Below are 72,089 nucleotides of genomic sequence, written 5' to 3'. Positions count from 1 at the left end.
ACAGTAGGACATGCTCCCCAGGCCCCCGGCAGTCCGTTCTCTCCCCGACCTGGCTTCTGGCACACTTTGGTCTGCTTCTCTCTCCTCAGTTGGGCCTTTCCTGGAATTTCATGACCCCAGAATGGCGTGGTCAGCATCTTCTGGCTCTGCCTCCTGCAGAGCATGACGTGATGGAGCATCCACACTGCTGCATGCACAAAGAGTTCATCTGCTTTTATTGCTGAGTAATATTTCATTGTGCGGACATGCTACCTTTGTTTATTCATCAGTTGATGGACATTTGGGTTCTTTCCAGATTTGGCTATTATGAAAACTGCTATCATGAGCATTCGCATAAAAGTTCCGTGTAGACATATTTCTTCATTTTTCTTGGGTAGATGCCTAGAAGTGGGAGCGGTGGGTCTTTTGGTAAATGTATGTCTGACTTAATAAGAGACTGCCAAACTGTCTCCGTCTCCTGCATCCAGCAGTAGGGTTCATGTATTGTTTCCTCGGGTACCTAACGGTTTGTGAATTATTGATCTTTCAAAGAACCACCCCTGGATGCCCTTGATGTTGATCTATTTGCCTGTTGGCCATTTTATTGCTTTCTGTCCTATCCTAATTTCTCTTCCTCCTTTCTTTGGGTTTGATTTGTTCTTTTCTTAGCTTCTTAAAGTGGGAGGTCATGTTGTTGACTGTAGGCACTGTTCTTTCTAATGTAAAACTTTAGTGATGAATTTCCCTCTAAGTACTGCCTTGGCTGCGCCTCATAAATTTTGATGAGCTGTGTTTTAATTTCATTTCGTGATTTCTCCTTTGGCCTGTTTGCTATTTATAAGTATTTTGTACAATTTTCACATACTTGGGGATTTGCCAGAATATTTTTATATTTTCATGTAAAATAGGGTGTGGCCAGAGAATATACTTTGTGACTTCAGTCTTTTACAATGATTGAGTCCTGCTTTATGGCCTAGAACACAGTCTGTCCTGGTGACGTTGCATGTCTGTGTGAACACAATGTTCGTGTACTGACCTGTTGTTGGGTAGAGTACTTTCCGGGTGTTGCTGTGTGCTAGTGTTATTCAAGCCTTCTGTATAATTACTGGTTCTGGCTACTTGGCCTATGAGTTATGGAGAGAGAGTAGTGAAATATCAAGTTATGATTTTCAACCCTGTCAGTTCTTGCTTCATGTATGTGGAGCTCTATTGTTAAGTGTGTGTGTATACGCCCAAGTTATTATATATGCGATTAATGCCATATTATTACATAATACCTAAGTTAATACATATGCTAATAATGCCTCAGTTATTATATATGCTAATAATGCCGTATTATTACATAATGCCTCAGTTATCATATATGCGAATTGTGCCATATTATTACATAATGCCTAAGTTATCATATATACAAATAATGTCTAAATTATTATATATGCTAATAATGCCATATAATTACATATGATACAAATGCATTTTATCATTATCAAAAGTGCCTCTTTTTTCAATTAATATTGTTTAGCTTAAAAACTGTTTGATATGGGGCTGGGGTTGTAGCTCAGTGGTAGAGCACTTGCCTGGCAACTGTGAGGCACTGGGTTTGATCCCCAGCACTACATAAAAAAAAAACTAAATAAGCAAAATAAAGGTATTATGTCCATCTAAAATTAAAAATATTTAAAAAACCCATTTGATATTAATATAGCCACTCCAGTTCACATGTACACATGCCCTTCACCTTTACCACCTGTAGACACAGTACAGTGCGACTTTACTTTTAGATGTAATCTGACAATTTCTGCCTTATATTTGGAGTGTCTGGTAAATCTATATTTAATTATCGAGAAGGTTGAATTCATGCCGGCCATTTTGTTCTACAGTCCTGTCTTCTTTTGTGTTAAATATTTTAGTAGAGCACTTTAATATTGATTTCTTAGCTCTATTTCTTAGTGTACTTTCCTTTTGAAACTATTTTGTGGTTGCTTTAAGGCTTACAAAGGAATTTTGACATCATAATCTATTTCAAGTTAACACTGACTTTCTTCTGTTAAAACACAGGGACTTTTACTGGTACAGCTTCATTCTACCACTCCCCTGTGCTGTTGTTCACACACACATATGCATATGCACATACATAATCTCCTCTATATGCATATCAGAATTGAAATATCTATGTAGACACGTACATGTACATATATGCACACTTGCTACATACATTCTATGTTAAAATACAGCAATGCAGTATTATAATTTTTGCTTTAAACACTCCTGTATCTAAACACGTGTTTACCATTTCTGTTGTTTTATTTTTTCCTGTGAATTACCATCTGGCATCTTTTCCTTGTGGAAGTTCCAATAACAACAAATTTTATCAGCTTTTCTGCAGCTAGAAATGTCTTGATCTCACTCATATTTTAGATGGCAGTTAACAGGGTGTAGGGTTCTTGTGGAGGAGTTTTATCATTTTTGCATTTTGACTTGTCATTCTAATGTGTCCTTGTCACCATTGGTTCTGGTGAGAAGCTGGGTCTGTGCTTCTCTGTGTGTGACGTGCCATTTTCCTCTGGCTGCTTCCAAGAGTTTCTCCTTGTCGTTTGCTCTCAGCAGTTTAGCATGTGGACGTGACTTTTTTATGGTCAATCCTAAGTGGGCTGGGTGAGTTTCTAGATCTCTAAGTTAATGTTTTTCACCAAATTGAAAAATTTTTATGCACATTCCTTTAATCCTACCTTCCCTTCGCTCTACTCCTGGGACTCCATGGCCTGTGTGTTGGTAGCACAGCATTGTCCATCAGTTCTGAGCCTCTGCTCACTTTTCTTCACTCTTCTTTTTCTTTCTTTGGATTGAACATGTTCTATGATCTTTGCCACCTCATATCTGCTCTTTAGCCCATCTAGTAAATTTTTTATTTCAGTTATTGTACTTTTCAGTTCTAGCATTTCTGTTTGGTTCTCTTACATAGTTTCCATTTTTTAAAAAATTTATCAATTCACTCAACTTAGCACATTTTCCTTTAGTTTCTGAGCTTATTTTCTTTTGAACTTATTTATATGGCTTCTTTTTTTTTTTTTTTTAAGGCTGCAAAATTCAGCCGTGTTTTCGCCTACAGTCACTTTATATTGATTGTGAACTGGGCTTGAAGCTGGGTGTGTGTTTGGAAGCCAGGGTGAGGACATGCAGAGAGAGTTGACAGCAGTTGCAGACCTGGACTTGGGCACCAGCTCTGAGGGCCCCGTCGTTCCTCACCTTGTCCAGCAGATTCCTCACTTCCCCCATGGGCTGATCTGGTGATGTCTCTAGGTAGGACACAGCCATGATGACTCTAGCCATCTGACGAGGAATATTCACCTTAGCCAATGCCCAGCTTCCTTGGTAGCTGTGGAGGACAGACTGCCCTGCCGTGAACGGGGAGGTGGCTCTGCCTTGAGCCATATTTGTTGCTTTGTGCTCAGAGCAGGAGGCGTGGCCAGTCTGTGGGCATCGTTGCAGAAGCTCTTCTCTTGCTAACTCATGCCTGAGGGGCAGCCCGGGACAGTACTGTGGTGCAGCACACGGTGGATGGTGGATGGTGGACGCTGAGCCGAAGCGAGGAGCCTGTGATAGTGCTCAAGAGCTCACACGCCCTGAACCATCTTTGGTGCTGTGGTGCCTGTACCGGAATCCACCTAGGAGCTGCCACCGCAGGCCCAGCATTTTATTTCCAGCTTCATTTTTAAAACTCAGAACTTCCAGGAGAGGAGAAAGAATGGCCCCCAGACATGCAGAGGGGACTGCTTACTTCACACCCTTTCGTCCATGGCAGCACCGCCCCTCGGTCACTCAACACAGAGGGCACTTGAGGGGACCAGAGGGCAGGGAGGCCCTCTCCCCAGGTGTCAGCTGCAGAGGCCCTTCAGTGGTGCCTCCCGCAGCCTCCCTGCAGCAGCCCCGCCTATGCTCTGCCCGCGTGCCGTCCAGCTCAGGCTTGCTGCAGCAGAGTGGACCCTTCAAGCTGAGTTAACCTGGGGAGGGAAGTCATTTAAGGAACCCGAGCGAGCGCTCACGGGAGCCAGACAGGAAGAGAAGGGTGCTGGGTGTCTGAGCTGGGGAGGGGCCAGGCCACCCGGAGCTGAGCAACAGCCGTGCTGCTGGCCCTCTGCGGAGCCCTCTTGAGGAGCTGTACAGACTAGAGGAGCCACCACAAGCCCACAGCAGGAGGGTGGCCTGTCAGAGCAGGCACGTTGGTGGGCGCAGAGACACCTGGGGTGTCAGGGAGGGTGTGAGTGTGGGGCGTGGAGGGAGCACTCTCAGTACCCTCAGGTGCCTCCAATCCAAGCAGAAGTCCTATGTCAAAACGTCATGTTCCTGTCACCTTGACAGAGGTTTTGCAGGGCAGGATCCCTGGGTGGGACTCAGCGTAGCCAGCACCCAGCACGGGCACATGACTAACCAGTCTCTGTCCAGCTGGGATCCAGGTGGCCAACTCTCACCCAGCAGCACTGCAGCCCTGTGGAGTGCGGTGGCCTGTCTGGGGCCTCCAACGGGAATGGTGACAGCATTCTCAGGCTGCTTTGGGCGAGGTGCGCGCTGGCCAGCCCCGGTCCTCACGTTGCAGTTCAACTCTGTCCTTTGTCGTCGGTGTTCCCTCCTGGATGCTGCTGCCTCCAGCCCCCACAGAGACAGAGTTGATGGCTGGACTCCCTGGGGCCTGTCTCCAGGGCAGGGCCTCACCTGTGTCACCTCTCCTGGATGCTGCCCATGCTGTGTGTCCTGGGGGTCGAGAGCTCCCAGGGTCAGCAGTGGCCCCTGTGCAGCCTCCCACTTCTGCAGGCTGACACCTGGGGCCTTTGGGGCTGAGAGGGCACAATGGGAGGGGGGTCATTCCTGCAGTTTTTTGCTCACCAGGTCCCATGCGGGCTTCGGGGAGCCAAGGCCAGGATCAAGTTCCGAGTAGCCTGGAGGGCCTGGGTGTGAGTCGCAGAGTCCAGGCGAACAAAGGAGAGGTGTGTGTGAAGGTACTGATACCCCTGAGAGGCGAGGAGAAGCTGCAGACACAGGCGTTGGTCCAGGGAGAGCTTCCCGCACGAGGGGCCTGCCGGTTCCCTGGCTTCCCCTCAAAGGCTGTGGAACGTGTGTAAGAAACACCCAGGGAAGAAGCAAGGGGCAGCCGAGTCCACGGGCCCGGGAGGAGCTGCTGCCTGCGCTGGCCGGGAGGACCCCGCACGTCTCCGCGGAGCACCCAGTGGCCTGGACTCTGAGAGAGACACGTGGGTCGGGCTCCCTCACCAGGATTGTTGGGGTTCAGGAGCCTGCCAGTGGGTCACGTGACAGTGGAGGGAAGAGTGTTCCTCTCACCTGACCGTGTGGAAAAGGGTCTCTTTCCCCGGCCTGGTGAGCCGAAAGTGGATTCAGGCTGAGTGGACGTAAGGTGAGGAAGGGCAGGAGGGGCCCTTGGGTGGCTCCTGCGACGAGTTTGCTCATGTGGATGTGCAAACGTCCCCCCTGGCTGTCCTGAAAGCCAGGCCTCCTGGAGATGCTCCGTCAGGGGTGCAGCACCCTCCCTGGGGAGCTTGGCAAGCCCTCCCTGGAGCCCAGCCCAGCCTCCCGGCAGCCCAGTGGGGAGAGGCTGGGCAGGACAGAGCCACAGCTGGAGCAGGCAGCGTCGACTTCGGAGCAGGGGGCAGCGTGCGGCAAACTGAGCCCAGGAAAGAGGCAGAGGAAAGCCAAGGGTGTTTGCATAGTGCTGACTGCCCTGGGGGCCCCAGAAGCTCACCTTGGCTGCCCACTGCCCAGCACAGAGTTGGACTTCAGTGGTGCGTTTTGAGTGAATGACCTGGAAGGTGCCAAGGAGGGAGGAAGGAAGCAGGGCCTGGGCAGGCACCTCGCTCAGCAGGCGTCTCCTACGGCAGAGCACCCAGGGCAGTCACGCAGTCACCCAGCAAGGTGGCCACCAGCATCGTCCCTTTGCTCTGCAGAACTCCAGAGAAGTCGAGGCCCTGGAGAAAGCAAAGCTGAGTGAGGACAAGTGTGACCAGGCCAGTCTTCTCAGCAGGAATGAACCAGATGGGACCCAGGACTGAAGGAGGGATCTCAGATGCCCCAGAGTGAGGCTAGCAGCAAGCAGATTTTTTGGTGAAAGTCAGTTCTGAAGTGATTGGAGGCACTTACACTATGTTGTTCCAGGATCCAGTCCAGCCGGGTGCTGGGCCTTTACTTGTGTATCTCTTGGCTGAATCTTGCCACCCTCGCTGGAACATGGTTCTCGTGAACTGGGGTGCGGTCTGGACCCCTGCATGGAACATGCAGTCTCACGAGCACAGAGGTGGTTTCCAAGGCTGCAGACCCAACCCTGACTCTGTTGCGCAGTGCAGGGGAGGACCCTGGGTGCCGTGCAGGGGAAAGGAGGTCTTTGGGCCGAGGTCTCCACTTCTGGCTGGTCCTTTCAGTCACAGGCAGTCGCCCCACCTGGGTGGACGTCGAGGGTCTGAAGTGCTGGGCTTTGTGGAGAGTTCCGGGGGCAGTGCGGCTGGTGGTCTGAACCCTGACTGGCCAGCACTGAGAGGAGACCCACTCAGCGTCACTCAGGCCTCACTCTACAGATGGGCGGCTGAGGTGTGAGGGGCAGGTGCAGGACCCCCACAGCTCTCCGCCCTCCTGTCTTCCTTCTCAGAGGCCGGTGGAAGGTGGGGACGGGGTGGACACAGCCGGAGCCCCGCTTTCCCTAGGATTTGGAGCTGGCATTTGTAAATGTACTGGAAGAAAAAAAAAGATTGTGTGGAAAAGGTACAAGGCAGTGAGCGAGGTTGGACGCCAGGCCACACCTGTACCTGTGGCTGCGCCCAGGCCTGGGCCTCGTGATGCACAGAGTGTCAGCGCGCCCAGGAAGGACAGTGGCAAACGGAATCAGCTACTTCCTGAGTTAATCCAATTTGAAGAAATAAATCAGGCCCTGGCCTTCCCATGTCCCCCAATCCTGACAGAATGAGAACTGCAGGGGTTTGTAGAGCCCCGTGGTCCAGCCCTCTGGCCCCGAGGCTGTCCTGTCCTCTTTGCTCAGCATGGGGACCCCACACCGCTTCCTAGTGCCGCAGTGCTGGGAGGTGGTGATGCAGAGACCTCGCCTCTGAAGGAGCAGCGTCAGGCACCTGCACCTGCCTCGCGCCAGCTCCCGTCCTGAGTTCCTGCAGGAAGAGCTTCCTCTCTGCAGGAGGCACAGTGCCCTGAAGAGCTCGCCCGGAAGCCCATGTAGAGTTTTCATTCAGTGAGCTTTGTTTTCCTATTTTGAATCTACGGAGAGAGAAGGAAGGAGGGACTTGGCATGTCGGTGAGACCGAAGACCTGGCCACGTGTCATTTGGTTGAAGGGAAAAACAGACTGAGAATGAAGGCTGTAACGTGTCCACCATGCGGTTTTACTTGTTTTAAGAAAAAAATTATACTTCATCCATCATGACGCTTTGGCATATTCATTTTATTGACAAAATGAAACAAAGCTCTCAAAGGCACCATGTCTTCAGACTTTGTGATCACAGCAGTGTAGGAAGGTGGCCACCCCGGCTTTGAGCTGGACACGCAGATCTAGCCAGAAGATCCCATTTTATTTAACCCAACAGATTCAGTTCTCAGGCGGGACCACACCTCCGGGGCAGACAGAGATGAACGGTGTTGGCTGGAGCCTCAGGAGGCTTATAAAAGGGGGTCAGTGGGGAACATAAAACAGGAAGGGCAGAGATTCAGAGCTCGCCTGCTAGTCCCACAAGATGGAGAACAGAGTTCACAGGTAAATACAGGCTCAGGTTTTGGACAGCGTCCGGGAGGCACCAGCTGAAGCCCAGGCCCACCGTCCACAGCGCTGCCCTGCGTCCTCACTGACTGGAGACTCGGAAATGGGATTCTGTTGGAGAGTTCCTGCTGCTTTGGCTGGAGGAACAGTTCCCCAGAGGCCACACAGGGCAGTTCCCCTTGCTGGCCGCATGGTCAGTCCCTGTCACTGTTAGATGTCAGAGGATGGAAATCGGGCTGGCCTTGATTCTCCTTGCTGATCTACAGGTTGAGAGCAGGATGACATTGGGAAGCTGGGCAGATCTGACAGAGGCGGATGTCCTTCCACAGTCCCAAGGTGTCTCCAGGAAGGTGAGCTCAGGGCCCTGCCGACTGCCTGTCCACCTCCCCCACTCCTTCCGGTGGCTTGGGGTTTCCTTCTGAAATCAAAACTTTGGTGGGACTTTCCTTTGGAATGGCTCCTTGGCACCAGGCAGCTGGACCCTGTGTCTACGTGCTCCCGTTTCCTATCTGGGGACACTCCCTTGCAGCCCGGGCATCTTGGTGGGGATGCCTGTGCACTGGGTGACAGCAGGTTGGTGATGCGGCTGGTCCTGCCGGGAGCTTCCTTCGGTATCTGCAGAGACAGTGGGAGGTAGGGTCAGGGAGAGGCACTGGAGCACCTGCCTGGTCAGTCTCCCTGCCCCTCCGCGTGCCGTGGGCCTTCCCGTGACACCAGCTGCCCTGGGAACCCCTGCAGCACTCCCTGGCTTGGTTACGGGGTGCTGGGGCTCAGTGGAGAATGGGAGACAGGCCTGTGTGGGTCGCTGCAGCCATGTCTCAGGCAAACTGCAGTTTCCAGAGGAAGAGCCGAGAGACAAGTGGTTAGGAGACGCAGGAAAGACTCCGCACAGGTGAGACACGGCGGCAAGGAGGGCGCATCCCCGCGTCTGCACGTGACTCGGAGTGCGCACGTCTGCGGGTGCACCGTGTGCCCAAGCGTGTGTATCCGTGTCTGGGTGTGTGTGCTCCTGCGTGTCCCCCTCAGCAGTCTGCAGCGTGCTCAGGGCACCCCGGCAACTGCCCGTCCTGGGCAGGGCCCGCCGCAGACACGCAGCAATCCGCACCTGCGCCCGCCTGCTCCGAGGGCGTCTCTGGGAGGCGAGTCCCTTACCTCTGCGCCCGAGTCTCCCTCCCTTAATTGCAGGTGATGAATCAGAAGCGCCTTCACCTGTTTTCGCCGGCTTTCATCTTCGCAGACAAAGCAGGTGGGGCTGGGCCTTGATCTGGTGCTTAGGCCTCCCACTGAAGGGCTGGATCTCCCGCAGGCTTTTAAGGGTTTGGGGGTTACACTGATGAGCCTGCGTAATAAATTGAAGCTTTGTTGTTTGGCAGATTTTTTTGTGTGTTTGTTTTTCTTTTATCACTCTAGAGAGGGGAGGGGGCACGTCAGCGTCCCTCTCTCAGGCTCTGCTCTGCCTTGGGATTTGTCGTTGACTGGATTGGGCTTTGATAGTGCAAATGCTGTTGTTAGGTTTCTGTTTCTAAAGTGAAAGCCCTAAATCCAAGTACCCAAATGTCCAGATCTCTGGCAGGGCTTGTGCTGGGCTGGGAAGTGTCACCTCGCGGCCCACCGGTGGCGCTCTCCATACCTCCCTGCAGCAGCGCTCAGTGACTTCTCCTGGGGACGCTGGTGTCCCTTTTCCCGTGCCAGTACTCTCTGGAGGTGTTCTTTGTTCAGAGCAGAACTGGAGGGTTTACTGAGTAGACGCACTGTCCCTAGGAGCCCCTGACCATGGGCACGCACCAGCCCTGGACGGTGTGGTCGACCAGCAGCCCGCAGACACGTGTCTGGAGGTGTGAAGAGCAGGCTGAGGCTGGACGGTCCTGCTTTCCATGTGGGAGAAAGGCCACTCTGCAGACCTCTGTCGCTCCTGGGACAGGTCAGGTGTGAAGGCAGGTCTGAGGTGGCGTGCACTAGGTGGGAGGAAGGGAATGTGTTCAGACAGTTCCTCTTTTTTTATTTTTATTTTATTTTTTATTTATTTTATTTTTTTTTATTGGTTGTTCACTCTTTTAATTCTAATAGTCAGTTTTTAGCGTGAGGAAGATTCGGGAAGCTTTGAGCTTTGTTCTCCGTCCTCGCCCTCTCCTTGGTGGAGGCCATCAGACTCTGCCCATACTTGCCAACATGCTCCCCTCTGCTTAGCTCTTTGTAAATACAGCCATGCTGCCCTCCCCCCACGGGCTCATTCCCACAGTTTCATTCACTGTTATGCTGCGTCTAATCACATCTCTGGGAAATAAGATGAGAAAGTTATGCTCTTTTGCTCCATCAGATTTAATAAGTTTGGATGTGTTCCAAGTACCAGGCATTAATCACACTTAAACCCAGGCCTTGATAGTTCATCCACCTGGAGTATTGGTGTCAGGGACATAAAACAGTCTCTCCAGCGCCACTTGCCTGTGTTCATAAAACTTGCTTGGTGTGGAGGACTGGAGGGGGACGGGGCGGGATTTAGATCATGTCAGACATCCCATTGGTGAATCTCCCTTTCTTTCCTCTACTTTCTAAACCCAGTTTCCAAGCTCTGCAGAATGACATGAAGCAATTAGCAGTGAGGTGAGCTTGGAGCTAGGAAGAGGCGGCCGCACCTTGGCAGCCGGAGAGCCGGGTTAGATCCGAGTGGAGAGGGGCGGTCCTTCCCGTTGGCTGGCTCTCTCCATCTCCAGGTGTGCACTGGGGGCTGATGATGAGGCTTGCCCATTTTCCAGAGAGGACTGGTGGTCGCCCCCGGGTAGGAGGGGGCTGGATGGACAGACGGGAGGCACTCTTCACCCCACACCTCTCCCTCTGCTCCCTAGGGTGTTATGCTGCTTTCTTCTGTGGACAGCTCACTGCCGCCCATCCCCACCCAGGAAAGGAAGGCTTTCTAGAATATTTCTCGTTTTCTTTTGGCAAGAACATTTTGTTGTCCTAGAGTTCTTTTGTTATTCAATCAGATGGACACAGGTTTGCACTTGTTGGTGTGAAGCTGAAGAGTCCTCTGTATCACGGACAGACATGCCCCCGTGGGCAGTGCTGGTGGGACAGGTGCTTGTGTCTCGTCTGCAGCAGGTGCATTTGCTGCTGCCCGGCAGGATGTCAGCTGGATTGTGCACGGGCACTTGGTCCTCCTGGGATGTGTGTGTCTCTGGCACAGAGGGTTTACTCTCCCGGCACAAAGACAAGGCGTGCTGAGCAACAAGCCACCAAGCGGGTGGCGGGGGGCTGGGCTACGTGTGCAGATGGAACCTGAGGAGTCTGACTCAGGCCCTGCCTTGGGCCTCGCTTGCCATTCCTGGGCTGTCCAGGGCCTCACCTGGACTCAGTGGCTGAGGCATGCCCACCACTGAGGGGTTTTCTAGAATGGTGCCCGTGCATGTTTTATTTTGCTGGATGAGAATTACGAGTGTAATATGTTCCAGCCTCACCTGGGAGTGCGGTGAGCTGCCTGGACTGAGCCCCTCACCCCAGTGCCGGCAGATGAGACCTGCACACAGCGCGTTTCCAGCCCCAGTTTCCATGTGAGGCGTGGCTCAGACACCTGGGAGGCATTTGCTTCCACTGTGTGAATGTCTGAGGTTAGGGCCTGCCTGGGTGCTGGTGTTCAGGGGGTAGGATGTGTTCGGCCGGGGTGCCTCCGTCTGTGGTTGGCCCAGCCATGTGTGTGTGTGCATGTGACCCGGGCCCGCAGGGACACAGTGAATCAGCAGGCCTGCGGGGCTTGATGGCAGGAGCGTAGCACTGGTACTGGTGCCAGAGAGGGCCGTGCTTCCTGGGAAGTTCACCACTTGGTGTGGTAGACCAGCTTTCCTGGAAAACATCTCAATTCACATGACATCAGACTGTGCAGGCGGCTGTCCTGCATGATTCATTCCCTGAACGTTAGTTTAAGGAGTATTTATTGCCTGCTGTGACGAACTGGCAGCCTTCCAGGGCTGGCTGGAGGATGGGCACAGCCCCGGCTCCCCACTCACCGAGCGCATATCACTGTGCAGAGGGAAGGCAGGACATAGCGATTCAAAGAGAATCAAGAGGGTTAGAATTGCCAGGTGCTGGGAAGAAACAAGTGTGGAGACGGGGGAGGTGGGGAGCAGCAGGTGGACGTCACGTGGTCCGAGCAGGCCCTGTGCAGACAGGGCATCGAGCAGTGAGCTAAATGCAGCCAACTAGTGAGCCTTGAGGCATCCGAAGGAGAGAACATTCTGGAAGGAACAGGAAGTGGAGTAGGAGTGCCCCGTGTGCTCAGTGATCATCTATTCTTTTCCTTCTGCATGCATTGTCTGTATAAATAGATTTTTACTGTAACCCCAAATTTCAAGTATACCAGATTAATAGCTGAGGATTGGAACTGTGTCTGAAATGTGTCTTACACCTTCATAATGTTCAGCCCATAACAAGTGCCCGACAAATACGAGTTAAATCTGATGGAACCAATGATTTAAAATATTAAATTAATACTAACCATCACGTGAGGGGTGTGGCAGGGGACATTTTCCAAGGAAGAGATCGAGCTATCACAACCTTTCCTTTGAAGAAGTTGCCTTTCCACTAAGATTAAACAGTCTCATCAGGCTCCAGTTAATCATCGAGCACTGTCCCAGGAAACAGTCTGGTGCCGGATATTTAATGGAATTTTTCTAGGTGTAGAATGGAGCATCTGCAGTTAACCCAGCAGCTCGGCCGAGTGGAAGGGGCCATCCCAGCTTCCCCGGGAGCACCCAAGGCTCTGCAGGCTGATTCCCAGGTGACTGCATGTCATCAATGGTGTCACAGTGCACCTCAAAGCCCCACATGGCAAATGGGTACAGCTTTTATTTGTCTGGAATGCTTCTAGGGCTGGGGAGAAATGAGGGTGTGTCTTACTTATCTGGGAGGCGAGCTCGGAGAGGGGTGCGTGGGTGACTGGGATGGGTGAGAGCACTCCCTGTGCGCCTGGGGAGTCCAGGAGATCGAGGCAGGATTTTGCAGCAGGTGGTCAGTATAAAGGCCCTGAGCTGGGCTGGTCCTTGGAACAGCTGAGAAACATCAGAGGCCATTCTACCGAGTTCTGAAGCGTGTGCTATCTGTATAACCCAATCTGTCCAGGCTGGGCTTTGGAGGATAGGGTGAGGACCAGACTGAGAGCTGAACACTGTTTGGACGCACAGTGACATTCCTGAGCTTGAAGGGGACAGGGAGGCCCACAGGAAAGGAGGCTCTTCTCACCACTGTGACCGGAGCCAAGTTGTTGCAGGACACTGCTTCAGTTTCTTCTGGGGAAGATGGAAACTCAGTGAGGAGGTCCGAGCCAGCTGGGCTGGATGCACTGAGATGCCGTCTCTGCCACATACCCCCAGCCTCTACAGCAGAAGGGGCCATGGTTGTTTATTTTGCAACAGGGAAGGGGGCAGCCCTCAAGCCACCCTCAGGAGCCACATGCAGCTTTGGGAGAGCCACCCTGCTACCTTGACACATGTCAGGCGTCCCTTGCCAAGGCCACCAGAACGCCAGGATCCAGATTGCAGGGGCCGTGTGGGTGTGTCTGCCTTAAGACATGCCCAGGTCTCTCTCCTCCTGATCTTGCTCCTTCCAGATTCCCCAGGTGTATGTGCAAAACTCTGGCTGCCTTAACTCAGGAAAAAAAATCTGTCAAGAATCTTTCAAGACATTTCATAGAATTTACGCATCTCCTGTCAACCTTTGACTCCAGAGAGAAATTGTTAATTGGGCAATTTGAATGATCTTGATATTGATTTCAGCCTTTAAATGCTTTTTTAGATGTTTCATCCTAATGCCATCATGAGAATCAGGAGGGCAAAAATGATCTTCTCATTCATCAAATGACTACACCTGCCTACGCAGACCAGCGCTGGGACCCAGCACCTCTGATTTCTAATCAGGCTTTAACATCCATATGCATTTCAGGCAGATTGGGTGCGTTCCCTGATGGCTGGCAGCCAGGGCCCTGAACGCACACTCTGCAGACTGTGCCTGCAGCTCGAGGAGCCCCTGCTCAGCAAACGGCTCCCAAGAAAGCCGCCCGGATTTCACCTGTCGGCTTGAGCGTCCCACCTGGAGACTTTCCTTGGACATTGAGACGGATGGCATCAAGCTCTGGAACCGAGTAAACGTGCTCTCCAGTGGTCCTTCGGTGTTTAACCACGGCACAACGGAGGAAGCCACCCCGGGTCTGCGGGAGGAGCTGGGGAAGGGGTGGTCTTCTTCACGACACAGACAACCGCCTCACGCTTCACTGTGCTGCTTCTCGCCTCCTGAGCAGGGACCTGCCTGCGGGAGGCTCCTGTGGCTCCTCAAGTGCGTGGCTGGACACGTCCCTTGGAGCAGCCTTCCTGGGGCTGGAGGGCAGGGCGCGGCCCAGAGGACAGAGCAGCTCCAGGGAGATGCTGAGCTGCTCCCCTCCACATCAGCATCTCCGTCTCTAACATGGATAAGGCTCTGTGACCTCACCCAGAGTCTGACCCCCAGAAGTTCCCAGGTATAACCGAGCTTTCAAATCATGCCCACAGGGCACTAAAGGAAACTCCACCTGTTCCCTAAACTTGCATTTTCAATAAGCATCCACTGACAGCTTGTTTAGAATCACATTGCCCAGTGTCCCCATATGACTCAGGACCAGAGGAAACCTGTCCTCTGGTTGTGAGCTGTGTATTTCCTTCAAATAGGAGTAGTGTAACTTATCTCTGGCCTTACTGAGAGTAAGTTTATTCAGAGAGAAGCTTCAGGTTTAATTCCTGAAATTGATATCTATCTATGGTCTGTCTATCCATCCATCCACCCACCCATCTACCCATCCATTCACCCACCCACCCATCCACCCACACATCCACCCTACCCATCTATCTACCTACCCATCCACCCACTCACCCATCCACCCACCCACACATCCACCCACCCACACATCCACCCCACTCATCCACCCACACATCCACCTCACACATCCACCCCACTCATCCATCCACACATCCACCTCACACATCCACCCCACTCATCCACCCACACATCCACCCCACTCATCCACCCACCCACAATCCACCCACCCACACATCCACCCTACTCATCCACCCACACATCCACCTCACACATCCACCCCACTCATCCATCCACACATCCACCCCACTCATCCACCCCACTCATCCACCCACCCACACATCCACCACACTCATCCACCCACCCACACATCCACCCCACTCATCCACCCACACATCCACCTCACACATCCACCCCACTCATCCACCCACACATCCACCTCACACATCCACCCCACTCATCCACCCACACATCCACCTCACACATCCACCCCACTCATCCACCCACACATCCACCTCACACATCCACCCCACTCATCCACCCACACATCCACCTCACACATCCACCCCACTCATCCATCCACACATCCACCCCACTCATCCACCCACACATCCACCCCACTCATCCACCCACACATCCACCTCACACATCCACCCCACTCATCCATCCACACATCCACCTCACACATCCATCCCACACATCCACCCCACACATCCACCCCACTCATCCATCCACACATCCACCTCACACATCCACCCCACTCATCCATCCACACATCCACCCACACATCCACCTCACACATCCACCCACACATCCACCTCACACATCCACCTCACACATCCACCTCACACATCCACCCCACTCATCCATCCACACATCCACCCACACATCCACCTCACACATCCACCCACACATCCACCCACACATCCACCTCACACATCCACCCCACACATCCACCCCACACATCCACCCACACATCCACCTCACACATCCACCCACACATCCACCTCACACATCCACCCCACTCATCCATCCACACATCCACCTCACACATCCACCCCACTCATCCATCCACACATCCACCCCACTCATCCACCCACACATCCACCTCACACATCCACCCCACTCATCCACCCACACATCCACCTCACACATCCACCCCACACATCCACCTCACACATCCACCTCACACATCCCCCCACTCATCCATCCACACATCCACCCACACATCCACCCCACACATCCCCCCACTCATCCATCCACACATCCACCCACACATCCACCCCACACATCCACCCCACACATCCACCCACACATCCACCTCACACATCCACCCACACATCCACCTCACACATCCACCCCACTCATCCATCCACACATCCACCTCACACATCCACCCCACTCATCCATCCACACATCCACCCCACTCATCCACCCACACATCCACCTCACACATCCACCCCACTCATCCACCCACACATCCACCTCACACATCCACCCCACTCATCCATCCACACATCCACCTCACACATCCACCCCACTCATCCATCCACACATCCACCTCACACATCCACCCCACTCATCCATCCACATATCCACCCACACATCCACCTCACACATCCACCCACACATCCACCCACACATCCACCTCACACATCCACCCCACACATCCACCCCACACATCCACCCACACATCCACCTCACACATCCACCCACACATCCACCTCACACATCCACCCCACTCATCCATCCACACATCCACCCCACTCATCCACCCACACATCCACCTCACACATCCACCCCACTCATCCACCCACACATCCACCTCACACATCCACCCCACACATCCACCTCACACATCCACCTCACACATCCACCTCACACATCCACCCCACTCATCCATCCACACATCCACCCCACTCATCCATCCACCCACACATCCACGTCACACATCCACCCCACTCATCCATCCACCCACACATCCACCTCACACATCCACCCCACTCATCCATCCACCCACACATCCACCCACTCATCCATCCACCCACTCATCCATCCACCCACACATCCACCTCACACATCCACCCCACTCATCCATCCACCCACACATCCACCTCACACATCCACCCCACACATCCACCCACACATCCACCCCAATCATCCATCCACCCACACATCCACCCCACTCATCCACCCACACATCCACCTCACACATCCACCCCACTCATCCACCCACACATCCACCTCACACATCCACCCCACACATCCACCCACACATCCACCTCACACATCCACCTCACACATCCACCTCACACATCCACCCCACTCATCCACCCATACATCCACCTCACACATCCACCCCACACATCCACCTCACACATCCACCCCACTCATCCATCCACCCACACATCCACCCCACACATCCACCCCACTCATCCACCCATACATCCACCTCACACATCCACCCCACACATCCACCTCACACATCCACCCCACTCATCCATCCACCCACACATCCACCCCACACATCCACCTCACACATCCACCCCACTCATCCACCCACCTACATATCCACCCACCCACCCATCCACCCACCCACCCATCCATCCAATCATCCACCCCACCCACCCCTACATCTACCCACCCACTCACCCACCCAGCCGTCCACTCCACCCATCCACCTATCCACTCATCCACACATCCACCCCACCTACCCACACATTCACACACACATCCACCCACCCACATATCCATCCATCCACCCCTCCATCTACCCTCCCACCCATCCACACACCTATCCACTCCACCCATCTACCTATCCACCCCCCCACATCCACCCATCCATCCACACATCCACCCCACCCATCCACCCATCTACCTACCCACCCATCCATCTACCCACCCATCCACCCATCCACCCATCCACCCATCCATCCACCCATCCACTCCTCCATCTACCCACTCGCCCACACCTCCTTCAGCATATGGCACCTTCCACAGCACCTCCACTGGTCTCTGAAATTCCACAGGGTAGTTTGCTATGTCTATTGTCTGTTGATATTACATGATAGCATTTTCTCTTCAAATAGAGGATAATTTTCAAAATATTTGGAATAGAACCTTAAAATATTCCATAATCAATTATTTAAAAAATCATTTTTAAAAAAAGGTTGGAAAAATTACTTTATGAAGCCTTAAGAAGCACTGAATATAATTGTAATCCAGGTTTACAATTTAATAATAACAATTAAATAATACAATTTAATAATAGTTCATTTCCAAAATAAAAGTTGTCGTACATGAAACCATGAAATTTCCTAACACTCGATTCCAATACATTTCACTAATTTTCTAAAACAACTCCGAGGAACCAATATTTACAATAGGTGGAATATTCATGAAAAATCTGCCGTCAGGTGTATTTTTGTGTGTCTGTAGTTGTATGTTCAAACCCAGGGGACTACATGGAGGAGGAGAGGAGTCTGTCGGTCTGTCTCAGCAGCAGGACTAGAGTGCAGAGGGGGGCTTTCCAGGGCAGGGGTCTGGAGCAGGAGCAGACGTCGTGTTCCAAGACCCAAAGGGTCCTCAGGACTGAAGTCAACTCTTACCTGCCGTAGAGGAAGGGAGGCTTCCCGGCTTTCATCGTCATCTGCGTCAGAAAGTCCAGCATCCTGGGATGGTCTGCGGGAACACTGCAATGAGAAGGGATGATGGGTTCCTTCAAGGGAAGATGGTGGTTAACTGGCACGACCCGCCCTGGCCCTCGGGGTAGACGTGTGTTTCCAGCCCAATGCCTCACAGCACCAAGGCATCCGTAGCGCTCATCCTAAACCCAGCCTTCTCCGTCTTCATGGAGAACCTTGTCCCCCACTGAGTTCCCTTCTCCTTCCTTTCTTCAAGTCTGTGCTTGGCGTCAGCTGTGCATCAATGTCTCTGATTTCTAAACTGAAAGTGACATCCTTCCCCAGGCCGTGGACTCATCCCCATCCAATGTCCCCTTCCTCACTTTCTCCTGGATTACAGACACAACTTGGTATCTACAAAGACCGCATTTCCCCCTGTTGTGTGTTTTGCACACACCACACCATTCAATTCCCCTTCAATTGTGCAAAAAGACTCCTTGTCATCTGGAGAAAGAACCTCAGCAGTGCTTCTGTGATTCTTGCCTCCATAGAAAGTTCAGTGTGGAAGACGATATCTTCACTGTGACCAGTTTTGCAACAATCGATATTGTATTCTCCTAGTCTCACCAGGGCACTGTGAGGATAGACCTTTGGGGAGTGTGAGGATGGAGTGCTCATCATAGTCTAGACAGAGACATTACTTTGCCCTACGTTGTGCGCCCCAGTTGACATCCTGTGAGTTTTGATTCAGTCCACATATGAGCACTGAATTGGATTTTCTTGTTAAAATGTTCAGCGTAAAAGGCTGAAGTGGGTGGATGATGGTAAACCTGCTCAGCCACGAATGTCGCGCTGTTTTTGAAAACCCAGGGAATGGGTCCTTCTGAAACTAGCTCTGTGTTCCCTCCAGTGTCATTTGGTAATGTCCAGCAACACTGAAAGATCTCACCCAAAATGGGGCTGTGTGCAAGTCCAAGAATTGAAAGTATATTTTGAAAACGAACTAAACAAACAAATTCAAACTGCAAAGAACAAGCTTTACCAGGAGATAGAGATCTTAAAAAAAAACCAAACAGTAATTTTAGAAATGCAAGAAACCACAAACCAGATTAAAAACGCTAACGAAAATATTACAAATAGACTAGATCAAGTAGAAGTCAGAACATCAGATAATGAAGACACAGTTATCAACTTGAAAAGAATATAGTCAACACTGAAAAGATGCTTAAAATTCACGAGCAATCTATCCAAGAGATATGGGATCTGATCAAAAAACCAAATTTGAGGGTCATCGGGATAGAAGAAGGCACAGACGTTCAAACCAAAGGAATGGACAACCTATTAAATGAAATAATCCTAGAAAACTTCCCAGAGATGAAAGATGGAATGGATGGCCAAATCCTGGAAGCCTACAGGACCCCAAACATCCAAAACTGTAATAGACCAACTTCAAGACATATAATTGTGAAGATAGCCAACGTACAGAACAAGGAGAGAATATTAAAAGCTACGAGGGAAAGGAGGCAGATTACATTCAGGGGTAAACCAATTAGGTTAACGACTGATTTTTCATCACAGACTTTGAAAGTGAGAAGATCCTGGAACAATGTATTTCAAACGCTGAAAAATAATGGATTCCAACCAAGAATACTGTATCCAGCAAAATTAAGCTTCAGATTTGACAATGAAATTAAAATCTTTCACGATAAACAAAAGCTAAAAGAATTCGCAGCCATAAAACCAGCACTGCAAAGCATTTTGGGCAAAATTCTACAAGAAGAGGAATGGAACAATAGTGCCCAAAACCAACAGCGGGACGTATCTCAGTAAAGGGGGAGGAAAACAACCAAAAAGTAAAAACTAGCCAAACTAAAATAAATAAATAAATAAACATGACTGGAAGTACAAATCATATTTCAATTGTAACCTTAAATGTTAATGGACTAAACTCACCAATCAAGAGACACAGGCTAGTAACCTGGATCAAAAAAACAAATCCAACAATATGCTGCCTTCAGGAGACTCATATGATAGGAAAAGACATACACAGGCTGAAGGTGAAAGGTTGGGAAAAATCATACCACTCACATGGCCCTCGGAAGCAAGCATGAGTGGCCATACTCATATCGAATAAAATCAACTTCAAACCTAAGTTAATCAAAAGGGATGAAGAAGGGCTCTATATACTGTTAAAAGGAACCATCCACCAATAAGACATAACAATCATCAATTTGTATGCACCAAACAATGGAGCTGCAACGTTCATAAAACAAACTCTCCTCAAGTTCAAGAGTCAAATAGACCACAACACAATAATTATGGGTGACTTCAACACACCGCTCTCACCATTAGACAGATCCTCCAGACAAAAGCTGAATAAAGAAACTATAGAACTCAATGACACAATCAATAACCTAGACTTAACCGACATATATAGAATATATCAACAATCATCAAGTGGATACACGTTCTTCTCAGCAGCACATGGATCTTACTCAAAGATAGACCATATATTATGCCATAAGGCAACGCTTAGTGAATATAAAGGTGTAGAGATAATACCATGCACCATATCTGATCATAATGGAATGAAACTGGAAATCAATGATAAAAGAAGGAAGGAAAAATCCTGCATCACATGGAAAATAAACAATATATTACTGAATGATCATTGGGTTACAGAATACATAAAGGAGGAAATAAAAAAATTCTTAAGAGATAAACGATAATTCAGACACAACATACCGGAATCTATGGGACACAATGAAAGCAGTTTTAAGAGGGAAATTCATTTCCTGGAGTTCATTCCTCAAAAAAAGAAAAAACCAACAAATAAACGAACCCACACTACATCTCAAAACCCTAGAAAAGGAAGAGCAAAACAACAGCAAATGTAGCAGAAGACAAGAAATAATTAAAATCAGAGCGGAAATCAACGAAATTGAAACAAAAAAAACCATTGAAAAAATTGATAAAACTAAAAGTTGGTTCTTTGAAAAAATAAATAAGATCGACAGACCCTTAGCCATGCTAACAAAGAGAAGAAGAGAGAGAACTCAAATTACTAACATACGGGATGAAAAAGGCAATATCACAACAGATGCTACAGAAATACAGAAGATAATTAGAAATTACTTTGAAAACCTATATTCCAATAAAATAGAAGATAGTGAAGACATCGATATATTTCTTAAGTCATATGAGCTGCCCAGATTGAGTCAGGAAGACACACACAATTTAAACAGACCAATAACAAAGGAAGAAATAGAAGAAGCCATCAAAAGACTACCAACCAAGAAAAGCCCTGGACCGGATGGGTATACAGCGGAGTTCTACAAAACCTTCAAAGAAGAATTAATACCAATACTTTTCAAGCTATTTCAGAAAATAGAAAAAGAGGGAGCTCTTCCAAATTCATTCTATGAGGCCAACATCACTCTGATCCCAAAACCAAAGACACTTCAAAGAAAGAAAACTAGAGACCAATATCTCTAATGAACATAGATGCAAAAATTCTCAATAAAATCCTGGTGAATCGAATACAAAAGCATATCAAAAAAAATTGTGCACCATGATCAAGTAGGATTCATCCCTGGGATGCAAGGTTGGTTCAATATACGGAAATCAATAAATGTTATTCACCACATCAATAGACTTAAAGATAAGAACCATATGATCGTCTCAATAGATGCAGAAAAAGCATTCGACAAAGTACAGCATCCTTTTATGTTCAAAACACTAGAAAAACTGGGGATAACAGGAACTTACCTTGACACTGTAAAAGCTATCTATGCTAAGCCTCAGGCTAGCATCATTCTGAATGGACAAAAGTTAAAGGCATTCCCTCTAAAATCTGGAACAAGACAGGGATGCCCTCTCTCACCACTTCTGTTCAACAAAGTTCTCAAAACACTGGCCAGAGCAATTAGACAGACAAAAGAAATTAAAGGCATAAAAATAGGAAAAGAAGAACTTAAAATATCACTATTTGCGGACGATATGATCCTATACCTAGAAAACCCAAAAGGGTCTACAAAGAAACTACTAGAACTAATAAATGAATTCAGCAAAGTGGTAGGATATAAAATCAACACGCATAAATCAAAGGCATTCCTGTATATCAGCAACAAAACTTCTGAAATGGAAATGAGGAAAACCACCCCATTCACAATATCCTCAAAAAAAATAAAATACTTGGGAATCAACCTAACAAAAGAGGTGAAAGATTTATACAATGAAAACTACAGAACCCTAAAGAGAGAGATAGAAGAAGATCTTAGAAGATGGAAAAATGTACCCTGTTCATGGATAGGCAGAACCAACATCATCAAAATGGCGATATTACCCAAAGTTCTCTACAGGTTCAACGCAATGCCAATCAAAATCCCAACGGCATTTCTTGTAGAAATAGATAAAGCAATCATGAAATTCATATGGAAAGACAAAAGACCCAGAATAGCAAAAGCAATTCTAAACAGGAAGAGTGAATCTGGAGGTATAGCGATACCAGAGTTCAAACTGTACTACAGAGCAATAGTAACAAAAACAGCATGGTACTGGTACCAAAACAGGCGGGTGGACCAATGGTATAAAATAGAGGACACAGAGATTAATCCACAAAGTTACAACTATCTTATATTTGATAAAGGGGCTAAAAGCATGCAATGGAGGAAGGATAGCATCTTCAACAAATGGTGCTGGGAAAACTGGAAATCCATATGCAACAAAATGAAACTGAATCCCTTTCTCTCGCCATGCACAAAAGTTAACTCAAAATAGATCAAGGAGCTAGATATCAAATCAGAGACTCTGCGTCTGATAGAAGAAAAAGTTGGCTACGATCTACATATTGTGGGGTCGGGCTCCAAATTCCTTAATAGGACGCCCATAGCCCAAGAGTTAATAACAAGAATCAACAAATGGGACTTACTTAAACTAAAAAGTTTTTTCTCAGCAAAAGAAACAATAAGAGAGATAAACAGGGAGCCTACATCCTGGGAACAAATTTTTACTCCTCACACCTCAGATAGAGCCCTAATATCCAGAGTATACAAAGAACTCAAAAAATTAAACAATAAGATAACAAACAACCCTATCAACAAATGGGCCAAGGACCTGAACAGACACTTCTCAGAGGAGGACATACAATCAATCCATAAGTACATGAAAAAATGCTCACCATTGCTAGCAGTCAGAGAAATGCAAATCAAAACCACCCTAAGATACCATCTCACTCCAGTAAGATTGGAAGCCATTATGAAGTCAAGCAACAACAAATGCTGGAGAGGATGTGGAGAAAAGGGTACACTTGTACATTGCTGGTGGGACTGCAAATTGGTGTGGCCAATATGGAAAGCAGTATGGAGATTCCTGGGAAAGCTGGGAATGGAACCACCATTTGACCCAGCTATCGCCCTTCTTGGTCTATTCCCTGAGGACCTTAAAAGAGCATACTATAGGGATACGGCCACATCAATGATCATAGCAGCACAATTCACAATAGCTAGACTTTGGAATCAACCTAGATGCCCTTCAATAGATGAATGGATTAAAAAACTGTGGCATTTATACACAATGGAGTATTACGCAGCACTAAAAAACGACAAAATCATGGATTTTGCAGGGAAATGGATGGCATTAGAGCAGATTATGCTAAGTGAAGCTAGCCAATCCTTAAAAAACAAATGCCAAATGTCTTCTTTGATATAAAGAGAGAAACTAAGATCAGAACGGGGAAGAAGAGCATGAGGAAAAGATTAACATTAAACAGAGACAAGTGGAGGGAGAGAAAGGGAGAGAGAAGGGAAACTGTATGGAATTGGAAGGAGACCCTCATTGTTACACAAAATCACATATAAGAGTTTGTGAGGGGAAAGGGGAAAAAAAAACAAGGGAGAGAATTAAACAACAGCAGATGGGGTAGAGAGGGAAGATGAGAGGGAAGGGGAGGGGGGATAGTAGGGGATAGGAAGGGTAGCAGAATACAACAGTCATTAATATGGTATTATGTAAAAATGTGGATGTGTAACCGATGTGATTCTGCAACTTGTATTTGGGGTAAAAAATGGGAGTTCATAACCCACTTGAATCAAATGTATGGAAGATGATATGTCATGAGCTTTGTAATGTTTTGAACAACCAATAAAACAACAACAACAACAACAATAAAAAACAAAAAACAAAAAAAACCAAAAAACCAAAATGGGGCTGTGTGGTTTCTCTGCCACTGACTGTTTCCTTCCTGCATGAAAGTCTGAGAGGTACCATTACAACCTGAACCTTCCATCCTGGGATCTTTCTGGTCACTGATAATCACAAACAGGTTCAGATGTGCAAAAAAGTCTGCATAGGTTTCTAAAAGATCTTCTTTCAAGAATAAATGTTGGAAGAACTACTTAGTAAGGTCCATTCTGAGCCTACTGTGACAAGAGGTGCACGATAACACTCTTGTGCTCCTCACTGACCCTGCCTCCCGTCATGGTCTCTATCGACATGTCAATCCCAAAGGTCAGCATCACTTGTCCCATTGGACATGGAAGAATGCAGCGATTCTGTGGCATCTGGGTGCTTTAGGCTATTTCCTGAACTGCTGTGTGTCAAGACTGAGGCAGATCCAGAAGAATCTATTAAGCGCTTTGGGGATGAGCCACTCTGATGGAATTCATCACATCGTGGAACGCGTCTTCACTGAATTTGGAGACAAGGCGACATGACTTGGAGAAGTCAGACTGCTACTAGGTGGTGAATGCCCACTGCCTGTGCCATTTGGTGTTGGAGTCTGATGATGTCCCCAGGTAGCTGACCCAGGTCCCACGGGTAAGGAAGACGCACGCTGCTCTGACTTACTGGTCCTGGAGGTCAGGCAGTCTGGGAAGGCCTTGTGCTGACCCCAGGTCCCCAGGGACTGGGTTGATACGTTGCGTCTACCGGATTCAGCGCACTAATGATTCCCTCTGCGCCCTTCTCCGCGTCACTGTGTTCCTCTCAACCTGCAGCAGCCGGCGCAGTGTTAATAGATCCTACCCGGCTCTGTTGTCTCCTCAGGAGTCTCAATTCTCTTTCTCTGCTCATCATCTCTGCTCATCAGTTTTGAAGCTTGTCGTCAAAAAGCTTTAGTGGTTCTCTCAAGAATCATAGGTAAGCATCTGCCTGTGGGTTTCTTGTCAAAGTCTGGGACACTAGAACAAACCCTGAATCCAAACCCCCAGAGGGCGTGAGAAGGAGGGGGGCGGGGAGCATGACATTGGCGCCTCCTGCCTTTGCCAGGGCAGGCCGCAGCGACCCCGGGGACTCAGGGGTGGGGACCAGCCCCTCTCCCAGACCCTCAGGGTCTACTCGCAAGTGGCCAGCCAGAAAGCCATCCGCTGAGGCCCTTGGTGCCTCCTGGGGCAGCAGCGGGGCTGCTCCTGATCACACCCTCTTCTACTCCCTCGATCCTCGATCCTCGGGGCGCAGGGGGCCCAGCCAGAGGCTCAGCTGGTATCCTGGGGCCTTAAAATTCTTATTATTTGAAAAAGTGAATCCTTGAGTAGCACACTTTATATAGTGTCTAAGAGCAGGCCTAGCCAAAGTGCTCATTTCAAAACATTCCCACTTCTCTTGGTAGAAAACACACATAAGCTAATCAGAGAAGATAGAACTTGCCCACAGCTCCATTGTCAAGAGAGCTGCTCCACATGTAACGTGCGACAGACTCCAGGCCCCCGTCTTTCCTGATCCTTGCTGCAGTAGGTTCCTGTGCATGTGCTCACACACCTGAGCATGTACATTCACACACACACTTAGAATACTGTTTTGTGATTTTTGCTTAATAACATACTATTATATCTCCCTATGTCAAAAACGATTTTTCTGTCACATTTCTTGTAGAGTTTGCTTTTGTATCGTCAACATGTCTGTGGAAAACCCCCAGAAGATTCAGAAGTTTTATAAAGTAAATTAAAACACGCCTTGCTTGGTTATGTAGGCATGACCCTCAGTACTGAATAGTGCTTATTTCACCTCATAACTGGAGCATGATTCTCCAAAAATTGCTGCTGTTGAGTATCAAAAGGGTTTTCATTTTTTAAATTAAAATGAATGATGGGATTGACAGTCTTGTGGCTAAATCTTTGCATACATCTTAAATTATTTCTTGAAACCCAGTTCTCAAGTGTGAAGCTGTAGCGTCTAAGAGCAGGCCTAGCCAAAGTGCTTATTTCAAAACATTCCAAACTTCCTTTATCCAATATTCCCTCTGAACTCTCCCCCACCTCTGCTGGGGAGCGAGCCCAGGGCTTCCCCTTGCCAGACAGATGCTCCTGAGCTACATTCCTGCCCAAATCGTGTAATTCCTGCAGTTTGCCCGCCTACGTCCTCAGAGTCGTACCCGCACACCTGCATCGGGCCACTGGCGCCTTTGAAAAGACATCTTACTTCACCTTCTCTGATCACAGAAGCTCCGTAAGTGCCCCTGTGCCCTGCCGCCGTCCTGTGCTCTGGGCCAGGTGGTGCAGGCATGTGGCCGGGCCGGGGGCCAGAGTCTGGGCAGACCTGTCCACCAGATACCTCCATCTCCGGCTGTCTCCGAGAAGCTTTTCCTTCCGCAAGTGCAGGTGAGTCGGACACCACCGTCCTGTTTCAGTTCCTGCATCGCCCCCTGTGCACCTTGGCCTTCCTGGTTCCATCCCAAGGTGGCAAGGTTTGAAATGCAGGGCAGTGGAGGGCCATGGCTAACTAGGCACAGCAAGGGGGTGGCTTACTTGAGTGGGGGTGGCATTCGGGCTGGGCCCTGCCCAGGAGCCCCGCTGGGATCCAGCTGAGGAGGTGGGATGGGGGGTGGGATCCAGCAGAGGGGGTTGGAATCCAGCAGAAGGAGGTGGGATCCAGCAGAGAAGGATGGGATCCAGCAGAGAAGGATGGGATCCAGCAGAGGGGGTTGGAATCCAGCAGAGGGTATAGGATCCAGCAGAGGAAAGTGGGATCCAGCAGTGGGGGTGGGATCCAGCAGTGGGAGTGGGATCCAGCAGAGAAGGATGAGATCCACCAGAGGGAGATGGGATCCAGCAGAGGGGGTGAAATCCAACAGAGGGAGATGGGATCCAGCAGAGAAGGGTGTGAGATCCAGCAGTGGGGGTGGGATCCAGCAGTGGGGGTGGGATCTAGCAGAGGGGGTGGGAATCAGCAGAGGGGTGGGATCCAGCAGAGGGGGTGGGATCTAGCAGAGGGGGTGGGAATCAGCAGAGGGGTGGGATCCAGCAGAGGGAGGTGGAATCCAGCAGAGGGGGTGGGATCCAGCAGAGGGAGGTGGTATTCAGCAGGGGGTGGGATCCAGCAGGGGGTGGGATCCAGCAGAGGGGGTGGGATCCAGCAGAGGGAGGTGGTATTCAGCAGGGGGTGGGATCCAGCAGAGGGGGTGGGATCCAGCAGGGGCGTGGGATCCAGGGAGCTGAATCACTGCTCATGGGGCAGGTGGGCAGAGGAGTGTTTGCAGCAGAGGTGAGTCCTGTGGAGAAGCTGGTGCCAACTGTGCTCTCCATGCACCCTCATCAGGAGGACCCTAAAGTGCTAGGATGGGATGTCAGACTCGGGCGTGTTGAAGGGACTGGTAAGTTAGGGACAGTGGGAAACCTTCCCCATCAGAGCAGAGAGGGACGATGACCCAATGACCCGTCCGCTGGCTGGAGGGTGTTCCTGGAGAACTGAAGGCCGTCTCTCCTGGGTACGACTCTGGGGGCAGGAGGAGCACCCACTCGGGTGTTGGCTGGGGTGTGGTGTGTCTCCTCGTTTTGCTTCCTGGCTCGGGCTGTTTAGTGGCTCTTGGTTTGGGGTACACAGTGGATCATCTGGGAATTTTGTTAACAGCCCAGGCAAAGCAGACTCCCTGGGGTGAGATCTGGCCTCTGAGCAGCTGAGGCTGGGGATCTGCTCTACCAAGTGTGTATGTCCAGCAAAGGTGTCTGTCATCTGAGTTTGAGGGGAAGAGTCTCCAGCTTTGTTACTAAACACAAAATGTAGAACTACAAAAAAAAAAAGTCACCCCTGCACGGGGTCGAAGTCTTGGCCCAGATGGGTAAAGTGGTGACGTTCTGGGTATTTGAGGGGCATGTCCTGGGTCCGGCTTTTCTCCGCTGCTGTCAACCTCTTCCTTTCCTCAGGGCAGAGCCACCTCCTACTGTGTCGGGGGACCCTCATTGCGAGTCACGTCTGACTCCCCTGTGCCTACCCATGCCGGCCTGGAGCAAGGTCTCAATGCCCTACTTTCTTGGCTGGGAGCGTCTCACTCTTAGGCATGATTTGTTATAGCCTCAACACTTGCAAATTCTGGTTCTAAGATTCTGTGCAGCGGGTCCCTGTCTTCGATGTCGATCCACTGGGGACTGACTTTTGAGTCCCTTCCCCACATGGTCGACCCCTGGAAATGGTTGAAGACCAGGGCGTGGGTCAGTTGGGCAGCTGCAGTTCTGGAAGTGACCACTGGGGTCGCCCTGTGGCCTCTCCACTGGTGAGTGAAGATCCCAGGCCCAGAGAGGTCAGGGACCTTGTTCAAGTCCACAAATCAGCCAATTTCATTACCTGAGAGTAGACACAGAGTATTGACGGCAGAAGGATCTGGAATTGAACTGAAATGAGGTTTTGGATCACCTGCGGACTTCAATTACCCAATCCATCTCCTCGCTGCGGGACAGGTGGGCTGGGATGATTGATAATAGAGCTTCTTTCTGAAGTGGGCTTCAGGAGCACTGGCCAGTAGCCTGCTGGTCAATGTCGTGCTGCTGACACGCCGAGACGCGGCCATGGGCTTGGGCGCCCCCACTCCAGCCTGCCGTCTCTGCCGCTGCCTTTCACTCTAGTTCTAAACCTTCATTTGGGGGAGAAGTTTGATAAATTGGAAATTTGAGGCCTGCAAGAAGAGGAAGGAGTGGGATGGAACAGTGACTTCCAGGGGTAACTTGCAGAGCAGGGGTGCTCAGCCATGATGAAGTCAGAATGGTTATTCACGTTCCAAAAATTGTTCTCGGATTTACTAGGGACAACCTGATCATGCTTCTCAGGCCAGGTGCCTTCTTGAGAAGCCAAAGGAGCATGCCCACTGGCATTTATTGAGTGCTTGCTGTTTACAGGCTCCACCCGCCTCCGTCTTCCTCACTCACAGTCTCCTGCAGGACCTGATGGAGAGGACCACGGCCTCAGGGCCTGGCCTGGCTTCTCCTGGCCCTGGGGAGTCCCCTCTGCTCTGGGCCTGGCCTTGCACTGGGGAGGTTCCCCTCCTTCTCTCTCCTCCCCAGAGTGCCCCTCTCACCAGCCTGAGTTGGCACATGCTGTGCTTCTTCTTCCCCCGCCCCCTCCTCTCCCAGGACCCACAGGGCACTCTCAGCAAGTGCTCGGCCAGCCCTGTCCACTACCTCACGTGCCCTGGACCTGCCCACCTGTGGATCCCTTGGTTTTCTCTGGCCTCTCCATGGGCACCCGGGTGCCCCCAGGGCCGCTGCTTCTGCTGACTGGTCTTTGAATAATGAGGCTCGGTGGGTGCACAGGCCCTGTCTGTGGCGTCTCGGCTGCACACTGCTTGGCCTCAGTGGACAGCAATGCCAAGACGTGCTCTGCGCCCACTGCCCACTCGATTTCCACACGGGCGCTGGCAGGACCTGGCTTTGCAGGTGGAGTGGGCCCCGAGGGCCTCTTGCTGAGTGTCCAGTGCCCGGAGTTGCTGGCTGGCTGGTGAGACCGATCGCCGCTCCACACCTGGCACTCACACCTGACACTCCACACCTGGCACTCCACACCTGGCACTCCACACCTGGCACTCCACACCTGGAACTCACACCTGGCACTCCACACTCGGCACTCACACCCGGAACTCACACCTGGCACTCACACCTGGCACTCCACACTCGGCACTCACACCTGGCACTCCACACCTGACACTCACACCTGACACTCCACACCTGGAACTCACACCTGGAACTCCACACTCAGCACTCACACCTGACACTCACACCTGACACTCCACACCTGGAACTCACACCTGGAACTCCACACCCGGAACTCACACCTGACACTCACACCTGACACTCCACACCTGACACTCCACACCTGGCTCTCACACCCGGAACTCACACCTGGCAATCCACACCTGACACTCCACACCTGGCTCTCACACCCGGAACTCACACCTGGCACTCACACCTGGCACTCCACACCTGGCACTCCACACTCAGCACTCACACCTGACAATCCACACCTGACACTCCACACCTGGCACTCACACCTGACACTCCACACCTGGCACTCCACACCTGGCTCTCACACCTGGAACTCACACCTGACACTCACACCTGACACTCCACACCTGACACTCCACACCCGGAACTCACACCTGGCACTCACACCTGACACTCTACACCTGACACTCCACACCTGGCTCATACACCCGGAACTCACACCTGGCACTCACACCTGACACTCCACACCTGACACTCACACCTGACACTCCACACCTGACACTCCACACCTGGCTCATACACCCGGAACTCACACCTGGCACTCACACCTGACACTCCACACCTGACACTCACACCTGACACTCCACACCTGGAACTCACACCTGGAACTCCACACTCGGCACTCACACCTGACACTCCACACCTGACACTCCACACCTGGAATTCACACCTGGAACTCCACACCCGGAACTCACACCTGACACTCACACCTGACACTCCAAACCTGACACTCCACATTTGGCACTCACACCTGACACTCCAAACCTGACACTCAACCCGGAACTCACACCTGACACTCCACACCTGGCTCTCACACCCGGAACTCACACCTGGCACTCACACCTGACACTCCACACCTGGCACTCACACCTGAGACTCCACACCTGACACTCCACACCTGGAACTCACACCTGGAACTCCACACTCGGCACTCACACCTGACACTTCACACCTGACACTCCACACCTGGAACTCACACCTGGAACTCCACACTCGGCACTCACACCTGAGACTCCACACCTGACACTCCACAACTGGAACTCACACCTGGCACTCCACACTCGGCACTCACACCTGACACTTCACACCTGACACTCCACACCTGACACTCCACACCTGGCTCTCACACCTGGAACTCACACCTGGCACTCACAACTGACACTCCACACCTGGCACTCACACCTGAGACTCCACACCTGACACTACACACCTGGAACTTACACCTGGAACTCCACACTCAGCACTCACACCTGACACTTCACACCTGACACTCCACACCTGGAACTCACACCTGGAACTCCACACCTGGCACTCACACCTGGCACTCCACACCTGGCACTCCACACCTGGCACTCCACACCTGACACTCCACACCTGGCACTCCACATTCGGCACTCCATATTCGGCACTCACACCTGACACTCCACACCTGGCACTCACACCTGAAACTCCACATTCGGCACTCCACGCCTGGCACTCACACCTGACACTCCACACCTGGCACTCACACCTGACACTCCACACCTGGCACTCACACCTGAAACTCCACATTCGGCACTCACACCTGACACTTCACACCTGACACTCCACACCTGGCACTCACACCTGGCACTCCACATTCGGCACTCCATATTCGGCACTCACACCTGACACTCCACACCTGGCACTCACACTTGGCACTCACACCTGAAACTCCACATTCGGCACTCCATATTCGGCACTCACACCTGACACTCCACACCTGGCACTCACACCTGACACTCCACACCTGACACTCCACACCTGGAACTCACACCTGGAACTCCACACCTGGCACTCACACCTGGCACTCCACACCTGGCACTCCACACCTGGAACTCACACCTGGCACTCCACACCTGGCACTCCACATTCGGCAGTCCATATTCGGCACTCACACCTGACACTCCACACCTGGCACTCACACCTGAAACTCCACATTCGGCACTCCACGCCTGGCACTCACACCTGACACTCCACACCTGGCACTCACACCTGACACTCCACACCTGGCACTCACACCTGAAACTCCACATTCGGCACTCACACCTGACACTTCACACCTGACACTCCACACCTGGCACTCACACCTGGCACTCCACATTCGGCACTCCATATTCGGCACTCACACCTGACACTCCACACCTGGCACTCACACTTGGCACTCACACCTGAAACTCCACATTCGGCACTCCATATTCGGCACTCACACCTGACACTCCACACCTGGAACTCACACCTGGAACTCCACATTTGGCACTCCATATTCGGCACTCACACCTGACACTCCACACCTGGCACTCACACCTGACACTTCACACCTGACACTCCACACCTGGCACTCACACCTGAAACTCCACATTCGGCACTCACACCTGGCACTCACACCTGACACTCCACACCTGACTCTCCACACCTGGAACTCACACCTGGAACTCCACACTCGGCACTCACACCTGACACTTCACACCTGACACTCCACACCTGGAACTCACACCTGGAACTCCACACTCAGCACTCACACCTGGCACTCCACACCTGGCTCTCACACCTGGCTCTCACACCTGGAACTCACACCTGACACTCCACACCTGACACTCCACACCTGACACTCCACACCTGGAACTCACACCTGGAACTCCACACTCAGCACTCACACCTGACATTTCACACCTGACACTCCACACCTGACACTCCACACCTGGAACTCACACCTGGCACTCACACCTGGCACTCACACCTGGCACTCCACACCTGGAACTCCACACCTGGAACTCACACCTGAAACTCCACACCTGGCACTCACACCTGGCACTCACACCTGGCACTCCACACCTGGCACTCACACCTGGCACTCCATATTCGGCACTCACACCTGACACTCCACACCTGGCACTCACACCTGACACTCCACACCTGCACTCACACCTGACACTCCACATTCGGCACTCCATATTCGGCACTCACACCTGACACTCCACACCTGGCACTCACACCTGACACTCCACACCTGGCACTCACACCTGACACTCCACACCTGGCACTCACACCTGAAACTCCACACCTGGCACTCACACCTGGCACTCACACCTGGCACTCCACATTTGGCACTCACTCCTGACACTCCACACCTGGCACTCACACCTGAAACTCCACACCTGGAACTCCACACCTGGCACTCCACACTCAGCACTCACACTCAGCACTCACACCTGGCACTCACACCTGGCACTCCACATTTGGCACTCACACCTGGCACTCACACCTGGCACTCACACCTGGCACTCCACACTCAGCACTCACACTCGGCACTCACATCTGGCACTCACACCTGGCACTCACACCTGTCACTCCACATTTGGCACTCACACCTGACACTCCACACCTGGTACTCACACCTGAAACTCCACACCTGGCACTCGGGGTTTAGGGAGGATTCTGCTGGGAATAGGGAGTATCCCGCTCCTTGGGTTTAGGGCGGTTCCAGGTTTAAGGTGTACCCTGCTGGGAATAGGGCGTGTCCTGCTGCCTCAGGCGCGCCCGCTCCTTGAGTTCCCGTTGAGTTCTCGCGGGATTCAGAGAGTTTTTTGGGATACAGAGCCCAGTGGAGGTGTGAATTTTGCCCAGAACGTGGATTTCCCCAGAACGTGTGTAGAGTGCCAGTGTGAGTTTGGGAATAAAGAATTGCTGTTTGAATCTACAAGGCTGTGAGTGGCTCATGATTTTGTGCCCAGCCAGACTGCGGCAACAACTGGCACTCACACCTGGAACTCACACCTGGCACTCACACCTGGCACTCACACCTGGCACTCACACCTGGAACTCCACACTTGGCACTCACACCTGGCACTCCACAACTGACACTCCACACCTGGCATTCACACCTGGAACTCACATCTGGCACTCACACCTGGCACTCCACACCTGGCACTCACACCTGGCACTCACACCTGGAACTCACACCTGGCACTCACATCCTGTACTCACACCTGACACTCCACACCTGGCACTCCACACCTGGCACTCACACCTGGAACTCCACAACTGACACTCCACACCTGGCACTCACACCTGACACTCCACACCTGGCACTCACACCTGGAACTCACACCTGGCACTCACACCTGGAACTCACACCTGGCACTCACACCTGGCACTCACATCCTGTACTCACACCTGACACTCCACACCTGACACTCCACACCTGGCACTCCACACCTGGCACTCACACCTGGAACTCCACAACTGACACTCCACACCTGGCACTCACCTCTGGCACTCACACCTGGCACTCCACTCCTGGCACTCCACACCTGGCACTCACACCTGGCACTCCACACCTGGCACTCCACACCTGGCATTCGTACACACACACACAGTACACCCCACTCCCCAACATCCACTCACACCACACCCTGACACCCACACACAGCACAAACACCAACACACTCCACACCCAAACATACACTCACATACCCTACACTTGACACACACACACAAACACTGATACACCCCATGTCATAATACACTCACCCCACACTTGTACACGCACACTTGCACATAGACTGTCACATGTGTGCACACTCAGTGTTCCCTCACACACTCACATTTTACACACCCAAAATCCTGCCACGTCATACATGCCCACACGCCTGGGCACACAGGGCCCACATGTCGCACCCTCATGCCCTTCTGGGGCTGTGGGTGGGCAGTGGATGGCCCCTCCTGTCGGCTCTGCCCTCCTCTTCCCAGCAGACCAGCCCTGCCCTCGCCCAGCCCCGGAACACATGGCAGTGGCTGCACTGTTGCTCAATCTTTTGCTCCAAGGAACATGTTAACTGATCTTAAAAATAATCACAGATCAATAAATTACGGGGTGAATTACAAAACAATTAGAAACAGCTCACCGCGCGTCCCTCCAGCCTGATGCCGATGTCACTTGAGCGGCCTGCTGTCTCCTCTGCCTCCGCTGTGGGCCGCATCCACAGGGGCCCTGCCATCGGCCAGGTTGTCCCTGGGCCTGCCCCTCGAGCCATGGCAGTGTTACTGCTTTATGTCCCTGCCAGCCATGCGCAGGCACTAACCTCCACATCCTCACCAACACTCGTTAGTTCCTGTTTTAAAGAGTCATCCTGCTGGGGGCTGTGAAGTAGCATTGTGTTTTGATTCGCGTTTCCCTCGGAAGGATGCTGTGGGCTGTGTACAGATCTGACTATTGAGTAAACAGAGGTGAAGCAGCTGTCTGAGCCATGTGATGTCTGTCCCGCCACATGGCACCTTCACTGCCGAGGACCCTGGAGAGCACCTCTGTCAGCCCAGCAGGTGCAGTGCCACCAGTCCCCTGTCAGAGGCGCTGCACCATGTGAGTGTGTCACTAGAGCCCTGGCCTACTGGACAGGCCAGAGCAGGCTCACAGGGACTTTCCAGTCCAAACTGAGACTGGAAGTGAGCCAGCCACAGCCTGCAGAACAGGATGGGTTGGCAGTAGAGAGGCAGGAAGCAAGCCCCAGGCCCGGGGCCAGGCCTGCCTGCTCCTGTGCCAGGGCTGGGGTGACACAGGGGCTGGAGGGAGAGGTGCTTGCCCTGCAGAGGGGATATCAGTGGAGGTGAGTGGGGAAGGACCCCTGAAGCCCGGGACGGAGAGGCTAGATGGCTGGTCTCAGGCAGCAGGCAGTACCCTCGGCAGCCCACCCTGGAACGTGTCACCTCCAGGCCCCACCCTTCAGTCTCCTGTTCAGGAGCCAGCAGGAGCTGAGAATGCAGAGGCTGCATCACCAGGAGGCACCCCATGGTGACACAGCAAGTGAGCTGGTAGAGCTGTGTTACAGCACAACCTGCATGGGGACCCAAGAAACTGATGTCCCAACAGACATTGCAACACATAAATCTGTTCTCCTGTTAGCCATGGTGAGCTGGGAACCCAGTGACCCATTGGGCAGAGTGACCAGGAAACCCGCTGGGCAGTCAGTTAATTAATCCATAAATATATTAACATATTACAAATAATTTGGACTCATGATGTGATATTCTCCCAAAGAACAACCAGCATCACTACATCTAAAAAAATGCCAGCATCACTCCATCTCCTATATGACCAGCATCATTCAAGCTCCAAGAAGCCACAGAAAGACATCATCTCCATACACCACCAGCAACTCTCCAACTTCAAAACCACCATAATCATTCCATGTCCAGGACCACCAGCATCACTACATCTTCAAATTCACCAGCGTCACTCCATCTCCAGGACCACCAGCATCACTCCATCTCCAGGACCACCAGCATCACTCCATCTCCAGGACCACCAGCATCACTCCATCTTCAAATTCACCAGTATCACTCCATCTCCAGGACGACCAGTACCATTCCATCTCCAGGACCACCAGGATCACTCCATCTTCAAATTCACCAAAATCACTCCATCTCCAGGAACACCAGCATCACTCCAACTTAAAAACCACCATAATCATTCCATGTCCAGGACCACCAGCATCACTTCATCTTCAAATTCACCAGCGTCACTCCATCTACAGGAACACCAGCATCACTCCATCTCCAGGACCACCAGCATCACTCCATCTCCAAGACCACCAGCATCACTCCATCTTCAAATTCACCAGCATCACTCCATCTCCAGGAACACCAGCATCACTCCATCTCCAGGACCACCAGCATCACTCCATCTCCAGAACCACCAGCATCACTCCATCTTCAAATTCACCAGCGTCACTCCATCTACAGGACCACCAGCATCACTCCATCTCCAAGACCACCAGCATCACTCCATCTTCAAATTCACCAGCATCACTCCATCTCCAGGAACACCAGAATCACTCCATCTCCAAGACCACCAGCATCACTCCATCTCCAGGACCACCAGCATCACTCCATCTCCAAGACCACCAGCATCACTCCATCTCCAGGACCACCAGCATCACTCCATCTCCAGGACCACCAGCATCACTCCATCTCCAGAACCACCAGCATCACCCCATCTCCAAGACCATCAGCATCACTCTGTCTTCAAGACCAGCATCACTCCATCTCCAACACCGCCATCATTCCATCTCCAGGACCACCAGCAACACTCCATCTCCAAGACCACCAGCATCACTACATCTTCAAATTCACTTGCGTCACTCCATCTCTAGGACGACCAGTATCATTCCATCTCCAGGACCACCAGGATCACTCCATCTTCAAATTCACCAAAATCACTCCATCTTCAGGACCACCAGCATCACTCCATCTCCAGGACCACCAGAATCACTCCATCTCCAGGAACACCAGCATCACTCCATCTCCAAGACCACCAGCATCACTACATCTTCAAATTCACCAGCGTCACTCCATCTACAGGACCACTAGCATCACTCCATCTCCAAAACCACGAGCATGACTCCATCTCCAGGACCACCACCATCACATCATCTCCAAGACCACCAGCATCACTCCATCTCCAGGACCACTAGCATCACTCCATCTCCAGGACCACCAGATTCACTCCATCTCTAGGACCACTAGCATCACTCCATCTCCAGGACCACCAGATTCACTCCATCTCTGGGACCACCAGATTCACTCCATCTCCAACACCACCACCATCGCTCCATCTACAGGACCACCAGATTTACTCAATCTCCAGAACCACCAGCATCACTCCATCTCCAAGACCACCATATTCACCCCATCTCTAGGACCACCATCATCACTCCAACTCCAAGACTACCACTATCACTTCATCACTAAATTCACCAGCATTACTCCATCTCCAGGACCACCAGCATCACTCCATCTTCAAATTCACCAGCATCACTCCTTCTATAGGACCACCAGATTCACTCCATCTCCAGGACCACCAGCATCACTCCATCTCCAAGACTACTGGCATCACTCCATCTCCAACATGACCAGTATTATTCAAGCTCCAAGAAGCCACAGAAAGACATCATCCACATGCATCACCAGCAACTCTTCAAATTTAACACCACCACAGTCATTTCATCTCCAGGATCAACAACAATCCTCCATCTCCAAGACCACCAGCATCACTCCGTCTCTAACACCAGCATCACTCCATCCCTGACACCACCAGAATCATTCCATCTCCAACACCAACAGAATCTCTCCATCTCCAAAACCACCAGCATCACTCCATCTCCAACACAACCAGCATCATTCAAGTTCCAAGAAGCCACAGAAAGACATCATCTCCATGCACCACCATCAAGTCTCCAACTACAAAACCAGCCAGTCATTTCATCTCCAGGACCACTAGCATCAATCAATCTCAACCACCACCACTATCACTCCATCTTCAAATTCAACAGCATTATTCGATCTCTAGGACCACCAGATTCACTCCATCTCCAACACCACCAGCATCACTCCTTCTCCAAGACTACCAACATCACTCCATATTCAAGACCACTAGCATCACTCCATCTCTAAGACCACCAGCATCATTCCATCTCCAACATGACCAGCATTAATCAAGCTCCAAGAAGCCATAGAAAGACATCATCTCCATGCACCACCAGCAACTCTCCAACTTTAACACCACCACAGTCATTCCATTTCCAGGACCACCAGCATCACTTCATCTTCAACACAACAGACATTACTCCATCTCCAGGACCACCAGCATCACATTATCTCCAACATCACCACCATCACTCCATCTACAGGACCACCAGCATCACATTATCTCCAACATCACCACCATCACTCCATCTACAGGACCACCAGATTCTCTCCATCTCCAGGCCACCAGCATCAATCCATCTCCAACACCACATACATTACTCCATCTCCAGGACCACCAGCATCACTCCATCTCTAACACCAGCATCACTCCATCCCTGCCACAACAGAATGACTCCATCTCCAACACCACCAGCATTACTCTGTCTCCAAAACCACCAGGATCTCTCCATCTCCAACACAACCAGCATCATTCAAGTTCAAAGAAGCCACAAAAAGACATCATCTCCATGCACCACCAGCAACTCTCCACCTACAAAACCACCCAGTCATTCCATCTTCAGGACCACCAGCATCACTATATATCCAGAACCACCAGCGTCAATACATATCCAACACCACAGACATTACTCCATCTCCAAGACCACCAGCATCACTCCATCTCCAAGACCACATTATCACTACATCCCTATCAACATCAGCATCACTCCATCTCCAGGACATGAGCATCACTACATCTCTGACACAATCACCATCATTCCATCTCCAACACCACCAGCATCACTCCATCTCCAAGACCACCAGCATCACTACATATCCAGAACCACCAGCATCACTCCATCCTCAACAACACCAGCATCACTCCATCTCCAGGACCACCAGCATCACTCCAACTCCAAAACCATCAGCATCACTCCATCTACAGGACCATCACCATCACTCCAACTCCAAAACCACTACCATCACTCCATCTCCAGGACCACCACCATCACTCCAACTCCAGAACCACCAGAATCACTCCATCTCCAACACCACCAGCATCACTCCATGTCCAACACCACCACCAGCACTCCATCTCCAGGATCACCAGCATCACTCCATCTCTAACACCAAAACCATCACTCCATATCCAGGACAACCAGCATCACTTCATCTCCAAGACCACATCACTCCACTTCCAAGACAACCAGCATAACTCCATATCCGCATCTACCAGCGTCACTCCATCTCCAACACCACTAACATTACTCCTTCTCCAGGACAACCAACATCACTCCATCTTCAACACCACCAGCATCACTCCATTCCTGACACCATCACCATCATGCCATCTCCAATACCAGCATCATTCCATCTCCAGGACCACCAGTATCACTCCATTTCCAATACCACCAACATCATTCTATCTCCAGGATCACCAGCATCACTCCATCTCCAAGACCACCACCAAAATGCCAGCTTCAGGACCATCACAATCATGCCATCTCCAAGACAACAGCCATCACTCCATCTCCAGGACCACCAGCATCACTCCATCTCCAGGACCAGCAGCATCACTCCATCTCCAACACCAGCTACATTCCATCTCCAGAACCACCAGCATCACTCCATTCCCAACACCACCAGCATCATTCCATCTCCAGGACCACCAGTATCACTCCATCTCCAAAACCACCAGCATTACTTCATCTCCAAGACCAGCATCACTCAATCTCCAGGACCACTAGCATCACTCTATCTCTAAGACCAGCATCACTCCATCTTCAGGACCACGAGCATCACTGCATCTCCAAGACCACAACATCATGCCATCTTCAAGACCACCACCAACACGCAATCTCCAAGACAATGGCCATCACTCCATCTCTAAGACCACCAGTATCACTCCATCTCCAAGACCAGCATCACTTCATATCCAACACCAGCTACACTCCATCTTCAGGAACACCAGCATCACTTCATCTCCAAGACCACCATCATCATTCCATCTCCAGGACCACCAGCATCACTCCATCTCCAAGACCACCAGATTACTCCATCTCAAACACCAGCATCATTCCATCTCCAAGACCACCAGCATCACTCCATCTCCAACACCACTGACATCACTCCATCTCCAGGACCACTAGCATCACTCCATCTCCAAGACCACCAGCATCACTCAATCCCTGACACGACCAGAATCACTCTATCTCCAAGACCACAGCATCACTCCATCTCCAAGACCACCAGCATCACTCCATCTCCAATATGACCAGCATCACTCCATCTCCAAGACCACCAGCATCACTCCATCTCTAATATGACCAGCATCACTCCATCTCCAAGACCACCAGCATCACTCCATCTCTAATATGACCAGCATTATTCAAGCTCCAAGAAGCCATAGAAAGACATCATCTCCATGCACCAGCAGCAATGCTCTAACTTCAAAACCACCCAGTAATTCCATCTCCAGGACCACCAGCATCACTCTATCCCAGCACCACCAGCATCACTCCATCTCCAGGTAACTGCATCAATCCATATCCAACACCACAGACATTACTCCATCTTTAGGACCAACAGCATCACTCCATCTCCAAGACCTCCAGCATCATTCCATCTCTAACAGCAGTATCACTCCATCCCTGACACCACCAACATCACTCCATCTCTAAGATCACCAGCATCACTCCATCTCCAACACGATCAGCATCATTCAAGTTCCAAGAAGCCACAGAAAGACATCATCTCCATGCACCAGCAGCAATGCTCCAATTTCAAAACCACCCAGTAATTCCATCTCCAGGACCACCACCATCACTCCATATCCAAATTCAACAGCATCACTCCATTCCAGGACTACCAGCATCACTCCATCTCCAAGACCACCACCATCACTCCATCTTCAGGACCACCAGCATCACTCCACCTCCAAGACCACCAGCATCACTCCATCTCCAAGACCACCAGCATCACTCCATCTACAACACCACCATAACTCCATCTCCAAAACCAGGATCACTCCATTTCTAGGGCCAGCATCACCCCATCTCCAGGACCACCAGCATCACTCCATCTCCAAGACCACTATCATCACTCCATCTCCAGGACCACCAGCATCACTCCATCCCTGACACTACCAGAATCACTCTATCTCCAAGACCGCAGCATCACTCCATCTCCAAAACCACCAGCATCACTCTATCTCCAACACAACCAGCATCATTCAAGTTCAAAGAAGCCACAGAAAGACATCATCTCCATGTACCACCAGCCACTCTCCAACTTCAAAACCACCCAGTTATTCCATTTCCAGGACCACCAGCATCACTCCCATCTCCAAAAACACAGCATCACTCCATCTCCAACATGACCAGCATCACTCCATCTCCAAGACCACCAGCATCACTCCATCTCTAATATGACCAGCATTATTCAAGCTCCAAGAAGCCATAGAAAGACATCATCTCCATGCACCAGCAGCAACACTCCAACTTCAAAACCACCCAGTAATTCCATCTCCAGGACCACCAGCATCACTCTATCTCCAAGACCACCAGCATCACTCCATCTCTAACAGCAGCATCACTCCATCCCTGACACCACCAGCATCACTCCATCTCTAAGATCACCAGCATCATTCCATCTCCAACACGACCAGCATCATTCAAGTTCCAAGAAGCCACAGAAAGACATCATCTCCATGCACCAGCAGCAACGCTCCAACTTCAAAACCATCCAGTAATTCCATCTCCAGGACCACCACCATCACTCCATATTCAAATTCAACAGCATCACTCCATCTCCAGGACCACCAGCATCACTCCATCTCTAACACCACCATAACTCCGTCTCCAAGACCAGCATCACTCCATTTCTAGGGCCAGCATCACCCCATCTCCAGGACCATCAGCATCACTCCATCTCCAGGACCACTAGTATTACTCCATCTCCAAGACCACCACCATCACTCCATCTCCAGGACCACCAGCATCACTTCATCTCCAAGACCACCATCATCACTCCATCTCCAGGACCACCAGCATCACTCCATCTCCAAGACCACCAGCATCACTCCATCTCCAGCACCACCAGCATCACCCCATCTCCAAGACCATCAGCATCACTCTGTCTTCAAGACCAGCATCACTCCATCTCCAACACCGCCATCATTCCATCTCCAGGACCACCAGCAACACTCCATCTCCAAGACCACCACCATCATGCCATCTTTAAGACAAGAGCCATCACTCCATCTCCAGGACCACCAGCATCACTCCATCTCCAGGACCACTAGCATCACTTCATCTCTAAGACCACCACCATCAATTTATCTCCAGGACCATCAGCATCACTCCATCTCCAAGATCAGCATCACTCTATCTCCAGGACCACCATCACTCCATCTCCAACACCACCATCATCATGCCATCTTCAAGACCACCACAATCATGCCATCTCCAAGAAAATGGCCATCACTCCATCTCCAGGCCCACCAACATCACTCCATCTCCAATACCACCACCATCACTCCATCTCCAAGACTACCACCATCATGCCATCTCCAAGACAACGGCCATCACTGCATCTCCAGGACCTCCAGCATCACTTCCATTTCCAGGACCACCAGCATCACTTCATCTCCAAGACCAGCATCCCTCTATCTCCAGGACCACCATCACTCCATCTCCAATACCTCCATCACTCCATCTCCAAGATCACCAGCATAACTCCCTCTCCAAGACCAGCACCATCACTCCATCTCCAAGACCACCACCATCACTTCATATTCAACACCACCATCACTCCATCTCACGGACCACCAGCAGCACTTCATCTCCAAGACCACTACCATCACTCCATCTCCAAAACCACCAGCATCACGCTATCTCCAGGACCACCAGCATCACTCCATCTCCAATACCACCATCATTCCATCTCCAGGACCACCAGCATCACTCCATCTCCAATACCACCATCACTCCATCTCCAGGACCACCAGCATCACTCCATCTCCAACACTAGCATCACTCCTTCTCCAAGACCACCAGCATCACTCCATATCCAAGACCACCACTATCACTCCATCTCCAATACCAGACTTGCTCCATTCCCAACACCAGCATCACTCCATCTCCAACACTATTGGCATCATTTACTCTCCAGGCACCACGGCATTATTTGGGCACTTAGTTTCCTACATATGGATCTGGGGATGCATCAAGTAATGTGTAAAAATTGGTGTTTTTTCCCCTATCACCTCCAAATTCATTTTATATTTAAGATCTCATTTTCTCCATTCCTCACCTGATCTACTGGACCAGAACATCAGAAGACACGAAGCACAGAACAGCTTTTCCTGGAGAAGCAAGAAGGCAGGAGTTGGAATCTCTTCCCTTGAGTAAGGCAGTAGTGAGAACCCAAGGACAAGAGCTTCTAGGTGTTGCCTGTGTGACCTCTGCAGGTTCCAGAAGGCTGTGGAAAGGTGGGTATTCTTCTGTTTTCTGTTGATATAGCAAAACACCCAAGGCCAGGTGCTTTAGAAAGAATTGAAGTTTATTTACTTCACAGTTTTTCAGAGACAAAAGTCCAAGATTGAGCGCTGGGAGGGACCCAGTTGCTGTGTCACAACACGTGGATGGCATCATGGCGGGGGCATGGGAGGACGTCTTGGGAGGTGTGGGGAGGGCAGAGGGGAAGGCGCAGCAGCAGGTGTGTAGGGCACCTGCTGGAGCCGAGACCCCAAACTGCTGTGCAGACTTAGAGATGAGGCCCTGGGCCCCTGGGTGGGACACAGGCCCATCCCTGCCCTCCCCACCCTCCTTTCCAAGCTCAGCCGGTCTCTGGACACCCTGAGGTCCTGGATGTCCAGGAGGCACAAGCCCTAGCCTCTGGAGGCTGCCTGTCCTCCTTTTCTCTGTACTTTGCACAAGCAGTGTGTCTTTCTGGAACGCCGCCCGGTCCTCCTCTGTATTGGGTACCTACAGCGCCCCGTGCTACTTGTTTGTATGCACATTTATGAAACAGCTCCTATGCGAACCATCCCATGATCTAGGCGGAAGACGACGCGTGGATGAAACTCAAAATGAGGACGCCTGGGCTCTGGAGAAGTCCCCAGCGGGGTGGTGTAGCAGGCTGCCCCTGCGGAGCCGGAGGCACAGCTCAGGTGCTGCAGCAGCACCTGGGGAGCCGCAGCTCGTGCAGGGGCCTGAGGCGGCCCAGCCGAGGACATGGAGCATAGCTGAGGCTGAGGTCCTGGGTGGAAGGAAGTCGGTGGACAGCAGAGAGCAGGGACGAAGCCCAGTGGTGCAGCTGCCCCAAGGCCAGTACAGCGGGGAGGAGCTGGTGGCTGGTGCTCTGCCTGCCGAAGGACAAAGGGGGCCAGGCCAGCGTGGGCCCGTGGCTGCGAGGCTGCGGCAGACGCCACAGGATGCGGGGTCTTGGAAGGGAAAGTGACCCGGCTCTGAGAGCTGACCTCCCGCTCTCTGAGAGCTCAGGACGGTGAATGGTTTCAGTTCCCAGTTTCTCCAGCTGTCAGGCCGCTCTCCACCTGGGACTTTGAGGCGGCAGCGTCCTGGGTCCCAGGAGGTGCAGGGGAGTCACCGGGAGGTCACTGCGAGGAGCACTGGCATTTCTGCCTGGACAGCGCGGTCACCACGTTGGAAACCACGCGGGGCAGAAAGCGCCAGTGAGGGGCGTCCTCAGGCTGGGTGACCACGTGAGCAGAGCACCGCCCTCCCTTTCGATAAGTCATGCCGGTGACACTGTGGGTGACTTCCAAGTTTGTGTTCCAACGGAATCAGTTTTAGCAGCACTTCAGGATTTAAAGTGCAGAGTGACAACTGGTGTGTGCTCAGGCTCCTGGCTGGAGCTAACAAAGAGCGCGGAACTTCAGGTCCCCGAGTCAGCGTCCTCGGAGGGCCACCAGGTGGCGCCAAACCGCAGGGCCGTGAAACCTGCCGCAGTTGATGATTTTAAGTGAATTTGGGAATTATGGCTGTTCTAGGCTCCCTGAAATCTGCTTCCTATGGCAAATTGTGGCGAAGAGACTCAGAGGCTTATCTGACATTTCCCAGGCTCCATTTCCATCGGTCCTTGGAGTTGAATACTCTCCCGCCCCAATCTTGGCTGTGGAGGGAGGTGGGGACAGCTTCCCTCTTCTGTCCTGGGTCCAGTGTGGGTGCTCTGACACCCCCCCCTCCAAGGTTTTGGTGTTCTCCCCTTGAATCTGTAGAAAAGTAACTTACCAAGAGCAATTTATACTAAAATGTGAGTGACTGACGTCACTGGAGGGACAGGTGAAAGTGTGCTGAGGCCCAGGTGTGGTCCCAGGGCTCGGTGGGGACCCGCTCAGGACACATGCTCCACACTCACCTTCACTTCTCACTCGGACCCCAGTGTACTCTTTAAAATACGGGCAGCTCATAAAGTCAGCTGCCATTTAGTATCACGGATGTTTCTCATCAAGCAGATTCGGTTTTCCTTGTTTTCACAATGACATCACAATTAAGAATGGCCACCATGAGTTTATAATGAACAAAACATATTTTTGGAGCTTTTATTTGAACTGTGAGAGGGACGGTGTGAAACAGGGCAGCAGGAAGACATCTGAGCATCCAGGTGCCGTAATTAGTGCATCTGAATCTTAAACACTGTTTACCGTTGCAGCTAAAGCACAATAATATGCACTGCAGAGCTCCACACGGAGGCTGGATCCTTTGTTGAAATTACAGCTCTGGCTCTGCGTTCTTTCAGGTGATCCTCTGTTTTTATCAGAGTGTCTCACCTGCTGAACACACATTTAGAGATTAAGGGGCTTTCTCCCCGGGGAGGACACGTCTCCCTCTGTTCTCAAGGGGGAGGTTGCTCTAGGAGGCCTCTGCCATGGGTAGAGTGGAGGACAGGGGAGGCCGGCAGGCCCTGGGGCTCCCTTCACGCACCCACTCCTCACAGGCCATTAGAGGCTCTGTCCTGGACTGGCAGGGGGCTCGGAGGTCACCTAAGCCAGGTCTGGACTCAGCTCTGAGCTGTGGGAAGGTGAGGAGGTGCAGCAGGGCCCGGGGCAGGCAGGGCTGGGCAGCAGATTCACTGGACGTGATGGTCCTGGGGAAGAGGGGCAGGGCCGTGTGTGGTGTCCTTTCCTGAGGGTCAGGCTGCTGGGGGCATAGAGAGGCGCCCTCTCCTCAGCCCACTGCTGCTCAGGCTCCTGGGGGGTGTTCCAGTCGAGGCCACCATGGGCGCCAGCCATCAAGGGGGCAGACCAGTGCCCTGCAGAGGCCATGCTGGGATGTCCCAAGAGTGCTGCTCATGAGCCACCTTCTCTTGGGCCTGTGCTCACCACGCAGAGCCCCGGAGAGCCAGTGACCGCTGTCCTTGTGGCCAGTGCAATGGAAAAGGCCGCGTTTTCCTTGGCATGGGAGAGCAATGGGCCTCGGGCGGCCTCTGACTGGCCACGACGCTGTGCTCTGGGTGGGATCTGGGCCCGGTCCCTGCCCTTGAGCCTCCTGCTAAAGCTGTGGCCTTGGATGTGCCCTGCACCTTCATTTCCCCTGTAGAGGACCGGAGGTGACTTTGGCACATAGTAGGACTAGTTAATGTGGCACACAAGACCAACAGGCAGATGTGGCCCTGGAGGGAGCTCCGTCAGGGCTCCTTCCTGCTTGGTCCTTTCCTCTGCAGCCTGTCCTTGCCCCAGGGATGGGAGGCCCGAGTGGTCTCTGAGGAGGGTGTTTCGGGGAGGCGGAGGCGAGGAGGGACGGAGGAGGAGGGCGTTCACCTAGTGCTCGGGCTCTCGTGCTGTTCCCGCAGCTCCCAGGAAAGCCAGAAGTGCGGGCAGGTCCCAGCTGTTCCTCGCTCTGTCCTTACTCTCCCGGGTCCGCGTGTGCCATGAATCACCAGGAACGCGTGGGGAACTGCTCCCCTTGGGTGTCACCCTGGCCCTTCAGGAAGAGCCTCTCTGCCTTGGGCCAGGGGTTGGGGTCTTGCTTACTGCCCTTCATGCAGACAGCACTGGGAGCAGATAGGACAGGGCGGGACCTTCTCCCCAAGCCACCTGCCTTCCAGAGGAGCCCGTTGCAGAGTGGCCTCCGAGAGGGGGCTCCCCGTCCACCTGCCTGAGTGGACCCTAGTCCTCCCAGCCTGCACCCATCTGCTGACCCCAGGTGTGGCTGGCTTCTCTGTGGGCCACAGTGATGGAGAGTTACAGGCGTCCCCTTGGCCAGGGCACAGGTGATGAGCCCTGAGAACCTTCTCACTGTGGGCAGAGCCATGCCCCGCGGGCTCGTAGCAGCCATGGCACACGGGCAAGAGAGGGCCCTTAGGCTGTGGGGCCCGGCACTTCCCCAGGGTCCTGGTGTGCTGCCCCAGGCACTGGCTCACCTGCCCAAGCCCTCCTGGGGAAGGGGTTCCTTGGCAGAGGACGCCTTGTTCTTTTTGTTTGTGTTTTTGTTCCTGGAGGTGCTGGGGCTGGAACCAGGCTGTGCTGGCCAGGCAAGGGCTCCTCACGAGCGGCACCCCCAGCCCACGCCTCGTTCTTAAAGGGAACTCTTTGCAGCTGTTTGCTTTGTGAGCTGGACGCCAGGGCTGCCGCTGCTGCTGAGGCTGGCAGTCCTCTGTCCTGACTCCCGGCTTGGGCTTCTCTCCACTCAAGAATTCCAGCCATTCCAGGCAGGAAGCAAGGCCCACTTCGGCTGGAGAGCCACAGACAACAGCAGCAGGCGCTGGCCGGGCGGGCGGGCACAGAGGGACATGTGCAGGAGGTTCCTTTTCTGCTCCAGGCACAAGCATTCGGTAATTACGCATTTACCCAGCACCCAGGGAGCGACCTGTTCCTTCTCTTTGTCTTAAGATCAGGAATGTGGTCTTGAGCAGTTTATTTGTTGTGACAAATCCATTTTGAGAGAACCTGTAGGATTTTTATGTTTTGTTTTATATACAGGGATTTTGTCCGTAATGAGCCTCTTTGTAAAGGGCTGAGATAACACCGTGGTAGCTTTTGTCTCAAGGAGACTGGAGGGATAATAAAATGTAGTCACCACTAAATTACGTTGTGGGCTGAAGGAGATTTTTACCATTAATTGGATCTAGGCCCTCTGACCTTTCTGCAGGAAGCAAACTAAAGGTATAATAATTTTTATAAAGATGAGCTTTCTGGACTTCCAGTAATTTTTTTAGAGCACTGAAATCATTTCTGGACATTGGAAGGACTGTGACTTGCTGAGATGAATCGGGCTCTGATTCTCGGGGCCTCACTGTGTCTGCCCTGCCTACCCAGCCAGGAGGGGAGCTCGCAGATGCCCACATCCAGGAACAGAGTCTGACGGGGCCACGTTGCTTTCCGACTTGGGTTTCCACCGATGCACTTCAGATGGCCTCCTGTGGCTCCTCCACAACATGGACCAGGCCGAGGCAAAGGGCCGTGCGGGGAAAATGGGCGACCCCTCTGGGACGCTGTGCTCAGGAGTCGGGAGCCCCAAGGCTCTGAGAGAAGGGCGCGGGGTGCTGCAGGGACGCAGGGTGCTGCAGGGACGCAGGGTGCTGCAGGCGTGCCAGGCCACTCGCAGAGGCAGAAGGAGGCGCAGTGACCACAGTGTTGGCTCCAGGTCTCTGGTGCGTGCTGCCCTGAGTGTTCCGTTTTATGTGCTCCTGACTTCACACATTGGGGTGCTGTCGGTCTAACTGACTCTATGGAGCCCTGTCGGTGGGTTCAAGATTTTTTACCATTTTCTAAATGGTGCTTATAAGTCAATTAATGGAGCTGAATGAATACAGTGGGTTGGGTCACAGTCTGCCGCCCACAGGACGGGAGAACCAGGTTCCCGGGTCAGCATTTCTGGCCTCACCCTGAGACGGTCTGCCCGGTGCCGGGTCTGTAGGGAGAGCGGGGTGAGCGAGCTGGAGGGGTCTGCAGAGCAGGAGCCTGGGGTCCTCAGCTGCCTGCTCAAGGGGGGGGGGCGGGGAGGCCCAGGCCAGGGAGAGCAGCTCTGGTCCACAGGGTGGGTCAGATCCCTCAGGTCATCTTTTGTATTCACAGATTTGCATATTCAGGTGCAGTGACCTCCAGGTTGGACTGCCTTGAGGAAATTGCATGGACCTGTCCTTTAAGGACAGTTGTAGGCACGGTGAGGCCCATGGCTTTGTTTCGCATTCAAAAACTGTACCCAGGGCTGGCGTCTCTGTGCATACGCTCACCTGCGTATTTTTATGAAATCATTTCCAAGACAGATGCGTCTTTTCACATGCCTCCTTTGTGTAGCTGTGGAAAGATAATTAACAACCTACATGAAGTACCGGGAAAATAAAGGCAGCGGTAAGCAATTACCCATGCGTCCACGTACTGCGAAGGCCGGTGGTGAGTGAGGTCCACATGGGTTGGCTCATGGCTGAATGAAGTTATTAACGATATGACAAAAATCTCAAAAAGCACTCATTTAATGGAAACTGGCTTCAGAGCCTTGTAGTAACAAGCCGGCTGCGAGACGCAACCTTGGAGCACAGAGCACCGGGCCTTGGCGCTGGCTGCGATGACAGCAGGTGGGCCACAACCGCTCAGGGGGCCTGGCACCCTTGCCCAGGGCTTCCTGGTGATGCCTGCTCCCTCCTGGGCCTCCCGGATGAAGGTGGAACCGTCTTCCTAGCTCTTGCCTCCCGTGGTTGGGCCCTCCTCTCATGCGGTTTCCTACCACTCCACTGAGAGGGGGGGGATGGGGGGGGTGGGTGGGGTGGGGGTGGGGTGGGGGGGGGTGGGCTGGCCACACGGGAGCCTGGCTGAAAGGACCAGTGTGGTGGTGACTTAGCAGGTCCGGAACAGCGAGGGGCACACAGAGCAAACGTCCATTTGTTCTCGGAACCCATTATTCTTACGCCATGTTCTCTTCTTCAAGGCTCCCCCCAGATAGATCATAAAAACCAGGATGGGGGCCCTGACCTTCTTTCCACAGGGGAGGGCTTCTCTCAGAAGGTGCTGGCTCTGACAACCAAGTCCCCCATGGCTGGGACAGTGGCTGGCTGGCGGGGAGCTCCACTGGAGACTGTTTTGGGGATGGGTCTGTCTGGGCCTCGGGGTGGCCTCTTTTCCTTCCGTGTCATTTGGACTGTGGCGCCGGCTGAGCGCGACTGTTCTTCTGTTCTTATATAATCAGATTATTCAGGTAATAGGAGCTTTGGTCTTTTTGAAAATAATTTGAGAGAAATGTTTTTGTAGAGGATTGGAACAAACTGCTCCGGGTTCTTCCCGCTCGAAGTGCAGAAGCCACTTAGCAGCTTAATGAAGCCTGATCGATCGAGAACCTGGGTGAGGGCAGCGGGCCTTGCTGGCTCTCACCTGTGCCTCTCAGGGTCAGTGCGCTGACTTCACCCCAGGCCTGGAAGAAGGAAGCAGGTCCCCTTCCCCGCTCCCCACCTCGTCCAGGGTGTCCAGAGGCCGTTCTCCTGGGCGGGGGCCCTGCTAGCTGGATTTTTTTTTTTTTTTTTTTTTTTTTGCTGCACATTGTGCTCCCTGAAATGACAGACTCTTCCCAGTGTTGACACGGCAGCTCTGTCTACGTCTTGGAGTGTTTAATTGTGTAAATTCCATTTAATCTGTAAAACTGGGGCAGCCCTTCCAAGGCCACGCAACAACAGAGGCGGCGTGGATTCTGGGCTGGGCGGCTTCAGACTGTTAACGTTATAAAAACAACAATCTTGGTTTGAAGGGAGACAATCGGAGCTTATTCTGATTAAAAGGAAGCAAAGTATTTTAAGTGGCGGTGGGTGAGGGGCGTCAGGTGCAGCCGGCATCTGAGAGGTGGGGTCTTAGCCTGTGTTGACAGCTGAGGGTTAGAGAAAACCCTGGCAGCAAAGAATGTTTTTCTCTTCCCAAACATCCAGCTATTTGTTTGAATATTATCGGCATTTTCAAGAGGGTTTTCAACTGTGCAGAGCTTCAAATATGTGGTTCTTCAGTTCGGCCTTTTGAAGCCTCTGAAGTCCTGTGTGGCAGCCAGAGATGGACATTTCATTACAAAAATACTTTACAAGTGAGACGGGAAGACGTCGCTCTGCCCAACTTCCCCGACTGTTTCAGAGCTGAATGTGGTGAAGACTCTTCCCTGGGCTGTGTTGGGCCGTGTTGGCCTGTGCAGGGTGACGGCAATGGTGGGCTGGTAGTCTGCAGCACCCGGTCCATGGGGAAGGCATTGCTAGAACAGCCCTCTCCACCCAGCCACCTAGCTCTCTGCTCTGCACACACACCCCACAGGGCTTTCTTTAAACATCATTATCTTCACATAAAGGGACAAAATTAGTAGGCACAGCCTTGGAGTTTTAGGAGAGCTGGTGTTTTGAAGGAATGTTCCTCTGTCCTTCCCAGAATCAACCTGACTCTTCCCACTCTCTCACTGACAGGCAGGAGGGGGGCACCCCGGGGTTCCAGCTCTAATCGATTGGCCTTCTCCTTTGAGGAGACCCTCCATAAGCCAATGAGCACCGCTCTGTAGCGGAGCCGTGGGAGATGGTGGCAGGGCGTGATGGGTGGGAGGGAAGCCTGGGTTCCTTGGGTGGAGGCTGAAGGGGCACCTGGGGCTGCGGTGGTGACAGAGGGAGCAGGACTGTGCCCTCCATGGAAGTGGCAGGAGAGCTGCTGCTGAGCATGAGCAGCCGCGAGACGGCAGCCTGGTGGTGTCCAGCGGGCCTTGAGCACCGTCCCCTGGCTTCCCGTGTTCCAGTGTGGGAGAAATACACACGTGAAACCCGCCGTCTGTGCGGCTTTCAGGGGCCAAGTTCAGATCATCAGGCACAGCCACCCGTTGTGCCGCCGTCTCCACCATCAGTCTCCAGAATGTTCTTCTTCTCCCAAACGAAGCTCTGTCCCTGCCAGTGTCCTCTCCCTGGCCCCTTCGCAGCCTGGTGCCCACTGTCCTGCTTCCTCCCCCTTGCCTTTGGCCCCTTCAGTGCCTGGTGCGTGTGGGACCACACGGGCTTTGTCCTTGTCCCCGGGCTTGGCGTCCTCAGGTCCATCTGCAGGGTGTCAGAGTCTCCTCCTTTGGGAAGCCCAGGAACATTCCGTGGTATGGCTGGACTGTGTCCAGTCTGCTCATGCCTGGAAGGGCAGTGGTGCTTCGGCCTCTGCCCACAGTGGACGGTGTCTGGTCCCTGCTCTCTGCTCTGTGTGTGTACCAGAGGAGGAGCTGCCGTGCACGCTCCTTGCCTGGTGTTGGGGGAAGGCCTGCTGCCCCCCTCGCCCCCACCAGCTGGGCGCCAGGGCGCTGCTCTCTCTGTGGCCTCAGCCACTGCTCTGTCCTGCTTCTGATGACCTGGCTGCTCCTTGAGACAAGTTTGTTGGCCAAGGGTGGAAGCCCTCGCCCAGGTGGGGCTGGACAGTGGTAGTGTCCAGGTGTGGATGGAAGATGAGGCCACGTGCTTTGCTGCTGGGTCAGCTGTAGGCTGAGAGGACAGCAGGACCGAAGGAGCAGAGGGTTTGGCCTGAGCCATGGGCAGGAAGGTGCAGGGTGGGGACAGAAAACTCAAGGGCTGGGGCTTGGGCCTCTCCAGTCTGAGCTGCTCCTGGGTGCCCAGGGCTGGGGTCAGCCGGTGGACGCCTGAGACTGAGCCCAGAGGAGCTCAGTGCAGATGCCATCAAGGAAGGTGCTTTGGGCCCCTTCACTTGGGGATAAGCCTGAGGAGCTGCAGGAGGATTTCTGCTCACCATGTGTCGACGGCAAATGGGAAGTGCCTCAAGGACACTGCAGGGAAGGGGGGTGTCCCTCAGCGCACTCCTGTGGAGGTCTTCCCTGAGTGGTGGCACTTCTGTCCTCCCCAGCCCTGTCCTTGGAGCCTGTTCCCTTCCTCCCCGTTCCACTTCCCTCAGAGGCGCACGTGGATCCTGAGGGCAGTGTCTCCCTTGTGTAGGGCTCCTGGTGGCCTTCCCCACCCCGGGACAGTCACCATGCCAGCCCAGCCAGGCAGCCAGAGCTGCGGATGCTCCTGACCGACCCTGTAAAGCTCAGGACCTGACGGCTGTCACTGTCTCCTTTCCCATCCAGCTACCTGTGCTCTGAAAGGAGACTTCAGACAGCCGTCCTGGGGGACAGCAGGAGTCCCGAGCCCCGCCACCCCATTACCCCACCTCTCGGCCCCAGTGAGTCCGCACCTGACTGCCGCCCAGCCTGAGTCCAGCTCCTTTCCCTGTTGAGGTGGCATCATGATACACACCAGCCCTTCCTAGCCTCCCACGTGCCCCTCCTCCCTGGGGGTGCCCCCTCCTCCCTGGGGTGCCCTCCGTCTTCCAAGGGGCAGCCCCAGGCCCACCCAGGGATCTCTTCTTACCTATGTGACGTGGGCTCACTGCCCCTTCTCTGCCTCCCCAGTGGGTTTTGTCCAGCCCCTTTGGGCCCACAAGCATATCACTTTGTGGGGACATCTTTCTCCCAGCTCATGGCCAGAGGCCCGAGGACAGGCACACTCTCTGACTTGGGTGAGTGGACCTGAACACGCCTCCTAAATGCAGGCTGGAGGAGGGAGGACGGTCCACCCTGCACACACCCTGCCCCCTGGGAGTCTCACATTTTCTTTTCTTTCACAGAAATACACAGTTTTATAAGATAAATGACAAAAGGAGCCAGAGTCCTCCGGGGAACGCAGCCTGCCCTGCGGGCCGCTGTGACCCACCTCCCTGAGTGACGAGTGCTTGAATTGGAAGACAGAGAGCTCCTGGCGCCTCGGCGCGGCCCCGTGTCCATGGGTGCTCCCCGCCGGCCGGCCCTGCTGCTGTGCTCTGAAGCGCCGTTGAGTCGAGAGGCTGGAGGCAGCAGAGTCTGCCCGTGCCCTGTTCTTGGCCCCTCGCCAGGCCACGTGTCTGGGGACACAGGACGTTGGTATGTTGGAGGAATCTGCGTTTGGGGTTTGCCCAGGCATTGGGTAGCAGCATCTAAAGTCCACGTGCATTCCAGGGGGAGGACCAGGCCTCAGGAGCATTCCAGACGTTGGGCTCGGCTGTGTGCTGCAGGTGCGGGCAGCAGAGTCCCTGGTGTGGCACCCGTGTGCCCAGCTTCTGGTCCTGGCCTGGTGCTGTGAGGCCAGAATGGGCCCTTCAGGAGTCCAGGACCTCCCTTCCCGTGTGCAAACCGCCACGGACACAGCTTCCTGCAGGCAGGGCAGGGCCAGGCTTGCCAGGGCACATGCTCTCTGCTGACCCAGAGCAGTATACAGAGGCCAGCTGCTGGTGTCCACGGGGCACACCTCAGAGCCCGGGTGGGCCCCGGGCCTGGGCCGAGTCACTGACCCTGCTCCCTGAACTCCTATCCCAAAGGCTCTTGTGATTCCAGAGGCCACCCTGCACGCGTCCCTACGTGAGGCCTCCACCTCCATCTGCTTCCCACACAGCCGGGCGGGACAGCCCACAGCCATCTCTGGACTGCTTGGGTGACAGCATCGCTGTGCCTGATCTTGTGCTTGGGCCCTGAGTCTGTTTCCCCCAAGGGCAAGCACGGCACTTCGCAAACAGAAGGAGCCAAGGGCCACTCAGAGGCTGCGGTTAGTGAAGGACACAGACCCAATTGCATGTGCTGGCCAGGTGGTGTCGTGGGACCTCTGTGTTCCTAACTGGAGCTCGCCTGTACGCCCTGGCCGCTGGAGCAGCCATCGGTACAGGAAAGTGCGCTCCAGGCGCCCCCAGTGCTGCCGACCACTGCGGCTTGACCCTGTCCACTGGGCTGTTTCCAAGGTCCTAGTTCAGGGCTGCTGGCTTCCCGTTTGATCTGGCGGCCTTCGGCCAGCTGGGAAACATTCAAGGTTGATGGGCAGAGCTCTCTCCACGGAGGGTGAAGGAGCACGTGCTTTACGACCTCTCGTGTCCTGGGGCACCTAACACCCTGCCTGCCTGACAACAGGCCGTCCCGGGCTTCCGGAAGGAATAAAGAAACACTGTTGGGGTTGGACTGTCCCCAAACTGTCAGCTTGGAGCTGGGCAGGCGGAATACCTCCAAGGCAGCTTCACATTCAGCAAGAATTTCTTTCAAGAGTCTTCTAGTCTCCTGGGAATGCTATCCGCGAACAGTAACCTGCCAGGATCAAATTGCAAGGCAGAAGTCAACCTAGCAGGGTGAATAGAGTTCTCAAAGTTTTATTTAGTAACCTCCCTTTACAAAGCTATTTTTTTCCCTAAGTGAGAAACAAAACCAGAATTCTACCTGGGAGTTAAACCTAAGCAAACAGTGGTGAGCAGAGTGGATTACGGCGGCTGTAACCTGAGCTAGGCCCAACCCTGAGCAAATGGTGCGCCAGCCAAGTTTGTCTTTGATGCCCTCTCCCCTTGGCTGGCTCCACCTGCGCCTGATCACACTGCCCTCAGCCATCTCCGTGAACTTCAAAGCTGGGGCTCCATCTAGAGACCAGCTCCACCTAGACAGAGGTTGGGGTGGAGCTTCCCAACGGGCCCAAATTAGTAGCTCATAGACTTAACATGAATTTCTTCTCATTGCTGCTTGACTTTGAACTCAGTATCTCAGTTTTCTCTTTGTCCCTGGCTTTGAACTTCAGTGCCTAGGTGCCAGAATTATCTGACTGGGCCCCGATACCTGCCAGAGGGCCTCCCGAATTCCAAACACTCTCCTCTGGACTCTGCTCTGACCCTCCTCTGCCTGGCCGCCCGGGGGTAGACGTCTGGTGCTGGACGTGTGTGAGAAGCTGCTGAATGCCCTTGTGCATGTGGACTCTTCCTCTGGTCTAGGATGAAGTCCAGGACAGTGGGGAGACATGGGGCCAGACCTGCCCTTGGCCCACTGGTCTGGACTTGCCCCTCCTTGCTTCACTGCAGGAGGAGAATAGCCCTGACATTTCAGGACCCCTGGGCTTCCTCCCTCACCTCCCCGTACTTTCATTTTCCCCACCAACCTCTGCGTCTGAGTAATAAATCCATCTGCCTCGTTAATACCGCATGCGTGATTGTGCGTACTTCCCAAGTAGTAGGTGCATTTCAGAGGTGGCCCCTAAGCACCCAGAGCTCATTTTCATAAGGATTGAAGGACCCCAAAGAGTCCTGGTGGCTTTCAGTTCTTTCCAAACGCCTACTTTCTGTATGAGATTCAATCTCAGACGTGTATACAAATGAGGGTTTAGAAACTCACGCTGGGGACTTTAATCACCAAAATAAGAAAAACAAACACCGCTGCAGCTTATAAATGGAATAAAATCACAGCCACATAGATTTTCCGCTGGTAACCCAAGGAACCTCGACCTGACAGCTCAGATGTAGCCAGCATCACAGAACCCTGTGCTGGGCCTGGTCCCATCTACTCGGTGTGGAAGTGCTCAGGGTCAGTCTGTGGCAATAGGCCAGAGCAGGCCAGGCGCTGCAGGTTTCTGTGGGATCCCTGTGCTCCTAAGTGGGCAGAAGGGGCTGCGTGGGGCGAGCAGCTGCTGGGACCTGTTCCCATTCCAGACGCTGCTTCTCCTGAGAGCTCTTCTCTCCAGACACTCGGCCACCAGAGTGAGGTCCACACCAGGAGGAGGTCTCACTCTGTCCACGGCAGCACCCTGGAGCCTAGAGTCACGCCGGCCCTAAGGATGTGCTGGTGAAATGACCAGACCCTGGGTCCAACTGGCTCTGTCAAAAGCTCTGATTTTTTCCAACTCTCCAAAGACTGTCCTGGGCTCGAGGTTTCAGCTCAGATTTCCTCTGTGAAACCATCTTTCTGGAATATTCCCTACCCGTGTGTTCCCGTTGTGTCTACTGCTGTGAGAATGGGGTAGACCTCATGTCTCCAACCAGAATGAGCCCTGAGGTGCCACTGTGGGGTCCTGCTCATTCCTGGCCCAGGAACAGGAGAGGAAGGGGCTTTCCTTTGGGTCCAGTGGAGCAGGCACGAAGCCAAGCAGGAAGCTGGCCATGGTGGTGGGACTCAGGGGGCAAGGAGAGTGGGGACTTGTGGGCACAAGGCACACCAGGCTGCGCTGGCAGCTGCTGGCAGCATTTGGGCTCTTGGCAAAAAGTACTACAAGCCAAAAAGAGAAAGGCATGACTTCAGGAGCAGATCTGGCCCTCTGGGAGCCCCGAGGGGCGGGCAGGGCTCTGAGGAGGGCACAGCCAGGCTGGAGATGGACATGGAGGGAGGTGGCCACCTGCACTGTGGGACGGGGACCTGGTCTGGCGAGCCAGCCAGATCGTTATATTAATAAGCTTTTGATTCTCCTATTTCTTAATATTGTAATTTCAATCTTAATGACTTCAGCCACAATCTCTTTCATAGTAATTAAGAGCTCTTGAAAGTCACGGAGCTTAGATTAAAATCTTGGAGCAACACAAGCATTCTGTGCAGTGTCATCTGCACATTGTCCTTGTTCCCAGGATTATCACACTGGATGATCAGTGGCTCTGTGGGCCCAGGTCCCCTGTCCTGCGCCTCTTGTGGCCCTGGAGCCCCAGCATGGCCCCCTGAGACTCACGGCCTCGGCAGCCCCTGTCCTCACTGAGGAGATGATGGCTCGGGAAGGGCTGCAGTCTTGCTGACGTCATGATCCGTGCTGTGGCCGGCTCCCTTCGACCCTGGGCCAGAGCGTGACCCCATGTCCACCCAAGCTCTCCACTCTGGGATAGCACCCTTTCCGTTTAGATACCCCCTCCTCTTTCCCTCCGGGGTCTCTGCGGATGCCGCCTTTCCCACAGACCTATTGCATTTATTCACAGGGACCTGGGGGGTGCTGCGGTGAGTACCGCGGGCTGTTATTCTCAGCCCTTTGGGTGGAGCACGGCCTTCTCCACGGCGGGGACACACTTTGGAGTCCCTGTTGAGTCTGCTCCACCAGAGCCTGCCACGGCTTGGCAGGGACCTGCCTGAAGTAAACCCTGAGTTTTACCTGTGAACAAGAAGACAGTCATTCAAACCAAGTCATGCAAAAGATGGTGCACGGGACAGGGCTGTCCTCTGTGGAAGGCAGGGCCGGCCTCCCTGCCATCTCAGGCCCATGGCCTCTTCCCGTCTCACCCTGCCCGCGCCCTGGGGGTGCAGGGCTGTTGGGCAGCTCCCTCTCCTTCCCTCACCGCCCTGCAGCTCCTCTAACTCTCCATTTCTCGCACGGCTCCAGGCTCAGCCTTCACTGCCAACTGCAGGTGTGGTTTTGTGACATGGAAATACACATCCATTAAGAAGAGGATCGAGAGCATCCAGCCATTTAGGCTAATAATACCCTGCACTTAGGCACCTTGCGAGTCATCCTCAGCTTGTGAGGTCTCCTGCTCCTGCACTGAAGTCCCGGGCAGGAGTGCATCTTGGTGGCTTGGCTGCAGGAGCAGGACGTTAGAGGCCTTCAGATTTGCCAAAGGCTAGGTGAGAAAGGAAGGTTCTAGATGTGAGCTTCTTCCATCCAGCAATGCCACCTTCCTGGCCGCCTGCTGGGCTACTGTCAAAGCCCCTTCCCAACCATGGTCCAGCCCTAGCTCACCCACTGGGACGGGCAGCTCAGCTCTGACTGACATCACCCCCTGCTGGAGGACGAGGTGGACCTGCGGGCTTCCCCACGGGAGGTCTGTGGGGCCACTGGGCTAGGTGTCCTTGTGCTCCAGGTGGAGGCACGTGACCTGTGAGCACCTCTCCCATGTGAAGCACCTGGAGGGGCCACCCACGCTTCTGACCACCCCACTCCGTGGTGGAGCACTCTGTCCCAGGGCAGGGCAGTGCAGAGAGGGAGGCCCTGGAGACCAGGTGCACCTCGCGGGCTTCCACTCTCTTCTCCTTTCCGGGCAGGTGGTTCACTCCTCAGATCAGCCTTGCAAACTTCCATCCAGACTCGGGACTGTGTGATGACTGCTACTGCACTCTTGTGGCAGGGGACACATGACGTGTTTTCGATGTCACCCACATACACACGATGCAGAAACCCTTAAACCTCACCACTGCACCCAGCTGGCGATGGTGCCTGTAACCTCAGGCCAGCCGCTTTCGTACTTTCTGAGGGGTTGACAGGGTTTTGAAGCTGTGATCATGACTAGTAATTTAACTACCCTGATTGACAAGCTCCAAGAGTGCTCAGTGTCCCTAAACGAATTTTTAAAGTATTTGGCTGGATCTAGAAGGGACCGCCCCACACCACGTGCCGCTCACTCGATTACAGAGCACCTTAATGGGACCCAAGTGCACCAGATCACAGTGTTTATTTGGTAATTGTGGGCCATTAGAAAGATGGATTTGTTTTAAGCCTGAGCCCATAAATGTTTTGCCGCCTTCTTTGGCCACCCCCTTGGTAACAGAACCGCGACTCAGAGGAACTGATAGCGGAGTTACAGTTGGGCCGTAAGGAGGCCCAGCGTTGCTGTTTTGGTTGGTTTTCATCTTGAGGGGAAGGTGCATGACAGTGGGCCAGAGACCCCGCTGGCTCGAAGCTCGGCATCAGCTTGCTCTGTGAGCTTGGGGAAGCTGCGGAACCTCCCTGAGGCTGGGGCTCCTCATCTGTAGAAGGGAGACGACAGTATGACCCCCGAGGGGCTGCGGGGGCCACAGGGTCCCTCGTATAATGGCGTTTGGGGGACCTGGCGCAGCACTGTGGGAGGGCCTGTCTGCCCACGCACCTGCCAGGGAGGGGACCCTGAGGGAGAACCTTGTCACAAAGCCCTCCTCCTCTTTGTTCGCCACGTGTGGCTCCCTCCTGTGCTCACGCCTTCAGACCCACAGATTAGTGATTCCGAGATGAGCTTCCGGAGCTCCCGTCACAGACGAGGGAGGCCTCAGCAGCCTGGACAGGGGCAGTCACTAGGAAACCCTGCTCCGCTCTCCCTGAAATCCCTCATGAGTGAGGGCGTCCTTCTAGCCTACATCCCCACGGGGGACCAGGACATGGGTGAAACAGAAACTCCAAAATCATGAGAAGAAAAAATGTTCTTGAAAAAGAGCCTGACTTTTTTAAAGCATTGAATTTACTGTCATGAAACACTCAGAACTCCTTGAAGTTCTTTTCATCCATTTTATGAAGCAATAGTGTTTCCGGTCTTTGATACGGGGAACAGCAATCTTCCTGGAGCTTCCGGCCCCCAGCTCGGCCTTGTGTTCCAGTCACACTTGGAAACGCAGTTGAGTGACGCTGTCTCCAGATGCAGAATTCACGGCACAGGGGTGGCAGCGATTACGTGATCAGCTTTACCCTGACCACAGGTGAGATGTCGGCTAGCAGAGGCATCACATCCCAGGGCTGCAGGGAAGGAACGTGCCCCAGGGCCCGGGTGGCCGTCTTGCTCCCGTTCCCAGAGAGCAGGAGGAGAGGAGGACGTTCTGCACACACGTGGCAAGTTTAAGTGAGGACAAGTGTAGGGTGAGCAAGAAAACGGTGGCGCTTCACTCTGCACATTAATGGTATGCTTCCTAGAATGACAAGAAGTTGTAGAACTAAAAAAAAATCAGTGGCCTGAGTTTGAGTTCATTCTTGCCTTCAAAAATGGTACCATCTGTTGCTAAGTCCACAAATAACACCCCCTGAGACATAAGGAGGGCTGCAGCGCTGGGAAAGGCAGGGGCCATTCATGTTCATATGGCTGAAAGGCTACCAGCACTTCAGTGGTGGTGCATCTGTGGGAAACAGAACATGGGGCGGCGAGACCTTTCCTTGACGGTGGATTATGATTCAGTGTTCAGTGAGGCCAGTCAGTGACAGATACTAACGACGGCCGCGATGCTAACTCGCTGGGTCATCTGCCCACATTCCCGAGGGAACGAGGTAAAGTGGGGACACTCCCTCCCGCCCTCATCACCTTAGTCCCTCTGGCAACAGGCCCCTTCTGCAGTCTCGGACCAAGGCCCACATCAGGAGGACCCAATACAGAGCTGGGGTGCAGCCCTGGGGAGTGATCCATCAAGATGCACACTGTTGACTCTGGGGTCTCACTGCCCCATTCAGATCCCTCCACCAGGCAGGAAGCCTGGGGTCCCTCGGCTTTGGGAGGGCATCCCCCGTCTCTGGGAGTGGCCTCTCTTTGTTCCTCACTTGGAGGCTGTGCATGTTTCTCAGGGCTCAGGGGCCAGTCTTCCACCTCTGCTCCAGCCCACGTGTGGTGCCTGGGTGGCTCTGTGAACTGCTCGGCCACCCCAGGTCCCAGATCTTCCCCCATAAGTGGTTGTGGTGGCTTTTACCTACATTTCTCTGCTGTTTAACAGCTGGATGTGTGCACAACTTTTCCAACTCCTGAGAGCTCCTGAGAATCAGGGGTTTGGGCATGAGCTTTTCAGGGACACATGCAAACCTGGTCCTCAAAAACTCATGCCCCTCGCACAATGCAAAATACATTTAGTCCATTTCAAGAGTCCTATAGGCTTATCAGTTAAGGAATGTCCAAAATTCCAAGTCCAAAGTCTCCTCTGTGACCCAAGCCAAACTCTGTGAGCACCTCTAAAAATCAAAAGCAAATTACACATATCCAATCAACAGAGCAAACATTTCCATCACAAAAGGGAGGAAGAGGGGCACAGAGGTATGGGGCCAAAGGAGGCCTGAAACCCAGCTGGACACCAGGTCCCCAGCTCTGCCTGGAACTCGGCCCAGCATCTAGGAACATGGCAGGAGTGTGCTCTGCAGGTGGCTTGGGCAGTCTGGCCCCTTGGCCTTGCTGTTGTAGTCATGTGGTCCCTTTAACCTTGCTCACTCTGCACCAGCTGCTTTTCTCAGCAGGGAGTTCATAGCACTGGCTTCTCTGAATTCCTGGGTCCCCAGTTCAGCTTTTGCTCCACTTTCCCAGGGTCATGCATCACCTTCTTGGGGCATCCTAAATGAATTCTGACCCTGCTACATTTCACCGACTCCTTAGACCTTCCTTTGAAATCTCTGTGAAGGCTCCATGACCCTTGACCTCAGCATCCTGCATTCCTGCAGAACCAGCACCATGTCAATGATGTCAGGGTCTGCTGCCAGCTTGTGCAGTACCTGGTCCTCTTGGATCATGGCTGCAGTGTCCTCTAAGTTCCTGGGCAGCAGCACAGTCAAACGACTTCGTAGGCCCCCATGTGCATCAGAATCCCCCAGGATCTCTTTCCCTTTTATACCCTTGATCCTGGAGTGGCTGTGCTCTTGCAAATTCCCAAGTAATCCCCAAGCCATCTTTTCTATTGTCTCTGTGCAAAGCACTTAGTAACTCTTAAGTGGCTGTAACCCTTTCAGCCAGCACACCTCCCTTGGCCACAGTTTTATAGGTAATTTTATGATGAACTTGCAAGTTTTTAAAACTCTTCAGCTCTGCTTTCTGCTCCTGATTCTCACAGTCAATCGGTGTAGAAACTTCCAGCAAAATTCATGCCACTGACTGAATGCTATGAAATTTTCTCTGCCAGATTTTTTTTTAAGTTTGTCACCTTTAAATTCAGCCTCACACAGTTTCAGGACATGGGAAAATGTAGACAAGTTCTTTTACAGAATATAACATGAGTGGCCTCTTGTCCAATTCTCAGCAGAGTCCTCGTTTCCATATTGAGACCACCTGAGCACAGTCCGCCTTCCTCTTGGCCTTCTGGTCTTTTGAACTCCCACTAGAAACACCCATTAAACTGTGCTTACAAAATTTTAAACCTTCGCCATTCTTCATCTCCAAGCTGCTCCAGACTCCTCCTGCAAACCATTTCCAAAGGCTCTAACCCACAGGTTCAGGTTACTCAACAGTGACCCCACTCCTGGTACCAGTTTCTGTGTTAGTCGGCTTTTGTGTTGCTGCTGCTGTGACTGAAATGCCTGTCCAGAACAACTTAGAGGAGGGAAAGTTTATTTTTGCCTCAGAGTTTCACAGGTTCAGTCCATGGTGGGCCGAATCCATTGCTTTGGGCCCAAGGTGAGGCAGAGCCTCACAGCAGAAGGGTGTGGTAGAGGGAGGCTGCTGCCCACATGGTGGCCAGAAAGCAGGGGAGGGTCGGAAGGGTCTCAGGGAAGATGCACCCTTCCAGGACACGCCCTAGGGACCCTCCTCCTCCAGTCACACCCCACCTGCTACACTTACCACCCATTCTAACTAGAACGGACTGATTAGGCTGCAACTCTCATAATCTAATCATTTTGCCTCTGAATATTCTTGCATTAACCCAGGAGCCGTTAGAGGGCACCTCATAGCCAACCCACAGCACTGCCTTGAAGTGGACTTGTGGCTTGCCTCAGGGCATTGGGTCCAGAGTGGCAAGTTTCAAACAGCAGCATTCCACTTTGGAGACAAGTCAGGAATAGCTGTTGTAATGGGCAACGCGGGATGTTCCAATAAAAGTATTTCAAACTGCAGGAAACCTGAGCAGGAGCTAGCTGGTTCCAATTTCCTCATGGTGAATGGATGGGTGGCTAACAATCTGTGAATAATGTTAAGTGACTCTATGGAGGGTGGGCAGACACGGAGAGATCAGGCCTGTCATGCAGTTTGCCAGATGTGGTTGACTCGTTGACTCATAACCTCCGAAAGAAAGGAAGATTGGGTACCTTTGAAGAGGACACCGTAATCCTGTCACCAGAATAAGTACAATCTTGACCTTAGCTTTTCCAGTGTGGCTAGGGGATGTGCCCCATGGGGCCTGTGTACTCCCGGGAGAGGAATGCTCTGATTTGGGGATAGTTTGAACCAGCTTTGAATTGGTGCTAGTGGCTGGGGACCATAAAAGCCACTGTGACTCAGTATCAACGAGGAGGCACAGGCCCTGGGCGATGGGCGGAGTTTTGATCCCACTTTATCTCACAGGTCAGGGTCATGGCTGTGGCTGTGGTGGCGCTGGCCTTGCTGGCTGGGTCCAGAGGGTGGCGGTGCTCCCAAGGCTCTGGGGAGCCCTCCTGGAGCCCTGTAGCAGTGCCTGTGGAGCTCCCTCCGTGTCTCTTCAGCCTCAGGATGGACAGTTCCTTCACTGACAAGTCCTGGGGTTTCTGCTCTCCCCTGTGTGCTTCTCAGCCATGCCTGTGACTTCTAACTTGTCCCCAAACTAAATCTCCTTCATGTGAAATACCTGGTGAGGCTTCTGTTTCCCGGGTGACCTCTGACTCAGAAAGTCCACCACTGTCAGATGTCCTGAGTTCCCCTAGTGACTGTAGAAATGCAAATCAGAACCACATGACATGGACTGGGCCACTCATACCAGGTGAGCAGAGAGTGGACCAGCCTGCGCTGTTGGAGGAAGGGCAGCAGGGCACAGGGAAGGCCGGGCAGGAGGGCAGCAGGGCAGCAGGGCAGGAGGGCACCAGGGCAGGGAGGGAAGAGAGGGCAGGAGAGCAGGGAGGGCAGCGGGCAGCAGGGCAGGAGGGCACCAGGGCAGGGAGGGCAGCAGGGCAGGGAGGGCAGCAGGGCAGGCTGGGCAGCAGGGCAGGGAGGGCAGCAGGGCAGGGAGGGCAGCAGGGCAGGAGGGCACCAGGGCAGGGAGGGCAGCAGGGCAGGAGGGCAGCAGGGCAGGCTGGGCAGCAGGGCAGGGAGGGCAGCAGGGCAGCAGGGCAGGCTGGGCAGCAGGGCAGGGAGGGCAGCAGGGCAGCAGGGCAGGCTGGGCAGCAGGGCAGGGAGGGCAGCAGGGCAGCAGGGCAGGAGGGCAGCAGGGCAGTGGGGCAGCAGGGCAGGGAGGGCAGCAGGGCAGGGAGGGCAGGGAGGGGGGCAGGGCAGCAGGCACCCGTGCTGGAACGCCGTCTGGAATTCTGCAGGGAAATCAGTACCCGCCTGCTGCACCCCACGAGGTGCCGCTGCGGTGCTGGCCAACCCCGGGAGACTCTGGCAGGTTCAGGGGCTCCCCATCTGCTCTGGCTTTGGGACTGTGCTGGGCCTTGGAGGTGACCTGGAGGCTCACCAGAGGGGAGGGGCTGAGAGGGTCAAAAGTGGCAGTGAAGGGACACTCCAGGGTAGGCTGTCCAGGTCTGAAAGACATGATATGAAATGATTGATCTAAAGTTCACTGCCACTTACGTCAATTTATGACATGCTCCCATAGGGCACAGGGGCTCTGGTTGAGTCCCCTGGTTACTGTTTCCCCTAGTGACACATCTCTTGCTATTTAAATACCCAACCTCCATAGATTTCATTCCTTTCAATGCAATGCTTTCCACTTCATGCCTTCCCGCCCCCCTCTGTACTGGGGATTGAGCCCAGGGACACTTAACCACTGAGCCACATCCCCAGCCCATTTTATTTTGAAGCCGACTAAGTGTCTTAGGGCCTTGCTAAGTTGCTGAGGCTTTGAACTTGGGACTTCCTGCCTCAGCCTCCCGAGCCACTGGGATTACAGGCATGTGACACCACACCCAGCCCTAAAACAAAATTGAAAAATCTTTAGCTACTTTCTACATCCATTACTATGGGTGGAGTTCCTGGGTGTTCCTCTGAGACAGGCTGTGTAGCTCAGGTGCTGCGGGGCTGGGTGAGGGTCTGCCAGTGCACACCATGCTCATCCTCCTGGTGGTGACTGCTCCTGACACCGGGGCTACAGCTACTTTAAGAAGTTGGTTTGGAATTTTGGGTTAAAAGTTTCCTTTGAAAATAATGGGACATAGACTCTCAACTAGCATTTTTATGATTTTAAAAAACATATGACTGATGTTAAACAGTGGTACTTATAATGACAAGAAAAATATGTACGATCACGTTAAAGTGGGTTTCCGTGGAAGAGGGATCAGGAGTGGGTTTGGGATAGAGTAAGACATAGAACAAAGAGGGCTTGCTTGCCCAGATTACAATGACGGTGGACTATGGTTTCTCAGCTGTCTGCCATTCAGGTTATGAAGAAAAAGAACAAGTGCCGCTACCTCCACCACCACCACCCCATCACCACCTCCACCATACCCTGCCACCATCTTACCCCTACCTCCCACGCAGCACCACCAGGCCTGCCACCAGCCTCTTCTCCACCAGCACCTCCTCCACCTCCTCCATCTCCACCTCCTCCACTTCCTCCACCTCCTCCATCTCCACCTCCTCCACCTCCTCCACCTCCTCCATCTCCACCTCCTCCACCTCCTCCATCTCCACCTCCTCCACCTCCTCCTCCACCTCCTCCTCCACCTCCTCCACCTCCTCCACCTCCTCCTCCACCTCAGCCACCTCCTTCACCTTCTCCTTCACCTCCTCCACCCACTTCGCCACCTCCTCCACCTCTACCTCTTCTACCTCCATCTCCACCTTCTCCATCTCCACTTCCTCTACTTCCTCCATCTCCACCTCCTCCTCCACCTCCACCACCTCCTTCACCTTCTCCTCCACCCCCTTCTCCACCTCCTCCATCTCTACCCCTTCCACCTCCACCTCCTCCATCTCCACCTCTTCCACCTCCTCCATCTCCACCTCCTCTACCTCCTCCATCTCCACCCCCTCCACCTCCCCCTCTTCCACCTCTACCTCTTCCACCTCCATCTCTTCCACCTCCACCTCTTCCACCTCTTTCTCCACCTCCTCCATCTCTACCTTCACCACCTCTTCTACCTCTCCTCCACCTCCTCCTTCACCTCTTCCTCCTCCACCTCCTTCTCTGCCTCCTCCACCTCCTCCTTCACCTCTTCCACATCCACTTCCTCCACCTCCTCCATTTATACCTCCTTCACCTCCACCTCTTATACCTCCTTCTCCACCTCCTCCATCTCCAACTTTTCCATCTCCACCTTCACCTTCTCCTCCACTTCCTCCTCCACCTCTTCCATCTCCTCCTCCACCTCTTCCATCTCTTCCATCTCCATCTCCACCTCTTCCACCTCCACCTCCTCCACCTCCACCTCCTCCACCTCCACCTCCTCCACCTCCACCTCTTCCACCTCCACCTCCTCCACCTCTTTTCCACCTCCTCCACCTCCTCCATCTCCACCTCCTCCACCTCCTCCACCTCCACCTCCTCCGCCTCCTCCACCTCCACCTCCTCCACCTCCTTCTCCACTTCCTTCTCCACCTCTTCCACCTACTTCTCCACCTCTTCCACCTCCTTCTCCACCTCTTCCACCTCTTCCACCTCATTCTCCACCTCCTCCATCTTCACCTCCTCCACCTCCACCTCCTCCACCTCATTCTCCACCTCCTCCATCTTCACCTCCTCCACCTCCACCTCCTCCACTTCCACTTCCTCCACCTCCTTCTCCATCTCCTCCACCTCCACCTCCTCCATCTCCACCTCCTCTACCTCTACCTCCACCTCCTCCACCTCCACTTCCTCCACCTCCAGCGCTTTCTCCACCTCCTTCACCTTAACTTCCACCTCCTCTTCCACTTCTTTTACCTCCTTCTCCACCTCATCCATATCCTCCTCCTTCATCTCCATCTCCTTCACTTCCACCTCCTCCACCTCCACCTCTTCCACCTCCTTCTCTTCTACCTCCTTCTCTTCTACCTCCTTCTTCACCTCCTCCATCTCTACCTCCTCCTCCACCTCCTCCACCTTTACCTCTTCCACCTCCTTCTCCACCTCCTCCATCTCAACCTTCACATCCTCCTCCACCTCTTTCTCCATCTCCTCCACCTCCTACATCTCCTCTTCCACCTCCTTCTCCACCTCCTCCACCTCCTCCTCCACCTGCTCCATCTCCTCCACCTCCTCCATCTCCTCTTCTACCTCCTTCTCCACCTCCTGCACCTCCTCCTGCACCTCCTCCTCTACCTGCTCCACCTCCTCCACCTCCATCTCCTCCTCCATCTCCTGTTCTACCTCCTCCACCTCTTCCTCCACCTGCTCCATCTTTTCCACCTCCTCTACCTCCTCCTCCTCCTCCTCCTCCTCCATGTCCTCCTCAACCTGCTCCATCTTCTCCTCCACTTCCTCTTCCACCTGCTCCATCTTCTCCCCCACCTTCTTCTCCACTTGATCCACATCCTCCATCTCCTCCTCCTCCTCCACCTCCTCCTCCATGTTTTCCACCTCCTCCTCCACCTTGTCTACCTCCTCCTCTACCTCCTCCACCACCTGCTCCACTTCTTTCTTTGCCTGTTCCACTTCCTCCTGCACCTCTTCCTCTTCCTCCTCCTCCTCCTCCTCCTCTTTCATCTGCTCTACTTCCTCCTCCACCTCCACCACCTCTTCCTCTACCTCCTCTTCTACCTCCTCCATCACATGTTCCACTTCCTCCTCCACCTCTTCCTCCTCTTCCTCCTGCACCTCCACCTCCTCCACCTCCTCCACATCTAATATGTCCTCCTCCACCTCTACTATCACCTGCACTTCTACCTCTGTGGTCACCATTATCATGCCACCATCAAATCCGTGCCCAATGTCTTTCACCATCACCCTGTCACCACCACCTCCACCACCATCACAATAACAGAACTCAGCCCCATGAAATATAGACCAAAGCAGAGGCCAGCAAAGACTTAATAACATGCTGCTCTTAGGGATAGATGGTGACACCTGCCGCCAGTGGGTGAGACCCTATTAGAACCAATGTACCATCAATAGCACCCAGAGGATGGAGGGCGAGTTAGAGAATCAGGCCCTGGGGGCTATTCGCCTGACAGACAGGAGAAGTTCTGTGGCTCCACCGGGCTCCATGGTGGCGGTGGCTTACCAGGAATAGATGGGCAGACTGAGGGGGTGATTGGTGTCATGGTCTGAACCTATTTATGCCAACCTGTGGCCTGCCAAGATACGGGCTCATTTTGACATTCCGCACACAAAGACCAGCGTCAGTTTCCCCCCATCTTAGTGTCTTGCAGGGGAGGCCCCTCTGTGATAGGAGCTCAGCTGAGGACCTCATTCCAGCCCGTGCCGGGAGCCATGCCATCGTCCCTCTGCGTGACAGTTTACACCATGCTGCTTAGGTGGAGACTCCGCCCCGTAATCCCCCTCTATCCTCACTGCCTCCACCCTGTGAACGTCTGAAGGGTCTGTCTTGTCTTCTCTCAGTCTGTGATCAGCAGAGCTGTGCACACGAGGCTCCCTAATCTCGCTTCCTAAATCAACCCTTGAAACCAGCCCCTTAATACTGCAGTACTCTCTTCTCTGAACCTCTTCCAAATTGTCTTTCTTGTATCGAGCGGCCTGGCCCATAGAGCTGAAAGCAGCCTCCTGGGGGCACGTTAATACCCTGGCCCTGCCTCCCAAATCCATCTTCTTCCCCACTCCCGTTCGTATGGGTAGATGCACAGAGCCCCGCTCAGGTCAGCTTCCAATCCCGCTAGAGACTAATGTGCGGATCAGGAGGAGAGGAAAGTTCAGGGGTGCCCAGGGCTTCTCCAGGCAGAGTTTGAGCTTAGCGTCCTTCTTTCTGCTGCCTGCTGATGACTGGACTCTGTACTGTCCCAGGAGCTGGCACACAGTCCCGAGAGAGTAACTGGAACGGCGGGGGCAATCCGACTGCACCGGTGTCTCAGCTGTGGCCGGCAGGAGCGGAGGTCCCTGCCGGGTCCTGAGCTCCTGTTCCTGCTGCCTGTACCTCCCAGCCACTCACCAGCGTCAACACAGCCTGGGCATTTTGGCTCGTCTGCCCCGGGGGCAACTTGAACTTTTTTCTGTTCATACATCTGTTCTCATGTGCTCTTCCTAAAATAATTCCTGTAATACCCTGATGGACACATTCCCGGGCGGACAACCTTTCCTCGCGCTCTAATTTGTCCTCTTGTTGAAGGCTCTCTGCAAGCCGTCATGGACATGACTTATTTATGTGTTATAAATGCTAGCAAAGCTACCAAGCAAGCTTTTAGGACAGTCTGTCGTGCTTCATTCTGATGACTTCTAATGTACAACTGGTGCTAGTTTCCAGCCTGAAAATATCTGACTGCTGAAGTCTGCCTCTCACAGGGAGGGCTGTGGTGTGGGAGAGCACAGGAAGACGGGCCAGCCTTGCCCAGCTGCACTGTTGAACACTGCACAAGCCAGCCCCCAATGCCAGTGGTTGCTCCTGGGGCCTGCAGTACACAGGAGGCATCTTGATGTGCAGAGGTCCCAGCAGGAGCAGAAGCCTTCCCAACTGCAAGGTGGAGAGTTGGTGGGACCTGCAGCTCAGAACAGCCCTTGTCTATAGACGCTCCCAGTAGCGTTTGAGGTCGTTTCCGACCCAGCACCGTGCGCCTGTTGGGCGGCCTTCCTGCATGTCTGTGCCAGCGTATCCTGCACCAGCCCAAGCCTTGTTTCTCTTGCTCCTTTGGCTCTGAGTGTCCTTCCTGCCCACTCAGCATGGCCCCCTCCTCTGAGACTCTGCCCCACTCTGGAGGGACTGCGTCCTCTGTGCCCCAATCCTCAGGGCCGCACGGACGCCTTGCCCTGTGTGTGATAGTGAATCGAGTGCTTCTCTCTTGCCCAGGGGGTAGTGAGTGCTCAGTGTAAGAGGCTCTCTTTCCTTTTCCCAGGGCTGGACCTGGGCTGGGCCGCTGCCGGTGCTTGGGAATGTTTGTTGAGTGACTGTCTGAGGAGTGTTTGACGCTCTTCACACTCTACTCCCGTATTTCCCCGCAGACTTACGGTTGACCAAGAAGGGTCTGTTGATGAAACATGAAGTTCCTACAATGTCTTCATCCTGTGAAATGAAACCCCATTCTTCTTGCCCCCCAGGAGTTTGGACAGATAAATTCTCTCCACACAGAAGCCAGTGCCCTTGGTCAGGGGTACTCAGTTGACCTCCTCAGGAGTGTGCACGGGGAGGCCCATTGTGAGATACAGGAAACGCGTCTCCATGGCTTCCCATGCTGAGAGAGGGGACGCGTGGTGGCTGACTGGCCTCCTCCACCCGGACGACGTGTCTGCACAGTGGTGAAGTCACAGATCTCAAGACGAGAGCATCCCAGGTGGGACAGGTAGGCACTAAGCCCAGGGCCACAGAGACGGCGGGGCCGTATGGGGGTATGTGACAATAAGGCAGGGCCCGGGTAGCTGTCCACACCCAGGAATGCCGGGATGGCCATCAGCACCAGCAGAGCAGGCTGGTGAAGTGGACTCTCCCTGAGAGCCTGCAGAAGGGGCACCCTGGCCTCAGGCCTCCACCTGCACAGCGGGGACAGAGGACGCTGCTGCTGTTTTGAGCCCCTGGGCTCACGGCCACTGGTCATAGCAGCCTAGGAGACAAACTCAGGGGGCTCCATGGCAGGCCAGGGAGGTAGGAGCCTGGGCCTTCCTGAGTGGCCTCAACTCACCTGAGCACTTAGCTCAGCACCCAGGGTGCCACCCAAGCCCTGAGCAGGAGGGACATGGCAGCCCGGGTGCCTGGTTTGTGTGGTGGCTGTTGTGATCTGATCCTAGGCCGAGAGAGTCTCTGACACACCTCCCTGGTGGCATGCGCCCGAGCTGCCTCTCCAGGACACATGGTGTGGAATCCGTCTCCTCCTTCCCTCCGGCGTGGCCTGACCCTTGACCTATGTAAGAGGCCATATCCCAGGTCCCTGTCCTCTAACTTTGGTGAAGACTAAAGAATCCCAGGTGCCCAGAGATAAAAGCAGCTTCTGCCTTCAAACTGCCAAGGTCCTGTGACCTGCTGGGCACTCTGGGTGTCTGTGAAGGCTGCGGTCCCTCCTGGCGGTCACAGCGCAGCTCTGACAGGTTCTCACTGCAGCCCCTTCCTCTTACAGTGGGCAGTG

General features: G+C 53.0%; 1 pseudogene across 1 annotated transcript; it reads right to left on the bottom strand.

The window, feature by feature from the left end:
* Positions 1 to 18,366: 18,366 nt before the first annotated feature.
* On the bottom strand, positions 18,367 to 66,830 carry LOC308643525 (oxysterol-binding protein-related protein 9-like; annotated as a pseudogene). Its single transcript has 4 exons — positions 66,685 to 66,830; positions 25,530 to 25,637; positions 24,384 to 25,398; positions 18,367 to 19,154 (listed from the first exon to the last, which is right to left on the bottom strand). The product of its transcript is annotated as an oxysterol-binding protein-related protein 9-like (transcript).
* Positions 66,831 to 72,089: the final 5,259 nt, after the last annotated feature.

Source organism: Spermophilus citellus (assembly GCF_964194105.1).
Source record: "Spermophilus citellus genome assembly, chromosome: 3".
Lineage (NCBI taxonomy): Eukaryota > Metazoa > Chordata > Mammalia > Rodentia > Sciuridae > Spermophilus > Spermophilus citellus.
The sequence above is the reverse complement of the archived record's forward strand: the minus strand, read 5'-3'. Positions and strand labels throughout refer to the sequence as shown.